The 72089-nt window shown below is 44.7% G+C and overlaps 2 protein-coding genes across 2 annotated transcripts; both read right to left on the bottom strand.

Annotated features, from left to right (window-relative positions):
- Positions 1-34153: 34153 nt before the first annotated feature.
- Positions 34154-35101, bottom strand: LOC149449616 (olfactory receptor 10A7-like). The gene has a single exon (XM_089692988.1). It carries the CDS (start codon positions 35096-35098, stop codon positions 34154-34156), a length of 945 nt encoding a protein of 314 aa, XP_089549114.1. The 5' UTR covers positions 35099-35101.
- Positions 35102-56530: 21429 nt separating this feature from the next.
- LOC149449615 (olfactory receptor 10A6-like) lies at positions 56531-71867 on the bottom strand. The gene is made up of 4 exons (XM_089692987.1): positions 71684-71867; positions 71070-71401; positions 68343-68357; positions 56531-57463 (listed from the first exon to the last, which is right to left on the bottom strand). Exons 1-4 carry the CDS (start codon positions 71865-71867, stop codon positions 56531-56533), a joined length of 1464 nt encoding a protein of 487 aa, XP_089549113.1.
- Positions 71868-72089: the final 222 nt, after the last annotated feature.

Genomic DNA, 72089 nt, shown 5'->3' with positions numbered 1-72089 from the left:
CAAATCTTTCTGTGGGAACGGTGAACTCAATGATGATGAAGTAAAGATGGCCGTCCTAGGATGGTTCAGGTGAACGGACAAATCTTTCTGTGGGAACGGTGAACACAATGATGATGAAGTGAAGATGGCTGTCCTAGGATGGTTCAGGTGTACTGACAAATCTTTCTGTGGGAACGGTGAACTCAATGATGATGAAGTGAAGTCGGCTGTCCTAGGATGGTTCAGGAGTACTGACAAATCTTTCTGTGGGAACGGTGAACTCAATGATGATGAAGTAAAGATGGCTGTTCTAGGATGGTTCAGGTGTACTGACAAATCTTTCTGTGGGAACGGTGAACTCAATGATGATGAAGTGAAGATGGCCGTCCTAGGATGGTTAAGGTGTCCTGACAAATCTTTCTGTGGGAACGGTGAACAATGATGATGAAGTGAAGATGGCTGTCCTAGGATGGTTCAGGTGTCCTGACAAATCTTTCTGTGGGAACGGTGAACTCAATGATGATGAAGTGAAGATGGCTGTCCTAGGATGGTTCAGGTGTACTGACAAATCTTTCTGTGGGAACGGTGAACACTGATGATGAAGTGAAGATGGCTGTCCTAGGATGATTCAGGTGTCCTGACAAATCTTTCTGTGGGAATGGTGAACTCAATGATGATGATGTGGAGATGGCCGTCCTAGGATGGTTCAGGTGTACTGACAAATCTTTCTGTGGGAACGGTGAACAATGATGATGAAGTGAAGCCTGTTGTCCTAGGATGGTTCAGGTGTACTGACAAATCTATCTGTGGGAACGGTGAACTCAATGATGATGAAGTAAAGATGGCTGTCCTAGGATGGTTCAGGTGTGCTGACAAATCTTTCTGTGGGAACGGTGAACACTGATGATGAAGTGAAGATGGCTGTCCTAGGATGGTTCAGGTGTACTGACAAATCTCTCTGTGGGAACGGTGAACTCAATGATGATGAAGTGAAGATGGCTGTCCTAGGATGGTTCAGACGTACTGACAAATCTTTCTGTGGGAACGGTGAACTCAATGATGATGAAGTAAAGATGGCTGTTCTAGGATGGTTCAGGTGTACTGACAAATCTTTCTGTGGGAACGGTGAACTCAATGATGATGAAGTGAAGATGGCTGTCCTAGGATGGTTCAGGTGTACTGACAAATCTTTCTGTGGGAACGGTGATCAATGATGATGAAGTGAACATGGCTGTCCTAGGATGGTTCAGGTGTACTGACAAATCTTTCTGTGGGAACGGTGAACTCAATGATGATGAAGTGAAGATGGCCGTCCTAGGATGGTTCAGACGTACTGACAAATCTTTCTGTGGGAACGGTGAACACAATGATGATGAAGTGAAGATGGCTGTCCTAGGATGCTTCAGGTGTACTGACAAATCTTTCTGTGGGAACGGTGAACTCAATGATGATGAAGTGAAGATGGCTGTCCTAGGATGCTTCAGGTGTACTGACAAATCTTTCTGTGGGAACGGTGAACTCAATGATGATGAAGTGAAGATGGCTGTCCTAGGATGCTTCAGGTGTACTGACAAATCTTTCTGTGGGAACGGTGAACTCAATGATGATGAAGTGAAGATGGCCGTCCTAGGATGGTTAAGGTGTCCTGACAAATCTTTCTGTGGGAACGGTGAACAATGATGATGAAGTGAAGATGGCTGTCCTAGGATGGTTCAGGTGTCCTGACAAATCTTTCTGTGGGAACGGTGAACTCAATGATGATGAAGTGAAGATGGCTGTCCTAGGATGGTTCAGGTGTACTGACAAATCTTTCTGTGGGAACGGTGAACACTGATGATGAAGTGAAGATGGCTGTCCTAGGATGATTCAGGTGTCCTGACAAATCTTTCTGTGGGAATGGTGAACTCAATGATGATGATGTGGAGATGGCCGTCCTAGGATGGTTCAGGTGTACGGACAAATCTTTCTGTGGGAACGGTGAACAATGATGATGAAGTGAAGCCTGTTGTCCTAGGATGGTTCAGGTGTACTGACAAATCTATCTGTGGGAACGGTGAACTCAATGATGATGAAGTGAAGCCGGCTGTCCTAGAATGGTTCAGGTGTCCTGACAAATCTTTCTGTGGGAACGGTGAACTCAATGATGATGAAGTGAAGATGGCTGTCCTAGGATGGTTCAGGTGTACTGACAAATCTTTCTGTGGGAACGGTGAACACTGATGATGAAGTGAAGATGGCTGTCCTAGGATGGTTCAGGTGTCCTGACAAATCTTTCTGTGGGAACGGTGAACTCAATGATGATGAAGTGAAGATGGCCGTCCTAGGATGGTTCAGGTGTACTGACAAATCATTCTGTGGGAACGGTGAACAATGATGATGAAGTGAAGATGGCTGTCCTAGGATGGTTCAGGTGTACTGACAAATCTTTCCGTGGGAATGTAGAACTCAATGATGATGATGTGGAGATGGCCGTCCTATGATGGTTCAGGTGTACGGACAAATCTTTCTGTGGGAACGGTGAACAATGATGATGAAGTGAAGCCTGCTGTCCTAGGATGGTTCAGGTGTACTGACAAATCTTTCTGTGGGAACGGTGAACTCAATGATGATGAAGTAAAGATGGCTGTCCTAGGATGGTTCAGGTGTACTGACAAATCTTTCTGTGGTAACGGTGAACACTGATGATGAAGTGAAGATGGCTTTCCTAGGATGGTTCAGGTGTCCTGACAAATCTTTCTGTGGGAACGGTGAACTCAATGATGATGAAGTGAAGATGGCCGTCCTAGGATGGTTCAGGTGTACGGACAAATCTTTCTGTGGGAACGGTGAACTCAATGATGATGAAGTGAAGATGGCCGTCCTAGGATGGTTCAGGTGTACTGACAAATCTTTCTGTGGGAACGGTGAACAATGATGATGAAGTGAAGATGGCTGTCCTAGGATGGTTCAGGTGTACTGACAAATCTTTCCGTGGGAATGGTGAACTCAATGATGATGATGTGAAGATGGCCGTCCTAGGATGGTTCAGGTGTACGGACAAATCTTTCTGTGGGAACGGTGAACTGAATGATGATGAAGTGAAGATGGCCGTCCTAGGATGGTTCAGGTGTACTGACAAATCTTTCTGTGGGAACGGTGAACTCAATGATGATGAAGTGAAGATGGCCGTCCTAGGACGGTTTAGGTGTACTGACAAATCTTTCTGTGGGAACGGTGAACTCAATGATGATGAAGTGAAGATGGCCGTCCTAGGACAGTTCAGGTGTACTGACAAATCTTTCTGTGGGAACGGTGAACTCAATGATGATGAAGTGAAGATGGCCGTCCTAGGATGGTTCAGGTGTACTGACAAATCTTTCTGTGGGAACGGTGAACACAATGATGATGAAGTAAAGCCGGCTGTCCTAGGATGGTTCAGGTGTACTGACAAATCTTTCTGTGGGAACGGTGAACTCAATGATGATGAAGTGAAGCCGGCTGTCCTAGGATGGTTCAGGCGTACTGACAAATCTTTCTGTGGGAACGGTGAACACAATGATGATGAAGTGAAGATGGCTGTCCTAGGATGGTTCAGGTGTACTGACAAATCTTTCTGTGGGAACGGTGAACAATGATGATGAAGTGAAGCCGGCTGTCCTAGGATGGTTCAGGTATACTTACAAATCTTTCTGTGGGAACGGTGAACAATGATAATGAAGTGAAGATGGCCATCCTAGGATGGTTCAAGTGTGCTGACAAATCTTTCTGTGGGAACGGTGAACTCAATGATGATGAAGTGAAGATGGCTGTCCTAGGATGGTTCAGGCGTACTGACAAATCTCTCTGTAGGAACGGTGAAAAATGATGATGAAGTGAAGATGGCTGTCCTAGGATGGTTCAGGTGTCCTGACAAATCTTTCTGTGGGAACGGTGAACACAATGATGATGAAGTGAAGATGGCCGTCCTAGGATGGTTCAGGCGTACTGACAAATCTTTCTGTGGGAACGGTGAACACAATGATGATGAAGTGAAGATGGCTGTTCTAGGATGGTTCAGGCGTACTGACAAATCTTTCTGTGGGAACGGTGAACTCAATGATGATGAAGTGAAGATGGCTGTCCTAGGATGGTTCAGGTGTACTGACAAATCTTTCTGTGGGAACAGTGAACACAATGATGATGAAGTGAAGATGGCTGTCCTAGGATGGTTCAGGAGTACTGACAAATCTTTCTGTGGGAACGGTGAACTCAATGATGATGAAGTGAAGATGGCTGTCCTAGGATGGTTCAGGTGTACTGACAAATCTTTCTGTGGGAACGGTGAACAATGATGATGAAGTGAAGATGGCCGTCCTAGGATGGTTCAGGTGTACTGACAAATCTTTCTGTGGGAACGGTGAACACAATGATGATGACGTGAAGATGGATGTCCTAGGATGGTTCAGGTGTACTGACAAATCTTTCTGTGGGAACGGTGAACTCAATGATGATGAAGTGAAGATGGCTGTCCTAGTATGGTTCAGGTGTACTGACAAATCTTTCTGTGGGAACGGTGAACACAATGATGATGAAGTGAAGATGGCTGTCCTAGGATGGTTCAGGCGTACTGACAAATCTTTCTGTGGGAACGGTGAACTCAATGATGATGAAGTGAAGATGGCCGTCCTAGGATGGTTCAGGTGTACTGACAAATCTTTCTGTGGGAACGATGAACAATGATGATGAAGTGAAGATGGCTGTCCTAGGATGGTTCAGGAGTACTGAAAAATCTTTCTGTGGGAACGGTGAACAATGATGATGAAGTGAAGATGGCCGTTCTAGGATGGTTCAGGTTTACTGACAAATCTTTCTGTGGGAACGGTGAACACAATGATGATGAAGTGAAGATGGCTGTCCTAGGATGGTTCAGGTGTACTGACAAATCTTTCTGTGGGAACGGTGAACAATGATGATGAAGTGAAGCCGGCTGTCCTAGGATGGTTCAGGTATACTTACAAATCTTTCTGTGGGAACGGTGAACAATGATAATGAAGTGAAGATGGCCATCCTAGGATGGTTCAGGTGTGCTGACAAATCTTTCTGTGGGAACGGTGAACTCAATGATGATGAAGTGAAGATGGCTGTCCTAGGATGGTTCAGGCGTACTGACAAATCTCTCTGTAGGAACGGTGAAAAATGATGATGAAGTGAAGATGGCTGTCCTAGGATGGTTCAGGTGTCCTGACAAATCTTTCTGTGGGAACGGTGAACACAATGATGATGAAGTGAAGATGGCCGTCCTAGGATGGTTCAGGCGTACTGACAAATCTTTCTGTGGGAACGGTGAACACAATGATGATGAAGTGAAGATGGCTGTTCTAGGATGGTTCAGGTGTACTGACAAATCTTTCTGTGGGAACAGTGAACACAATGATGATGAAGTGAAGATGGCTGTCCTAGGATGGTTCAGGAGTACTGACAAATCTTTCTGTGGGAACGGTGAACTCAATGATGATGAAGTGAAGATGGCTGTCCTAGGATGGTTCAGGAGTACTGACAAATCTTTCTGTGGGAACGGTGAACAATGATGATGAAGTGAAGATGGCCGTCCTAGGATGGTTCAGGTGTACTGACAAATCTTTCTGTGGGAACGGTGAACACAATGATGATGACGTGAAGATGGATGTCCTAGGATGGTTCAGGTGTACTGACAAATCTTTCTGTGGGAACGGTGAACTCAATGATGATGAAGTGAAGATGGCTGTCCTAGTATGGTTCAGGTGTACTGACAAATCTTTCTGTGGGAACGGTGAACACAATGATGATGACGTGAAGATGGATGTCCTAGGATGGTTCAGGTGTACTGACAAATCTTTCTGTGGGAACGGTGAACTCAATGATGATGAAGTGAAGATGGCTGTCCTAGTATGGTTCAGGTGTACTGACAAATCTGTCTGTGGGAACGGTGAACACAATGATGATGAAGTGAAGATGGCTGTCCTAGGATGGTTCAGGCGTACTGACAAATCTTTCTGTGGGAACGGTGAACTCAATGATGATGAAGTGAAGATGGCCGTCCTAGGATGGTTCAGGTGTACTGACAAATCTTTCTGTGGGAACGGTGAACAATGATGATGAAGTGAAGATGGATGTCCTAGGATGGTTCAGGAGTACTGAAAAATCTTTCTGTGGGAACGGTGAACAATGATGATGAAGTGAAGATGGCCGTTCTAGGATGGTTCAGGTTTACTGACAAATCTTTCTGTGGGAACGGTGAACACAATGATGATGAAGTGAAGATGGCTGTCCTAGGATGGTTCAGGTGTACTGACAAATCTTTCTGTGGGAACGGTGAACAATGATGATGAAGTGAAGCCGGCTGTCCTAGGATGGTTCAGGTATACTTACAAATCTTTCTGTGGGAACGGTGAACAATGATAATGAAGTGAAGATGGCCATCCTAGGATGGTTCAGGTGTGCTGACAAATCTTTCTGTGGGAACGGTGAACTCAATGATGATGAAGTGAAGATGGCTGTCCTAGGATGGTTCAGGCGTACTGACAAATCTCTCTGTAGGAACGGTGAAAAATGATGATGAAGTGAAGATGGCTGTCCTAGGATGGTTCAGGTGTCCTGACAAATCTTTCTGTGGGAACGGTGAACACAATGATGATGAAGTGAAGATGGCCGTCCTAGGATGGTTCAGGCGTACTGACAAATCTTTCTGTGGGAACGGTGAACACAATGATGATGAAGTGAAGATGGCTGTTCTAGGATGGTTCAGGCGTACTGACAAATCTTTCTGTGGGAACGGTGAACTCAATGATGATGAAGTGAAGATGGCTGTCCTAGGATGGTTCAGGTGTACTGACAAATCTTTCTGTGGGAACAGTGAACACAATGATGATGAAGTGAAGATGGCTGTCCTAGGATGGTTCAGGAGTACTGACAAATCTTTCTGTGGGAACGGTGAACTCAATGATGATGAAGTGAAGATGGCTGTCCTAGGATGGTTCAGGAGTACTGACAAATCTTTCTGTGGGAACGGTGAACAATGATGATGAAGTGAAGATGGCCGTCCTAGGATGGTTCAGGTGTACTGACAAATCTTTCTGTGGGAACGGTGAACACAATGATGATGACGTGAAGATGGATGTCCTAGGATGGTTCAGGTGTACTGACAAATCTTTCTGTGGGAACGGTGAACTCAATGATGATGAAGTGAAGATGGCTGTCCTAGTATGGTTCAGGTGTACTGACAAATCTTTCTGTGGGAACGGTGAACACAATGATGATGAAGTGAAGATGGCTGTCCTAGGATGGTTCAGGCGTACTGACAAATCTTTCTGTGGGAACGGTGAACTCAATGATGATGAAGTGAAGATGGCCGTCCTAGGATGGTTCAGGTGTACTGACAAATCTTTCTGTGGAAACGGTGAACAATGATGATGAAGTGAAGATGGCTGTCCTAGGATGGTTCAGGAGTACTGAAAAATCTTTCTGTGGGAACGGTGAACAATGATGATGAAGTGAAGATGGCCGTTCTAGGATGGTTCAGGTTTACTGACAAATCTTTCTGTGGGAACGGTGAACACAATGATGATGAAGTGAAGATGGCCGTCCTAGGATGGTTCAGGTGTACTGACAAATCTTTCTGTGGGAATGGTGAACAATGATGATGAAGTGAAGCCGGCTGTCCTAGGATGGTTCAGGTGTACTGACAAATCTTTCTGTGGGAACGGTGAACTCAATGATGATGAAGTGAAGATGGCTGTCCTAGGATGGTTCAGAAGTACTGACAAATCTTTCTGTGGGAACGGTGAACTCAATGATGATGAAGTGAAGCCGCCTGTCCTAGGATGGTTCAGGTGTACTGACAAATCTTTCTGTGGGAACGGTGAACACAATGATGATGAAGTGAAGCCAGCTGTCCTAGGATGGTTCAGGTGTACTGACAAATCTTTCTGTGGGAACGGTGAACAATGATGATGAAGTGAAGATGGATGTCCTAGGTTGGTTCAGGTGTACTGACAAATCTTTCTGTGGGAACGGTGAACTCAATGATGATGAAGTGAAGATGGCTGTCCTAGTATGGTTCAGGTGTACTGACAAATCTTTCTGTGGGAACGGTGAACACAATGATGATGAAGTGAAGCCGGCTGTCCTAGGATGGTTCAGGCGTACTGACAAATCTTTCTGTGGGAACGGTGAACTCAATGATGATGAAGTGAAGATGGCCGTCCTAGGATGGTTCAGGTGTACTGACAAATCTTTCTGTGGGAACGGTGAACAATGATGATGAAGTGAAGATGGCTGTCCTAGGATGGTTCAGGAGTACTGAAAAATCTTTCTGTGGGAACGGTGAACAATGATGATGAAGTGAAGATGGCCGTTCTAGGATGGTTCAGGTTTACTGACAAATCTTTCTGTGGGAACGGTGAACACAATGATGATGAAGTTAAGATGGCCGTCCTAGGATGGTTCAGGTGTACTGACAAATCTTTCTGTGGGAATGGTGAACAATGATGATGAAGTGAAGCCGGCTGTCCTAGGATGGTTCAGGTGTACTGACAAATCTTTCTGTGGGAACGGTGAACTCAATGATGATGAAGTGAAGATGGCTGTCCTAGGATGGTTCAGGTGTACTGACAAATCTTTCTGTGGGAACGGTGAACTCAATGATGATGAAGTGAAGCCGCCTGTCCTAGGATGGTTCAGGTGTACTGACAAATCTTTCTGTGGGAACGGTGAACACAATGATGATGAAGTGAAGCCAGCTTTCCTAGGATGGTTCAGGTGTACTGACAAATCTTTCTGTGGGAACGGTGAACAATGATGATGAAGTGAAGATGGCTGTCCTAGGATGGTTCAGGAGTACTGACAAATCTTTCTGTGGGAACGGTGAACACTGATGATGAAGTGAAGCCGGCTGTCCTAGGATGGTTCAGGTGTACTGACAAATCTTTCTGTGGGAACGGTGAACAATGATGATGAAGTGAAGCCGGCTGTCCTAGGATGGTTCAGGTGTACTGACAAATCTTTCTGTGCTGAAGCTGTCCAGGCATTGGTTAAACGCTGGGATAAATGTATAGATGGAGCGGAGGAGTATGTTGAAAAAAAAATGAAGTTTCCACTCCTTGAAATATGTTCTTTTATAAACCCAAAAGTCCTGGTTTGACTTGAACGCCCCTCATAAATAAAAGAAGCATGGAGACATCATTGTAGGTATTGTTTTTATGTTTTCACATTTTTATAGCTAAGGCTTATATTTGTATACTCTGAAACCTATGGATAAAAGATTTGTGTATTTAACTAATTTATGTGACACTTACCTATTCCACAGTGTTGGAGGATTAGAGGACACTCCATACACAGTACGTAATATTTCCTAGTAATTCCACCAAGAATTCTAAAATGTTATAAATATTAATCCAGCAAAAATAAAGTGTCTGACAGAGACCTCATTGTAGGTGTTGTTTTTATTTGTTTCCTAAGGTAATATTTGTATTTTCTGAAACCTATGAATAGAAGATTCATGTATTTAGCTTATTTATTTATTTTTACTTTATTTTTTGTTTTGTTTTTTTTTCAAAAATAAGGAAGCACAACTGAGAAAGAAAATGAAGGAGATGTAATCCAGACATCTGCATTAACTAATCTATACAACACTTATATATTCCATAGTGCCAGAGGGCACACCATACACAGAAATAAAGAACTTGTATACTATTGGTTTATTTTTTATAGTATTTTAACTGTTTTATTATCCTAATTTTTAGATATTTATTGCATTATACTTGGCAAAATAACCCACATCTCTAAATTTTCCTGCTTCTTTTTTGACAGCAATTAGCAAAAAAAATGCTGTTAGTTTTAAATATGGAGAAGATTATGCAAGTTATAGAATTAGGGAAACTAATGTAAAAAGGGATTTATGTCTGTTGATGCTTTGATAGATTGGAAAATTATGATTGTCCAATATTTGTCATAATTTATTATATTTTAACCACTTCAGCTTCAGAAGATTTCACCCCCTCCATGGCCAGAGCATTGTTTTTACTATTCAGCACTGTGTTACTTTAACTGGCAATTGAGATGTCATGCAACACTGTACCTGCATGGAATTAATATAGTTTTTTTCACACAAATAGAGCTTTCCTTTATTGGAATTTGATCACCACTGAGTTTTTTATATTATATAAATGAAAAAAGACCAACAATTTTAAAAAATAATAATTGTTTTGTAATTTTTTGTTATAAAACATATTAAATAAAAAAAACTTCCCAATACTAAATAAAAATAAGTTCATAAAGTTAGACCAAAATGTATTTTGCTACCTGTCTGTGGTAAAAAAAAAAAACAGTAAGTGTATATTAAATAGTTTGTGAAAAAGTAATAGCATTTTTATAGTTATATAATTATTAGCTATTATAGTTTTTTTTTATACTACTTATGACGGTGATCGATGGCTTATAGTGGGACTGTGATAGTGTGGCAAGCGACCTGAAACGGGGTGGGACCTGACTAAACAACTCTGACATCTCCAGTGATGGTAACTCATACAGTGATTAGTATTAACCACTTGCCCTCCTGAGGATTTACCCCCCTTAATGACCACGCCTCTTTTTGCTACTCGGCGCTGCACGAATTCAACTGATAATTGCGCGGTCATGCAATGCTGCACCCAAACTAAATTTACGTCCTTTTTTTCACACAAATAGAGCTTTCTTTCGGTGTAATTTGATCATCTGTGCGCTTTTTATTTTTCACGCTATAAACAAAAAAAGGACAAACATTTTGAAGAAAAACAATATATAACTTTCAGCTATGGGGGCGTGGCTAGACGCCGACGAGCATGGCCGCTTGAATCCGGAGCTCCCGCCGGCCGGATCGATCCACCACGCCGCACACAGGAGTCAGGTGAGACAGTGCCCCTTCACTATGGGGAAACCCGACAGGGTGTCCTCCGGCGCTCGGTCCCGGTCCCCGAGGGGCCCTAGCACCACTGGGAGGCACATAAAGGAGCTGTTCAGCTCCCACCAGCAGAGAGCAGGGCCGCAGCCTTCTCCCTCTCTCTCTCAGTCCCCCTCTCCCCCTCCCTCTGCAGCCGAGGACACAGGCTGCTCTCCCTGCACTGAGACACACGCTGGCCAGGACACAGTGCCACACCATGATATCTCCTCTGCCACACAGTCCCTCTCATTAAGGGACTTACAAGCTGTGGCTGCTGACATTAAAGTCACATTAACCACTACACTGACCACTGCCCTTAACGACCTGCGCGAGGATATCCGCGCTATGGGGTCCAGAGTGGATCAAGTAGAGATGGCTGCTAGACAAAATAAGACTGCTATAGTATATTTACAGCGACAGTCAGAGTCGCACACCTCGACTATCCGGGATTTTTACAAGCATATTGAGGATTTAGACAACCGTGGCCGTAGACACAATATCAGAATCCGCGGCATGCCGGAATCCGTGGAAGCCACTGACATTCCTAAGGCAGTAACTACCATCTTTAATGACCTCTTAGGCCGCCCGCCAGCAACCCCAATTGACATTGAGCGTGTACATAGGGCCATCCGGCCTAGGGGGGGTGACGCAGACCCACCCAGGGATGTGGTATGCTGCATTGTCAGCTTCCCGCTCAAGGAGGATGTTCTCAGATGTGCTAGGGACAGAAGACAGCTACTGTACAAAGGGGCGGAAATACAATTGTACCAGGACCTATCCAGCATGACCTTACGCCAAAGGCGAGCCTTGCGTCCATTACTAGACACGCTTCGCTCCCGAAATCTGTCCTATAGGTGGAGATTTCCCTTCTGCCTTTCAGTACAGGATGGTGGTCACACCTTTAACTTGAGAAACCCCGAAGATCTACCGTCTTTCTGTTCCTCCTTGAACATCCCACCGATAGCCCTGCCAGAATGGTGCGGACTCTTGGGACTGCAGCCGGTCCTGGACACAGGATCTACAGAAAACGCAATGGATTGGCAAGGCCATTCCCATCGGAGACGTCGGACAGTCCCGTCGACTCCTCCAAGACACCCCACAGGGGGCACTGCTGCGGCCCCTAGCCCTACGGCTTCGCCTGCGCATAGAAAGTCACGGCACGAGACCTAATCCTACCTAATCCTCATCTACTCCTGCCACTCAAGCGCATTTTCTCACAGGTGCCTGCAGTTTTACTGTTATCCTCATGTTTCTATACCATTTCTTCACGAGTCCCGGCGATTCTTCGATCTCTCACGCACTGATCAGTGGACCTTCATTACTTCCATTTCAATATCTGACCTCCTAAAGGGACCGCAATGCCCCAGAGGTCTGCTCCGCAACTAACGAATGGTGGACTTCTGTGAGCCCCCTATTGATCATCTCTACGCCATGGTCAGAAGAGATCTATACATAATACGAATGGCTCCTCCTCCTGGACAGATGACCTATTCTTCAGCTCTCTCCTCTCTTTCGACATTCAGCATCCCGGTTTCAGTCAACAGACCTCGCGCTGACTTGCCCTATGAGCTAGACCCACACGTACTCCAATCTCATGTGGACCTCTGAGTCGTCTGTATTCCTTTGTCCCTGCCCTTTTTGTTCCCCCAGAGCCTCCTCTTGCTATACTGGAAGAAGATCTATTTCTCCGTGGAAGTATCCAGATGACCTCTGCTTCTCTGCTGCTCGTCCCGTCACACTCTGCTTAATCGGTGTCCTCAAAGAAGACCCTGAGAGACTTAGTACAGTATATGATTCAATTGGGGGTGTGTTGGGGGCATGGGAGGGAGGGGGGGCTGGTTGCGGGGAGGAGGGTGGGACTTATAGGGGGATTCCACAGATGTTGTTTTTTTTTGTTTTTTGTTTTTTTTTGTCTTCGCGAGCGAACATCACCTCTCCTCGCCTCCTACTAAGCTGTCCCATCTGGACGTGCCTCTGCTTACTGGCCGGTCCCCGTCTCTTGATCCGGAAGAGGGTACGATTCAGGGGTTGCCCGCACTGTCAATGCTTCCACGGGACCTGCTTCCCCCATACCCCTGCGACTTCCCCGATTTCCCTAGTGCGTGGAAGGTGATGCTCGTTCTTGTTGTCACCGTAGGGGCTGTAGATGGTTTATCCTTGCTTTGATTTTTGACACTTAGCCTTTCTACTCTATGGGACATGATTGGCGTTGACCCTGGGGTAGCCCAGACATTTTTGCGCGATGCTTGGGACTCACCACTGTTTTTTCTGTTTTTGCATTGCTTCAACTGTTATTGCATATGTTGTCCTGTTGATATTATGTTTTATGTAAGGGGATGCTTGTATTACTCATTTGGCCTCCTACAATTCCGCATATTGCCTTTTCCCCCTTGATTGCCTGCCAAATGTCTCACAATTACCTGTTGGCTCACAAGTGGTTATGGCCTCTAAACCCTGATATGTGCCCTGCTACTCTACAGTGAGGGCTGGGACCCTGCGCTGCATATCGTACCTCAGGCTTCTTCTGCAATATGGGTCTTTGTAGACTCTTCCCTCTTCAAATCCCACTCCTTTAAACAAATTTTTACACATTTCATGGTGGTTTCCGACCGGCGGTGGTTCTACTCTCGTTTCGTCGTCTACCTCGTTCCCAACACAGTAGGCTCTGCGAGCTATTACTGAATATTTTTACGGCTATCTTCACTATCTCGATTTTTCCCTTTTTTCTCTTTACTTGCCTCATACTGTTCGTCTCCTTCTCTTATACGTACTCCTCTCCTCCTCTTTTCTCTCTCTTTCTGTCTATTTCCTTTCAGGTGTTTTGTCCTCTCTCACGTGGAATAGCAGGTCTCTTCCTCTAGCCGTTTACTCTTAATATCTTTTCACCCCCCCCCCCCCTTTTTTTTTTCTTTTTTTTTTTTTTGTTGTTTTGTTTTCTCTCTCTCTCTCTTTCCCTTCAACCCCGCCCCCCCGGGGCGCTGCAGCTTTGGACACTCGCAACACTGATTGGTAAACATGCCGTCCCTCACCTCTGTTTCGAGACCAAGGTCCCTGAAAATCCTCTCACTCAACACCAAGGGTCTGAACACACCCGAAAAGCGCTCCATGTTGCTCTCCTATCTGCATAAACAAAAGGCAGATGTTGTCTTCCTTCAAGAGACGCACTTTCGTCAGGACTCTATTCCCAAGCTTTTTAATTTCCACTTTCCCATAGTCCACCATGCCGCTAACCCTCTGGCCAAGTCGAAAGGGGTAGCTATTTTACTCGCTAGACATCTTCCCTTTACTATGTCAGACTCCCTTGTTGATCCTGAAGGCAGGTACTTATTCATAAAGGGTTCATTCGCCAATAGACCCGTCACATTTGCTAATGTATACGCCCCTAATACCAAGCAGGTCTCTTTCACACGCTCAATAACTACCTCCCTATCTGCTTTCCATTCAGGTGTTCTGATCTTAGGGGGCTATTTGAATGTCCCACTATATCCTCTGCTAGACTCCTCCTCCGGAAGCTCCTTTTTACCGTTTAAGGCCCTCAAACAAATAAACATACAGTTACAACACTTACAACTGCACGATTCATGGAGAACTCTGTACCCCACGGTAAAAGATTACACTTTTTATTCCGCACCACATAATAAGTACTCCAGGATAGACTATCTTTTTCTGTCGCAATCAGATCTCCCGCTACTTCATGCCGCTTCTATAGAACCGATGGTTCTTTCCGATCACCATCCCATCACCATGACTTTACGGTTCCCAGATACTTACACACGCTCGAAATATTGGCGCCTAGACGCCTCCCTTCTTGCTGACTCTGCTATCGAACAAGAGATCCGCACTAATCTGGTTGACTACTTTTCCTTCAATTGCTCCCCTGATACCTCCCCACTCACGCAGTGGGAGGCTCATAAGTGTGTCATTCGGGGCGTCCTCATAGCAGCTGCTTCGAAACGTAAAAAAGATAGACAAGAGCGTTTGAGACGCCTCACGGATAAGATCCATTCATTAGAGAGAGCACATAAGCGGTCTCTGGCTGCGTCGACCCTATCCGAACTTACGTGTACTCGTTCACAGCTTCTTACAGAACTGGGGAAGGTGGTTAAGAAACGGTTCATTCTCTCTCAAAAACTATACTATGAATTTGCTAACAAGAGCGGAAAGTTCCTAGCTAGGGCTCTCCGCGAAAAACGATCCAGTATGACGGTACATAAAATTAGAGGTCCCGATGGCACCATGGCCACATCTAATCCTGATATTGCTGCCCATTTTGAACATTTTTATAGATCCTTATATAACCTTCCTCCTGAACGCCCACCGCCACATACTGTCGAATCCAGGGCCTCTTTGATTTCTGAATTTCTCCAGCTCCACGGTCCGTCGGCTCTCTCGGAAGACTTGGTCAACTCTCTGGAAGCGGATCTGACCCTGAATGAGCTGCAGTGTGCTTTGAAACAGACAAAACCTGGTAAGAGTCCGGGTCCCGATGGCTTCTCCGCAGCCTATTATAAATCCTTCTTGGAAATCTTAGGTACCCCCCTTCTTTTGGCGTTTAATACTTTCTCCAAATCCCCCCTGCCTCAACGTCGTCTTTTGGAAGCCCACATAACGGTTATCCCCAAGGGTGATAAAGATAATACGCAGGTATCCAACTACAGACCCATCTCCCTGCTGAATGTAGACATTAAGTTATTTGCGAAGATCTTGGCTAATAGACTTCTCCCCCTGCTTCCCTCCTTGATCAATTTAGATCAGGTTGGATTCATACCGGGAAGGGAAGCAAGGGACAATACCATTAAGGCCCTTAACCTTCACCATTGGTTGTGCAAATCTAACACTTCTGGTTTTTTCCTTTCCCTGGATGCAGAGAAGGCCTTTGATAGAATTGCATGGGACTATCTGCAAGCGTCTCTGGTGTCACTGGGTTTGGGTGAGAAGATGCTCAACTTCATCATGACCCTGTACATAGGCCCCACCGCTCGAGTCCGGGTCAATGGACATCTGTCCGACTCGTTTAACTTAGGAAACGGAACGCGTCAGGGTTGCCCCCTTTCCCCACTCTTGTTTGTCCTATCCCTCGAGCCCCTATTGCGCAAAATCCGCTCGAACTCTGACATCAAAGGGATCAGGGTATTGGACAAGGAATACAAGCTCGCTGCTTACGCAGACGACATCCTTCTCTTCCTTGCTGATCCACACACCACTTTGCCTAATCTGTTAAAGGAATTTGCCCTCTTTCGATTCTTGTCAAACTTTAAAATTAACTTCTCCAAATCTTTTGCCCTTAACATATCCCTGCCTCCAGAACTCGTCTCTTTCTGTGAATCTCATTTCCCGTTTCGTTGGGAAAAGGATTCCCTTCCATATCTTGGCGTCCATCTTACCCGCAACCTCGATGACCTCTATGCAAAAAACTTCCTTCCCGCTCTACGTTCTCTCCAAGAGGACCTCCACAAATGGCATCGTCCTTGTTTCTCTTGGTTTGGAAGGGCAGCTATAATCAAAATGAACATACTCCCACGCCTTCTCTATCTTTTTCAAACGCTGCCAATCCACATACCTGCTGCTTTTTTTACATCTTGTAAAAAATTCTGCACACAATTCCTGTGGAATCATAAGCGTCCACGTATTGCTTTTTCTCAACTGACTCTCCCCAAACTTAGAGGTGGAATTGGGCTCCCTGACCTTCACCGGTACTACTGGGCATGCCACCTTACACGCATAGTGGACTGGCATGTTCATTCTACCTCTAAAGACTGGGTCTGCCTAGAAAATGCCTTCTCACCCTCACCCCTGACATCGATTCCATGGTTACTGCCAAAGCATACACCTCAAGAGCTCCTCACCCACCCTTTAGTGGGGCCCAGCTTAAATATTCTCCGCCTGAACTGTAAAACGGTATCTATCTCTGAGTCACCGAATTCCTTAACCTCCATTCGTCTCAATCCTGACTTCCCCCCAGGCATGCACAAGTCATTCCTATCTGAGCATTGGCCACATGACCAGATCTTAGTTAAACACTTTATCCGCGGTGGAAAAGTAATATCGTTCCGCGAACTGCTTGATAGCCTAGATAGTCGAGATTTTCCTTTTTGGGCCTTTCTGCAGATAAGACACTTCCTGCTCTCACACAAACTGTTCCATAACTGGACTCGTCCCCTCACTCCTTTTGAATCCCTATGCTCTAGAGCTGAACCGCGCAAACATTTGATTTCGGCGATTTACCCTCTCCTTGTTGAGAGTAGGGATTATAACTCTTTACCCTCCTGCCGTGCTTGGAACAGAGACTTGGGAAACAGCTTTTTGGACGCCGATTGGGACCTAATATTTATGCATACTCATAAATGCTCCCTCAATGTCTCAACTCAGGAAAATGGATATAAAATTGCTTCGAGATGGTACCGAACTCCGTCGAGAATCTCTCGTTTTAATCCTTCCGTCCCCAATAGCTGTTGGAGATGTGGAACCTCGGATGGATCCTTTCTCCACATTTGGTGGTCTTGTCCCAATATCCAACCATTTTGGCAGGAGGTCCACCGGCTTGTAGTGTCTGTGACCACCTTGTCCCTAGCTTTCTCTCCAGAGCAGTTTCTTCTCCATCACTCCTCTCTGCCCAGGGGACAATACCTCAAATCTTTAGCAATGCATATGGTCAACGCAGCCAGACTCTGTCTTCCCACTCTTTGGGGCTCCACCCGCCCTCCCTCCATATGCGATTGGCTGATCCGTGTGGGTAAAATTGCGGAAATGGAAGAACTGATTGCGACCGCACTCGATTCCCCCACTAAATTCTCCCATGCTTGGGCCTGCTGGAATCACTTTAAAACTACTTCTACGTACCGGTCCTTTATGAACCGTCCAACCAACACGCCTGATTGATTACTAATCTCCATTGTATGTTACTCCACACTCTAGATCATACGGTAGGCGACTTCCCCACTTTCAGGGCTCCATCTCCACCTACCGGCCCCGGTTAATAGACTTTTGCTCAAATCCACCCATAAAAGACCCTTGGTGTTGACGACAATACAAACCCAGCTCCCCCCCCCTTCACCCCCCCCCCCCCCCCCCCCCGTGTTGTTTTTTTTTTTTTTTTTTTTTTTTATCTTCTATCTTTTCTTGTTCTCCTTTTCTTTCTTCTTATTTTCTTGTTACTCGCCCAGTTAATCACTGGGTTCCTCTTTAGAGAACATTAGGCATGCCATTGTCATATTTACCTTGCTTACATTAGCGACCCTCACGACAATCTAAGCTTACTTACTGGTACCATCACTCCAGTAAAACACTAGCTTCATCCTCAACGGTTGTGCTGCATCTACCCTGCCTCCTTCTGCGGCGCTATAATGAGAATTACATACTAAGAAGAAGGTCCGATGCGATAACCTTCCCATGCGCACTACTAGACTGCCTGAGTATTACAGACTTACCCCGTCGTGGACTGGCACATCCATGCTCCTTATGCGGTTCTTTGTAAGAATATTCCTACTTTCTCCTGACATGCACTGCCAAATGTTGTATATGACCATCATTTGCTTTTCTTTTGTATTATTATGCACTTTTTCAATAAACGTTTTTTTTGGAAAAAAAAAATAACTTTCAGCTATAAAAAATATATAGTAAACTCAAAGTTGGTTATAAATTTAGGCCAAAATGTATTCTGCTCCATGTTTTTGGTAAAAAAAATCCCAATCAGTGTATATTGATCGCTTTGTGTGAAAGTTATAGCGTCTACAAACTATGGTATAGATACTGCAATTTACGCCATTTTTCTGCTATACAGCGCTGTGCTAGTTTAACGGACAATTGCGCAGTCATGCAATACGGTACATAAATGAAATTTACATCCTTTTTTTCCCCACAAATTGAGCTTTCTTTTGGTGGTATTTGATCGCCTGTACGGTTTTTATTTTTTGCGCTATAAAAAAAAGGCTGACAATTTTGAGGAAAAAAAAACAATATTTTGGACTTTTTGCTATAAAAAATGTGCAGTAAAAAAAAATGCAAAAATCAAATTTAGTCATAAATTTCTGCCAAAATGCATTCTGCGACATGTCTTTGCTAAAAAAAAATCCAAATACGTGTAAATTAATTGGTTTACGTGAAAGTTATAGCGTTTACAAATGGCGGGAAAGATACTGGGATTTTTAGTTTTTACTTATACTAATAATGGCGCCGATCAGCGACATATGGCGGCAATCAGCGACATATGGCGGCGACCAGCGACTTATGGCAGGACTGCGGGACAGCGGTGGACATTTTGACACTGGGGGGGGGGAACTGACTTGGTGTCACTGACATCCCCAGTGACACCAATACAGTGATCAGTGAAAAAAACCCACTGAAACTGTACTAATGTCACTGGGGAGGAAGGGGTTAACATTTTTAGAATTTGCTGTGTAAGGGGAGTGTTTTACTAGGGGGTGGGGGTGTGTACTGGATGGGGGGGAGGGAGGGGGGAGCTGATCGAGGGAGAGAAACTCTGCAGCTTCTCACAAGCTGTCAGAGAACTGACACAGAACAGGGCTGTGTGTAAACAATGCAGCCCTGCTCTGTGCCAGCGATCACCGGCAATCGCGGCCGTGACCCGTCGGCTGACACCAGCTGCTGACACCCGCGGGACAGGTAGGGCGGGCGCGCCCCCTATCTGTTTTGAAGGCAGCCGTTTTAAAACGTGCTTTTGCCTACGAGCGTTTATATGCGGTGGCTGGGCGGCAAGTGGTTAATACTATACAATGTCACTGGTTAGGAAGGGGTTAACATCTAGGGGCAATTAAAGGGTTAACTGTGTGTCTAACAAGTGTAATATGTGTATTGCTTTTACTAAGCGATGTGACTGTTTTATTTCCCTGCAAAGAAAAAAAAAACAGTCACGTCACTGCTCTCTGTTTAGAGCCCTGTGTTGTAGGTAAACACAGAGCTCTAAACTGTCATTCACTAAGCCGATCAGCAGGTTCTAGCCATAGATCATTGGTCGGGACCTGTTGTTCGTCTTGTGCTGTAGCGAATGACAGCACAGAAAGGGCGGAACTGCTGTAAATGCCAGATGATGTACGTATAAGTGGGGGCCATTTTGCAGCAGTAAAGCTGCAGTAGGCAGTCTGCAAGTGGTTAAAACTGAATGTGTTTTTTCATCATTCTTTTTAATATATATATTTTTTTTTTACTGAAAAAAGTGAAATAAAGCAAAGTAAAAGAAAATACTGAAAAACCACATGCCAGGGGCGGACTGACAACTCATGGGGCCCCCAGGCAATAGGCGATCATGGGGCCCCTGTGTCCTTGCCCAAACTCAAAAAAGCCTATACAAAAAGGTACCAGGGGCATTTCATGGGGCCCCCTACTGACCCTGGGCCCTCGGCAGTGCCCGAGTGCTCAAATGATCAGTCCGCCCCTGCCACAGGCTGAACGATTTAACCTTTTAGAAAGCTGATATGATATTTATTGTGAGGAGGAGGCTAGACCATTGTTCTTCGCAGCTTAGCTGAAAAAATGGCTTATACAGTAGTTTTGGGAATAGAAAATTGCGCCAATTTGCCCAACAATGCAAAAACAAAAACTGACATGAATAGCAATCAATATAATAAATAATCACAGCAGAGCTCCACACTTTGTAAAGTTCATAGTCTTCCTCCAATCGGTGATGAAAAGTGAAACAAATCCCAATCAGTCAGTGAGATGTTTTCCTCTGGGTCAAATAGCTCACAGCCTCACTCCTCCACCTTTAGGCTCCACCCACACTGGGGGGGGGGGCTTTTTGATAACGCTGGTAACCTTAGCTGTGTAAAGTCACGCTAAAAACGTGAGTTTTTCAACTTTTTTTTGTGTTTTTGCATTAGCGATTAGCGGCGTGTTGCCATGATTTTCCTGCGTTTTTCGCAGGTTTTTTTACCAAAGAAAAATTTTCTTTGGTAGAAAAAGTCCAAAAAACGCTGGTTTACGGCATTTTACCACGGTTTGCCGCGTTTTTCAGCATTAGAGCATTTTTACAGCTAAAAAACTCCTCTAGAAACCCACTAGTCCTTTGTTTTTTTTCCAGGCTGAAAATGTCCCAGCCCAAAAAAAATTGATTACATTCTAATGCCCCATACGCACGATAAGAAAATCGTGCGAAACATTTTGTTGAACCACTGATCGAACGATTTTCTCTTTGTTGATGAGCAGGATGTTTTAATTGTGAACAAAAAAATCCGGTTGAACAACAGTAAAAAATGTTGTCGTTTTTTCATACGAAGAACCGGTTTTCTATGCGGCGGTATGACGGTCGTACAAAAAAAATCTATCAAGCGCTATCACGCATGAGTGGGAACAGAAGATGACCCGGATGTTTATGTCCAAGGAATCTTCGTAAACACGAACTAAAAATCCAAATGTTAAAAGTAGATTGGCCTAATGAGATCATGAAACCAGAATTCTGCAGATTATATTTTATGTATCACCATTTATGTATGTAGGTCATGTAATAAACTATATTATACTCATTGCTGGTAATTGTTGTGTATATCGCTCGTTCTGGGCGGGAGGGCGTGGCTACAAGGTCACATGCACACCGCATCACTTATTATTATTATACAGGCTTTATATATACTATTATTATTATACAGGATTTATATATTATTATTATTATACAGGATTTATATATTATTATTATACAGGATTTATATATTATTATTATTATTATTATACAGGATTTATATATTATTATTATACAGGATTTATATATTATTATTATACAGGATTTATATATTATTATTATTATACAGGATTTATATATTATTATTATACAGGATTTATATATTATTATTATTATTATTATTATACAGGATTTATATATTATTATTATACAGGATTTATATATTATTATTATACAGGATTTATATATTATTATTATTATTATACAGGATTTATATATTATTATTATACAGGATTTATATATTATTATTATTATTATTATTATTATACAGGATTTATATATTATTATTATACAGGATTTATATATTATTATTATTATTATACAGGGTTTATATATTATTATTATTATTATTATTATACAGGATTTATATATTATTATTATTATACAGGATTTATATATTATTATTATTATTATACAGGATTTATATATTATTATTATACAGGATTTATATAGCGCCAACAGTGCTTTACAAAATGAAGGTAGACATTACTGTTACAATATAATTTGGTACAAGAGGAAACAGAGGGCTCTGCTCGTTAGAGCTTACAATCTAGGAGGAAGGGTTGAGTGATACAAAAGGTAAGAGCTGTGGGGGGGGGGGGGAGGAGCTGATGGAGGAAATAAATGGCGGTTTACTAGGTAGAAGCCGGATAGACATCTTTAAAGAGAAAGGTTTTCAGGGATCATCTAAAGGTGGATAGATTAAGAGACAACAGATTGGGGTAGAGAGTTCCATATGATGGGAGAAGCTCAGGAGAAGTCCTGGAGGCGAGCATGGGAGGAGGTGACACGGGAACTAGAGAGCAGAAGGTTCATGGAGGATCAAAGAGAGCAGTTTGGTTGATATTTTGAGACCAGGCTGTATGGAAGATGTCAACACAACGTATTGCCCGACGAACATTTTTTTTTAGATTGGTTAATGTGGAACACGATTTCGACCAGTGAATGAACGCCTCTCAGTCGCCGGTCGATTTTCTAATCGTGTATTCCCACCTTTCACCATTCAAGATGACTGTTTTGGTGGTGGGTCAGTGATGGTCTGGGGAGGCCTATCCATGGAGGGACGCACAGACCTCTACTGGCTAGACAATGGCACCCTGACTGCCATTAGGTATCAGGATGAAATCCTTGGATCCATTGTCAGACCCTACCCTGGTGCAGTGGGTCCCGGGTTCCTCCTGGTGCAGTGGGTCCCGGGTTCCTCCTGGTGCAGTGGATCCTGGGTTCCTCCTGGTGCACGACAATACCCGGCCTCATGTGGTGAGAGTATGCAGGCAGTTCCTGGACGATGAAGTAATTCATACCATTGCTCATGTGTATCTTAAATGATCAGAAGACACACTGTGATGTATAACAGAAAATAGTAATAATTATGAACATAAAGTAGATATAAATGTAATGTCCAGACAAACAGACGCAGGATCTTGCATAGAAGCTACTAAGCCCAGGATCCCACGGTAAAATTGCGCACTCACCGGACACGCTAAATAAAAGCGCATATGTAGTATGACCCCTGGGAATCACTCATCAAGCGGGTACAGTGGGTATCCAGGAGCAGGCAATCTTGGTGAATTGGACAGCATCCAGATCCAGAGATCCCCTTTAGATCAAATGAAAAGAAGGCGAGGAACTCCCTCCGGTGGCCAAAATAAGTATGGTATCCTGAAAATTAATTAGCTCCAAATAGGAGCCAAAAAAACTCCATAGTGTAGTATGATGAATAAAAACATTTATTTCCAAAAATATATATATTCCCAAATGTTAAAACAGGGCAGAAAAACACTGATCAGTGAATAGTGTAATAAAATGGTAAACTGACCAAAAGTAATATGGCCGCCGGGCCTCCTCGTGGCTCCGGGCGGCTAAAAATGTCACGCTCTGCTGGCTCCTCCTAAGGCCTTTCGTGCTCCAGCACATCATCAGAGGGGAGGCCAGGCCTCCCCTCTGATGATGTGCTGGAGCACGAAAGGCCTTAGGAGGAGCCAGCAGAGCGTGACATTTTTAGCCGCCCGGAGCCACGAGGAGGCCCGGCGGCCATATTACTTTTGGTCAGTTTACCATTTTATTACACTATTCACTGATCAGTGTTTTTCTGCCCTGTTTTAACATTTGGGAATATATATATTTTTGGAAATAAATGTTTTTATTCATCATACTACACTATGGAGTTTTTTTGGCTCCTATTTGGAGCTAATTAATTTTCAGGATACCATACTTATTTTGGCCACCGGAGGGAGTTCCTCGCCTTCTTTTCATTTGATCTAAAGGGGATCTCTGGATCTGGATGCTGTCCAATTCACCAAGATTGCCTGCTCCTGGATACCCACTGTACCCGCTTGATGAGTGATTCCCAGGGGTCATACTACATATGCGCTTTTATTTAGCGTGTCCGGTGAGTGCGCAATTTTACCGTGGGATCCTGGGCTTAGTAGCTTCTATGCAAGATCCTGCGTCTGTTTGTCTGGACATTACATTTATATCTACTTTATGTTCATAATTATTACTATTTTCTGTTATACATCACAGTGTGTCTTCTGATCATTTAAGATACACATGAGCATATAGACCCTATGCTATATCTATCAGCGCCGCACCTTTTATTTTCTGTGTATGTTTGAAGGTTTTGCTGGGATTGCCTTTGGGTGCATTGGCTGCTGTCGAGAGAGCGCTCACTTTTCATATATATTTTTAATTCATACCATTGAATGGCCCACATGCTCACCTGACCTAAATCCAATAGAACACTTCTGGGATATCAAGTTTCAGTACATGTGGCATTGCCAGGTTGCACCTCAGACTGTCCAGGAGCTCAGTGATGCCCTGGTCCAGATCTGGGAGGAACTCCCCCAGGACACCATCCGTGGTCTCATTAGGAGCCTCCCCCGACATTGTCAGGCATGCATACAAGCACGTGGGGACCATACAAACTACCGAGGACCATTTTGAGTTGCTGCAATGACATTTCAGCAAAATGGACTTGACTGCTGCATCATTTTTTCACTTTGATTTTCGGGGTGTCTTTCAATTCAGTCCTCTATAGGTTAATAATTTTCATTTCCATCAAATGATGGGGCACCCTTAAGTTCCTAACACATTACCCCATCCATATCAGTATAGAGATCCAGCAGGAGATTTTTCCCCATTGAGATCTGATGGGTTTTCAAAGTGTTTCTTTCATTTTTCTGAGCCGTGTAATAACATTTTGTCTATAAATCAACCACACCAATAGCCATGGTCGTGATGAGCATTCCCACTCACAAAGAATCTCCACATCTCTGAAAGTGGAACTCTTCAGCAAATAAAAAGAAGTTGTGTAAAATCAAAAATTCCACAACCACAAAAAGCCTCCTAACTGAATAGTCACCATAGGTGACCAAATGATGTTACAAGGCAACAACAGCATTGTCCTGAGAAATGGATAGATATTCCCCATACATCCAAGGTCGCACACATGTAGCTTCATTCCCATTTCAGATGCTGTAATTGGAATAGCACCGGTGGTCCATGTATTTAGGAACACAATGATTTTTGGGTAGTGACTTCATATGTTGTGTGTCAAACAATTCAACAATTTCACCTTATCCAATTTTATAGTACACACTTTGAAAAAAAGGTAAAGCTAATGCTTTCAATTTCTTACAAATTGCAAATCAGTGTGATGTTTATTTTAGTACCACACTGTATTATGTACACATTTTAGCAAAATTTCAACCCAGAGTGTACCAAAAAACATCCTAAATCCAGAAGTTGTTAAGAAGAACTAAAAACATTACAGTGCCATGTTTTAGAGAAAACAGGCAAACATATGGATCAGTGGCTGAAGAGTGTGTAAGAAATTTGATTGGGCCTGGGTCAGCAATGTAAGAGGGAAAGATAGCCAAGGCAGAGTTCCACAGGAGGGACATATCAGGCTGTAGACAGGTGCAGATTGCATTCCCCACTGTAGGTGACGCTTAGTTAAAGTGGTAGTTCCTCTACCTCTATCCATCTATCTCTATACCTCTATCTATCTACCTCTATCAATTCAGACAGATGTTCTCCTGGTGACCACAAGAAGTCATAGAGCATGGGTGTCAAACTGGCGGCCCTCCAGCTGTTGCGAAACTACAAGTCCCATCATGCCTCTGCCTTTGGGAGTCATGCTTATAACTGTCTTGCAATGTCCCATGGGACTTGTTAGTTTGGCAACACCTGGAGGGCCGCCAGTTTGACACCCATGCTCTACGACTTCCTGTGGTCACCAGGAGAGCAGCTGTCTGAATGGATGCTGACACCCCTTGTGGACTCTGCAGGAATCTTGGGTGAAGGCAGGGTTTATTTAAGCCTCTTACCCCTTGATTTGGTGAGGATTTTGCAAGTAGTTAGTGTAGGGACATGTTCCAATCTTTTAGGGACAGCATTTAGTGACAAGGAGAGGTTACAGAAGAATATGGAAAGCACAGGGATTATGATATCTCCACAGAGGAAGCCTACCAGTTGGTTTGGACCAACCAGACCGCATTCTCACTCCTCATTGCAAAAGCTGTTGGCATCATTTCAAGATACAGAACTTCTGCTGTATATTCAGTAAGGAGCTCCAGATGGCTGTGTGCATCTCCTGGGCCTGGTTGTACCTTGTTGGAATGTTTTACGATATACAGTTCACATTACTCCCCATCTGTGTGATCTCTGCCTCTGGCACACTATACTGCATCCTGCTCACAAGGTGGATTGTGGACAGATGGAAGTCATTCTGAATTTCAGCCAAGAAAATCCTCGCTTAAATGGATACAAATTATTTTGGTCTGCTTCAGAAGGTCATTCAAGCCAGGGTACCTAACCAGAAAGTACTGCAGTAAGTTGAGGACATGTGCCTGACAAGGCACGTGTGTGAACTTTCTCTGCTGAAGAACAGATCGCTGGAGTTGTCATTTGTGTTGTGTTCACACACAACTTTATTTGGCACAAGAGTGCATTAGCCACCCCTGGGCCTGCCCTTGCAGAGTTGACAGATTATATACCCCAATTTGGCTACTGTACCCTAGATATACCATCTGCAAAATTGTGTCAGCCCAAGAACGTAATAGGACCAGCACCAAACAAGATCGTAAAAGTGTATGAAAAAAAACATATTGATAAACAGGGAAAACATAGACTAGCCCAAGTTTTTTTTTTGACAAAACAGTGGCAGTGTCAGGAATGGACTCAGCACTGGTGGTGGGACTCACCTGCCGTGTGGGCTGCAGTACCAGGGCTGACCAGCGGGTGCTCTCAGCAACCAGAAGCTCACTCCAGGCAATCAGCCAACACCTGGGGCTGATTGCAGGGGGTGTATTTAAGGAATGGCCAGACCTGTGATCAGGGCCTTGGTGTATGTTTTCCCATGAGCCCCTGTACCTGGTATCCTGTGTTCCTGCCTCGTTGCTGACCCTGCTTGATCCTGACCTCTGCTGACCGTCTCCTGTTGAACCCCTGGCTTGCCTGACCATCCTTCTGCCTGATCCCCTGTACCACGCTGTCCGTGAGTTACTGAACCCGGCTTGTGACCCTGACTATTCTCTGCCTGCTCCCCCTGTACCACGCTGCCCGCACGATACCGACCCGGCTAGTCTGACCTCGCCTACTCCTGACAGTCGCCCATCCATCCCGCTCGGATCGGGATCTGTCATCCCATCCATCCCGCTCGGATCGGGATCTGTCATCCCATCCATCCCGCTCGGATCAGGATCTGTCATCCCATCCATCCCGCTCGGATCGGGATCTGTCATCCCCTTCACAGCAGGCTCAACTCGGGCACATATCCTCAGCGGGACCCCTCTGCCACCGCCGGGGGTGCCCAGGAACGCGACCTGGTTTCAGTCTTGCACCAAGTCCATCCCCACCATCAGGGGCCCTGGTGAAAAGGCAGACTGGGACTTAGACTCCACGTCCTGGGAAACCCCGTGCCGTGGACCACTAGAGATCCCGTTGGGCGGAGCCTGACAGTACCTTGCGGCACGCCTGACCATTCCACCTCTCCAGCCCTGACTACGCCTGTGTTCCTGAAGCCTGCTACTTCCCTGTGTCAGTCCACACATTTCTGGTCACACCCGGATCCCTAACAGGCAGTGTGTTGCCAGAGCAGTTACATAGCTTCTTGGTTGTTTGGGGGGAACTGGTGATTCTAAGAATGGCTCTCTGGCTAGAATGGCAGCCCTGAAATTGGAAGTGATAAAATTATTGCTTTCAGGTTCATTATTTGCAGGGGAGATAAGGCCACAGAAGCTCCTGGATCTTCTCTGTAGTTTACCATCCTGGCCTTTTACAACACTCCTAGGCTCCCCAGTGGAATTGGAGAGCCTGGGATGCACCATGGGTAGTGGTGGGAGGAGGGGATATGCAACCGTTCTCACTGCCATAAAAGTGATCAGGTGGCTATTGAGCCACTCAGGTCACTTTTACTGAACAGACAATTGTTAGCTATAAAAATTGATACCAAACGTATGTCCGCAACCATGGGCTTGTTGTAATCACTTACAGCAGGGAGATTTTTATATGATTGCCAGACAGAAAGTGATTAAAACAATCTATTAGAGACCATGATAGTTTATTTGATTATAGTTTAGTTTATTATACTGTAATTAAAATTGTACCCACTGACTGTTACCTTTTATTTATGAGTTTAAAATAATACCTAAAACAATCAATCATTTTGCGACTTCTAAAACTATAAATATTTGGATTCAAAAGAGGAGTCACGACAGTGTATAACAGAGAGGTGAACTTGGTTATCTTCTTCATTTGCTGAAAGGGAACCATATAAGTAACACATATTGATAGACGTACATGCAAACAGAAGCTACATGTGAACTGCATGTGGAGAAGGTTTTTTGTCTTAAAGACCCTGATGAAATTTTCAGGATTAAATCAGGAAGTTCATGGGAGGAGCAGAGAGCTCAAGGTTCAGCAGAAAACAAGGTACAAGGCAGGATTTTCCAATGGATCGGGAAGATTGCTGTCCAGTGTTCCCAGTAGCTCAGTAGACAGAGTTACTGCCAGCCACAGCTGAGGTCCTTGGTTCAAGTCCAGGTCCTGATGACTTGATTAGGTTTATTGTTATAACACTGTCATTTTAAGGAGGGGTATTATAAGTTTCACTTGTTGAGCGCTGTTTCTTAGTTTGATTCTGGTGTAGGCCAGAACTATAGTGAAAGTCCTAAAAAGGCAGTAAACTTGAAGGCGGCATATGCCTTCTGAGGTTTTACTTGTAACCAAGCGGAACTTCTGGCGGAATCACCAAGGCGATTTCAGCGGGAGTGGTACCCTTTCCCCAAAACAAGAATAAAGTTTGCCAAGAGTGGTAGAGGAGAGGGGAAAGAGGAGGACATAATGTGTGACTTCCCTTTTAGGGCGAAGTTTCACTTTAAATCCCATCTCCCAAATCCCTAAGGGCTGGTTTACACTAGCCGACTCCAAAATCGTGTGATTTTCAACGCAACTTTGGAGTCTGACTTTGATGTGGCTTTGAAAGCACGTTAAGGGCTCATGTACACGGGGCATTTGGAAAACTCTTCTGAATGATGGAAACTGACTGCTTGCTGGAAAACGTAGGTTAAAAAACGTCAGTTTAGCCATGTTTGCATTTATGCGTGTGTGTGCGCGTTTGTGTTTAGAAGCATTTTTAAAAGGAAAACCTCAAGAGACCTTCCCAAATGCCCAGAGTGCACTGGAAAATAGTAAATAATTAACTATTTCAGACATTTTAAGAGAAATAGAGAGAGCAGAAGCAGAGAGAGCAGTATGTGTTGAGATGACAAGTCTTTTCTGGTTGTATTCACTATGGATCCCATTCCTTCACATGAAACCTGAAACTGACTGAGCTGGTGTACCGGGTCCATTTGGGTACCGGGAAAATGCTTTGCATGCATTTCTGGTGATGAAAAAAGGCTCTGGACAACATCTGGATATGGAACAGTTAAAAAACGCTTCTAAATGAAAATGCTTATAAACGGGGTTAACCACGTTTACAAGCGTTTACAAGCATTTGGGATTTGAAATGCTGGTAAAAATCTACTCCTGAACTCAAGTTTGGTGCGTTCAAAAAAAAGACTGTAAACTCAACTGCCTGTAAAGGACGAGGTGTACATGGATACATAGGAAGACATTAGGGAGAGTTCAGGGGCTGCTGAAAAAAAGGCTGAACAGCTCCTGAACGTCAGTTTATCAGCTGCAGTGTACATGGGGCCTTGCACTGTGTAGAGCTAAAGCCGTATCAAAGTTGTGTCAAAATAGTGCAGGAACCTTTTCTGAAGTCGTGACGACTTCAATAGTGTCAGTTAGAACTACTCTCATAGACATAAATGGCCTTTCACATGTCCTGAGACATTAGGTCTCACTAGATGGATCCCAAGTCACATGTGAACAGAGCCTCATCCTGCACATCAACGCATTTTCAACCACTTGCTGTCCTGGACTGTTTTTTTTACTTTCCCCACCCATGTTAAAATCAGCATTTTTTGCTAGCATACATTTTTTTTAAAGCAAAGGCCATGGAGAATAAAATACTGATAGTTACAATTTTTTATATGTCACATAATTTTTGCTCATCCATTTATTAAACACATATTTTCAGGAAAAGAATGCACAATAATGAATTTTAGTGGACACAAACAGGAATATAATACCAATTTTCTGTAAAATATAAAAGATGATGCATGTTGAGTAAATAGATACCAAACATGTCAAGACTCGAAACTGCATGCACCTGAGAAATGGTGACTACGGTACTTAACATTTTTTTTTTTTGACAGGTTATCATGGAAGAGTTAATAATGAATGTTGACCCTGGAACTGTTGCTCCACCTCTAATGCTCATGGTGATACCTCACATGTGCTGCAATCACTATAGACAAATGTTTGTGGGACCTACACTCTAGTTTTATTAAAAATAATTTTTTTAGACATTTTATTTTTTTAACTTTTTAGTTATCACAAGGAGGCTAACATGTCCCCATGTAATAGCTTTGGGCAGGTGAAAGGTACTCTTTATGGAGATATCAGGGTTCTATTAGACCCCACCCCCAATGTCTTCTCTGTCCTCCAAAGCAGCTAAAATATCTTCTGGCTTCATTGGTCACAGAGGAAATGGGGGGATGGATGTTCCTCCATCTCTTCTTTGTGAAGCCATTCCTGCTATTTCCTGTGATCCTGGGCTCTCCAGAGAAATGGGAGCAGGGGCGGACTGACCATTTGGAAACTCGGGCACTGCCCGAGAGCCCGGGGTCAGTAGGGGGCCCCATGAGATGCCCTTGGTACCTTTTTCATAGGCTTTTTTGAGTTTGGGCAAGGACACAGGGGCCCCATGACCCCTATTGCCCGGGGGCCCCATGAGTTGTCAGTCCGCCCCTGAATGGGAATACCCTGGAATCACTGCAAGCAGCAGAAGAGAGGCCATCCTCAGTGATCCACAGCCGCCTGGATCACTTTCACTAAACAATAGATTGTCAGCTGCAGCCATGATGGAAAAACCACCCGCTGACTTGCTGACAGGTTGTATGTATAGGTACGATGGTCCGCAAACCGTTGAAATGTTCAAAGGGTTTGGCATTGGAGATAGTTAAATCCCTTCCTTCCAAATACTTATCCAGAGAATCATGGCATCTTTATCCTTAATCAGGGGCGGACCAACCATTTGGAAACTCGGGCACTGCCTGAGGGCCCGGGGTCAGTAGGGGGCCCCATGAAATGCCCCTGGTACCTTTTCTATAGGCTTTTTTGAGTTTGGGCAAGGACACAGGGGCCCCATGATCCCCTATTGCCCGGGGGCCCCATGAATTGTCAGTCCGCCCCTGTCCTTATTTAATGAAATGTCCACAAGGGGAATGTCTATAAGTAAACTAAATTACCCTGTTGACAAAAAAATGAAATAAATGATGTAGCGCTACCTAAAATATATAATATATATTAACATGCATAAGTGAATACCAAGACATAAACACACAAAATACACGTGATAAATTCTACAATAAATATATGAAAAAAATTATAAGTGACTTGATCCTCATGAGATCAAAAGTAAATAATAATAATAGTGTCTGAAAGTGACCTGATCCTCTGGGGATCCTCTTGTGAAGAAACTGAATAACGATCCACTACGGGATTCAAAGTGATACCAATAACTAAAAGTGTCTATACCAATGATCTCGCAAAGTGGGTGTATATATGAATTGATCCTACATAGGATCTAATGCAGGGGTGGGCAAACTTTTTGACTTGAGGGCCGCAATGGGTTCATATATTGGACCCGGGGGCCGAACCAAGAGTAGATGAATGATGTGTATGTGTCATCCATAGTAAGTATAGTAATATTCCCCCATAGTAAGCATAGTAATTAATCCCCCATATAGTAATTCATCCCCCATAGTAATTCATCCCCATAGTAATTCATCCCCCATAGTAATTCATCCCCCATATAGTAATTCATCCCCCATAGTAATTCATCCCCCATAGTAATTCATCCCCCATATATTAATTCATCCCCCATAGTAATTCATCCCCCATAGTAATTCATCCCCCATATAGTAATTCATCCCCTATAGTAATTCATCCACCATATAGTAATTCATCCCCCATAGTAATTCATCCCCCATATAGTAATTCATCCCCCATAGTAATTCATCCCCCATATAGTAATTCATCCCCCATAGTAATTCATCCCCCATATAGTAATTCATCCCCCCTATAGTAATTCATCCCCCCTATAGTAATTCATTTCCCCATATAGTAATTCATCCCCCATATAGTAATTCATCCCCCCTATAGTAATTCATCCCCCATATAGTAATTCATCCCCCCTATAGTAATTCATCCCCCATATAGTAATTCATCCCCCATAGTAATTCATCCCCCATAGTAATTTATCCCCCATATAGTAATTCATCCCCCATATAGTAATTCATCCCCCATAGTAATTCATCCCCCATATAGTAATTCATCCCCCATAGTAATTCATCCCCCATATAGTAATTCATCCCCCATAGTAATTCATCCCCCATATAGTAATTCATCCCCCATAGTAATTCATCCCCCCTATAGTAATTCATCCCCCATATAGTAATTCATCCCCCCTATAGTAATTCATTCCCCCATATAGTAATTCATCCCCCATATAGTAATTCATCCCCCATAGTAATTCATCCCCCCTATAGTAATTCATCCCCCCTATAGTAATTCATTTCCCCATATAGTAATTAATCCCCCATATAGTAATTCATCCCCCCTATAGTAATTCATCCCCCATATAGTAATTCATCCCCCATAGTAATTCATCCCCCATAGTAATTCATCCCCCATATAGTAATTCATCCCCCATATAGTAATTCATCCCCCATAGTAATTCATCCCCCATATAGTAATTCATCCCCCATAGTAATTCATCCCCCATATAGTAATTCATCCCCCATAGTAATTCATCCCCCATATAGTAATTCATCCCCCATAGTAATTCATTCCCCCTATAGTAATTCATCCCCCATATAGTAATTCATCCCCCCTATAGTAATTAATTCCCCCATATAGTAATTCATCCCCCATATAGTAATTCATTCCCCATATTATTTCATCCCCCATAGTACTATTCCCCCCCAAGTAGTAAGCCAAGTCCCCCCTGTGTCAATTCACTTACCTTTGCTCCGCGCGTTCCTCTCGCCGTGTTCCCGCGCCGTTCCGGTCTTCAGGGCGGACTGTGAGAGGAGCCTAGCTCCCCTCACGTCCGTCACGCTGCCCCGCCTACACACATCCTGACAGCCAATGTATCACGCTCCGCGGGCCGGATTAAAAGGTCCGCCGGGCCGTATACGGCCCGCGGGCCGTAGTTTGCCCATTTCTGATCTAATGTGATGGTGAACACTGAAACAATAAATTAGAATAGTCCAACTGAGACTGATACATAAACAGTGTCCAAAATTAGGACTGAAGGCGAAAGAAAAACACACAAAAATCCAGGAAAAACTCCTTTTTACAATACCAACCAAAGAATTCCCCCAAAAACAAATGTCTAACTGTTTGGTTTTGGACAGTTTGGTTTTGGACCGTGTCTATATATCAGTCCCAGTTGGACTATTCTATCTTATTGTTTGAGTGTTCACCATCACCTTAGATCCTATGTAGGATCAATTCATATATACACCCACTTTGCGAGATCATTGGTATAGACACTTTTAGTTATTGGTATCACTTTGAATCCCGTACTGGATTGTTATTCACTTTCTTCACAAGAGGATCTCCAGAGGATCAGGTCACTTTCTCGATCTTATGAGGATCGAGTCACTTATAATTTTTTTTGTATATTTATTGTAGAATTTAGCACATGTATTTTGTGTGTTTATGTCTTGGTATTCACTTATGCATGTTGATATATATTATATATTTTAGGTAGCGCTACATCATTTATTTCATTTTTTTGTCCATAGATCATTAGGTATATGATTAGATGTTAGCAGCTCCTTTTTTCTTTTTATATCTGTATTTATTGTTTTAGATAGGAGCTCCGGAGGTTTATACCAATATTATCTTAAATTACCCTATTATTTCATGGATGTTAAGGTTCTTCTGTCCTAATAATTATTAGTGGGTTGTTTATTTGTTACATATGAACAAAACTGTAAAAATGCTTTTTTTAACTCTCTGTTCCTCATACAATAAATAATAGGATTCGCCAATGGCGTCACTACAGTGTATAAAAGTGAAACGGCTTTCTTTGTGTTTGAAAGCTGATCTTTGACTGGAAAAAAAGTGGAAACAATCAGGGTACCATAATAAGTGGACACAACGCTCAAGTGAGAACTACAAGTGTAGAAGGCTTTTTGCCTTCCAGTAGATGTAGGAATCCGGAGTATTGCAATGGCAATAGAGATATATGTTGCGGTAATATACAGAAAGGGTATATAACCTACTGGAATACCCAAGACAATGTTCTGAATTTCAAGAAAAGTGGTGTCTGAACATGAGAGTTTTAGGAGTGGAGCACCATCACAGAAAAAATGGTCAATAACATTGGGACCACAGAAGTCCTGCTTGCATGTATTAACTGCAATGCCCAATATGAGGGTAAATGCTGAGAACCAAGACCAGAAAGCAAGTAGGATGCACTTACGAAAGTTCATGATTGAAGAGTAATGCAATGGATCACATATGGCCACGTAACGGTCAAAGGACATGACCGCAAGAAGAAAACATTCAGTGCCGGCCAGAGATCCAAAAAAGTAAAGCTGTGCACAGCATCCAGGTAATGAAATGGACATTTTCTCTTTGATCGTTACACTCATCATTAAAGGGACAATCACGGAGGTCAGGAGAAGATCACAGGTTGACAGATTACTCAAAAAAAAGTACATAGGAGAGCTAAGATTATGACTCCATGACACAAGAAAAGTAATCAAAAGATTGCCCAATATGGTTACCACATAGAGGAGAAGAAATATGAGAAAGAGGACACCTCTGTAGTTATGAACATTCTGAAATCCCAGAAGATAAATGATGTTGACTGAGGTCTTGTTCATTGACTATAAAAAAAGGAGATATTAGGTAATTCACATTAAAACCCAACTCCAGGTTAACCCCCTATCTCTACTCCCCCCCCCCCCTTCCTCTGGCCCTACACTGACCACGTTTTTGGTAATTTACTTACCTATTTCAGATGTCTTCATGCCAGTTACATGATGTGCAGGGTCCTCATCTTCTCCAGCGGTGGGTGGTCCTGCATGATGCAGGGAGCAGTGCTATATGATGCGGTCAGCTTCACTCTCTTCATTATGAAGAGTGCTACGGTGATGCCACCTTAGGGGGTGAGCCCATTCACAGTATGTCCTCAGTCTACTGGGTTAAATTATGTTTAATATATGTATTAGGTTTGAGAACATCTTCTGCTGAACTTGCCATTTGGGAATGTTCCAAAGTGAAGGGGAAAATGTCAGCCCGTGCTGCTGGGGGATCTTTTTGTAAATGAAAAACAAAAGAGCCCTGAGTTGTGGTTTATGAAAAATGCTTAGTAGTGCAGTATGCTACAATAATTTATTTTTATTTAAAATATTAAATTGCTTAAAAAAATTAAAGGAACACTTGAAACCCATCAGATCTCAATGGGGAACAATATCATGGTGGATATCTATACTGACATGGACGGGGTAATGTGTTAGGAATGTAAGGATGCCCCATCATTTAATGGAAATGAAAATGATCGACCTACAGAGGACTGAATTCAAAGACACCCCGAAAATCAAAGTGAAAAAATTATGCAGCCAGCTAGTCCATTTTGCTGAAATTTTATTGCAGCAACTCAGAATGGTCCTCAGTAGTTTGTATGGCCCCCACGTGCTTGTATGCATGCCTGACAACGTCGGGGGAGGGTCCTAATGAGACCACAGATGGTGTCCTGGGGGATTTCCTCCCAGATCTGGACCAGGGCATCACTGAGCTCCTGGACAGTCTGAGGTGCAACCTGGCGGCGTCGGATGGACCACAACATGATATCCCAGAGGTGTTCTATTGGATTTAGGTCAGGCGAGTGTGGGGGCCATTTAGTGGTATCAATTCCTTCATCCTCCAGGAACTGCCTGCATACTCTCGCCACATGAGGCCGGGCATTGTCAAGCACCAGGAGGAACCCAGGACCCACTTCACCAGCATAGGGTCTGACAATGGGTCCAGGGATTTCATCCCGATACCTAATGGCAGTCAGGATACCATTATCTAGCCTGTAGAGGTCTGTGTGTCCCTCCATGGATATGTCTCCCCAGACCATCACTGACCCACCACCAAAACGGTTATGGTGAATGATGTTACAGGCAGCATAATGTTCTCCACAACTTCTCCATACCCTTTCATGTCCGTCACATGTGCTCAGGGTGAACCTTCTCTCATCTGTGCAAAGCGCAGGGTGCCAGTGGTGGACCTGCCAATTCTGGTGTTCGATGGCAAGTGCCAATTGAGTTCTATAGTGCCAGGGAGTGAGCACAGGGTCCACTGGAGGACTTCAGGACACAGCAAACCTTCTGGCAATTACATGTATTGATGTGCCATCCTGGAGGAGTTGGACTGCCTGTGTCACCTCTGTAGGGTCCAGGTATCGCTTCATGCTACCAGTAGTGACACTGATCCTAGCCAAATGTAAAACTAGTAAAAAACAGTCAGAAAAGATGAGTAGGGAAAAAATGTCAGTGGCCTCCACCTGTAAAACCATTCCTGTTTTGGGGGTCATCCCACTGTTGCCCATCTAGTACACTTGTTGCTAATTTCATTAACACCAAAAGCAGCTGAAACTGATTACCAACCCCCTCTGCTACTTGACTGACCAGATCAATATCCCAGGAGTTTAATTGATTTGATGCTAGACTCTGATTACAAAGTCTTCCTTTAATTTTTTTGAGTAGTGTATTTTTTTTTTTGAAAAAATATATTTCAGGACATTTTTGGAGCTTGAGACGAGACATTATGCTCACTGGGCATCGAAAACACCACTTTTATGGGCTTTGACGTTTGTTTTCTGCCTATAAACACCCCTCCATGTTATAATACATCAAAAACCGATATAGTGGTGCCTCCCTAATTAGGTGGGAACTACTAAAAAGCAATAAAAATAAGCAAGAAAAAGGGCACTTGCTCAATATAAAATGGAATACATGAATCCACAAAACCTATGATGTGATGCTAAAACAAAATAAAGTCCACTTAAGTGCATTTCCCAACACCACACTAGTCTATGGATCCTTTAAGAGGATGCTGGACCATGCCAATCTCCCAAAATCTTCTTCACTACTTGTCTACATATAAAAAGTTCACACTCACCAGAGGATTTTGACGCCTTGTTACAGGATGGTCAAACAACACTAGATTCCCCAAGGGTGAATCTCCTTCATTCTGTTGGGTCTTTCAGATAGACTCAGTAATAAAGCAGCAAATATCTATTTAAAAACTTCTACAGTAAGTGTAGTATTTATTAACCTCCCTGGCGGTCTGATTATTTCAGATTTTTGGTGCTGAAAGCGGTACATTATTTTGAATGGAAATTTGGCGTTTTATATTGTAGGCCTGTAATTCTTAGGAATAACTCCCTGAAATCTGTCTGAACAAGAGTCTAGTAAATATCCCGGGTATGATACAATTTGAAACATGAAATCATAAATTATAATTTAATAAATAATCATAAAAATAATAATATAATAATAAATTTAATTCAATAATGTAATAAAACCAAAAACACTGAAATGTGAAATATAGCGCCAAGTTCGCACATCACTGAGCTCAGTCGCAGAATCGTTTTCAGTGTCTGATGAGGAATTTCCCCCACGAATCATTATCACTCAATTCTGCAAGTGGTTCTGATTTACTATCGCTGTTCTCTAGCCGGTCTAAAACCTGCATTTGACCTAAAGGGACGCTTTTTGGACGTCATGGACGTTTCTCAGTTTCCAGGCAGAAAGAACAGTAAAAATGCAGGCAGGGCGCCGGACAAAGCACTCGGGACAAAATGTATGTGAAATGGTTTGATACAGGAATGTTATACTATGTGATTTTAGTGATTTTAGTGAATGTCACTTTTTGTCATTTTTAAATTTCCCGCCAGTTCCATCCCCCGTACGTCCCGACGCTCGCAGGGGACGGAACCCAGAAGACAGTTGCCGGCATCCGCCGGATTACATTGCCGGGGACACTGCAGGGGGGACATCGCGGGAGCGCAGGACAAGGTAAGTGATCGAGGGATCGCAGAGCAGCGCCACATGGTATTCCCGAGTGTAGCTTGGGGGGGTTACCGCTTGTGGTACTGAAACCTTACCCCAAGCTACACTCGGGAATACCGCCAGGGAGGCTACAGATGGATATTCCAAGTACAAAATATATAAAGCACACAATAACATTTGACAGTGACTGCAATATCGGCACCAGTGTACACAGCCTGTGCAAAATGGTATCACAGCATTGCCTCTGTCGACCAGTGTGTGTTCCAAGCCTCGGTTTCGTGGGTTGGACCTGACATCATGTAGGACCTGGAAGTAGCGGTCCCACGCTTCTTCTACGTACGTTTCATCACTTTCTGAAGATGTCACCAGCACACCGAGGATCACCAATACGGGTCCAAAGTTTTAATGAATGATCACATAGTTACAGCAAGGCAACTTTTCAGAGTCTGGCAGGACCCCTTCATCAGGCATGTGACCAAACAAGTTACCTTGCTGTAACTATGTGATCATTCATTAAAACCTTTGGACCCATATTAGTGATCCTCGGTGTGCTGGTGACATTCTCACATGCACCAAATGTTCACAGGAATGACTGCTGTTGGCTGGGAACCACCATGGCTGGGATCCTCACTGATGGACGCACGGCCATATTTTAAATGTTTGCACCATTCAAATGTCTTACTGGGGCTGAGCATCTCATCATCGTATTGTGTTTGAAGTCTGCTGTAGATATCTGTGGGTTTTACACCTTCGTTCGCATTAAAAAATGCCCCGGTGTGAATGAAGCCTTAGAACAGCGGGGCACATGCCCAGTGTGCATAGGGACTAAACATCACCACTGCTATTGTGCTTTTTGCCCTTTTTTTATTCCATGAAATGGGAGGATAAAGCACATATGGGCCAGTCAGGTCAAATCTGGGCAGTGGGGATTCTGCTGTAAGAACAGTGGAGATTACAGGACGATACTTACCAAGCAGTCTGTAGCCAGTACACAGTAAATTTTTTTTCTGTGCAGTTTTGTTGAGAAATATAAATGAAAAGTACTCTTCTTAACACATACCTTTAAAAGAAAAAAAAAACTGCTATATTATCCTGTATATATTATGCTGTGTTGTTCAAGAATTTCTTTTTTTCTAGACAAGAAAAATTTTTGTTTTGTCAAAAGCAGGCAATGCTGATTAGACAATTAATGAATGTGTTGATTATTTTGTTTATTTATTAATTATTTGGGTAGCATACTGTAAAGATATTGTGAGCTTCTAGTATTCCCCCCAGCCCGTGCCCCTCCCCCCGACTTCTCCATCAAGATCAACAACACCACCATCAGTCCCTCCCCTCATGCCAGGGTACTAGGTGTAATCCTAGACTCTAATCTGTCCTTTCAGCCCCAAATCCAATCACTGACAAACTCATGTAGACTTCATCTCTGCAACATCTCCAAGATTCGCCTGTTCCTAACCTCGGAAACCATTAAGCAACTCATTCACTCCCTTATATATTATATCACGCCCAGGGGCGGACTGACCATTTGGAAACTCGGGCACTGCCCGAGGGCCTGGGGTCAGTAGGGGGCCCCATGAGATGCCCCTGGTACCTTTTTCATAGGCTTTTTTGAGTTTGGGAAAGGACACAGGGGCCCCATGATCCCCTATTGCCCGGGGGCCCCATGAGTTGTCAGTCTGCCCCTGATCACGCCTTGACTACTGTAACTCCCTCCTCACTGGCCTACCTCATCGCAGGCTATCCCCACTCCAGTCCATCATGAATGCCGCTGCCAGACTCATTCACCTGACTAACCGCTCTGTATCTGCCACCCCTCTCTGCCAATCCCTCCACTGGCTTCCAATTGCCCAACGGATAAAATTCAAAACACTAAAACTGACGTATAAAGCCGTTCATAACACTGCTCCTAGTTACATCACCAACCTTGTCTCCAGGGGCGGACTGATAATTCATGGGGCCCCCGGGCAATAGGGGATCATAGGGCCCCTGTGTCCTTGCCCAAACTCAAAAAAGCCTATGAAGAAGGTACCAGGGGCATCGCATGGGGCCCCCTACTGACCCCGGGCCCTCGGGCAGTGCCCGAGTTGCCAAATGGTCAGTCCGCCCCTGCTTGTCTCTAAATACCACCCAAACCGTACCCTCAGCTCCTCGCAAGACCTACTCTCTAGCTCCCTTGTCTCCTCCTCTCATGCTCGTCTGCTTGATTTCTCAAGTTCCATCCTCTGAAACTCCCTACCCCAAGCTATCAAGCTATCGCCTACTCTGCTCACTTTTAGGCGATCTCTGAAAACCTATCTCTTCAGGGAAGCCTACCCCGACCCCGGCTAATACTGGAATCCTCTACTCTTCCATCCACTTCATCCCCTACAGCTAATTACCTCTTGTACCACTATCCCCTCCCTCCTAGATTGTAATCTCCAAGGATCAGGGCCCTCTAATCCCTCTTGTATTGAACTGTATTGTCACTGTACTGTCTCTCTCTAAAATGTAAAGCACTGAGCAAACTGTCGCCCCTATATAAGTCCTGTATAATAATAATAATCAGATATGTGCATAAATCTTTCAAGGGAATGGCAACATTTTCAGTAATAGAAGAAAAGAGAAATACCTTTCACAGCACAGTATTCCATGATATGATGGAGTACTTCCAGAACTCTGTTGTTTAATTACCTCTTAGATGAAGCTTTCAGGAAAATAAAGCACAGAGTACATTTCAAACCTCCCAACTGTCTATAAACCAAAGGGCTGCTCATTAAAGATATGTATTTATATGTTTGCTGTATTGTTGGGATGTACACATATGATTCTCGAGAGACCGTCATCCATATTATTCTTAGAACTGCATGTTTTTGAGTCAATTAAAATTAATTTGAATAACTCTTCAAGGCAAACTAGCAGATCATATTCATGTAATCATCATTGCAGTTCTGCATTCAAAAGTTTTGTTTCGTCTATGTGAGTGGTCAGTGTTTGGTGTTAAACTTAATTTTCTTGGTTTTCTGCTTCTTTCTTGCTATTGTATGTAGGAAATACAGATTGTGTTTGACCTGTAGGAAGCAAAGGGCTGAAGTCAGCCTATCTTCAAGGGGGTTCTCTGAGCACAGAATGTAAATTTCTTTGCCATGTGCTTTTGAGCATGCTCCAACATGCTGTGCTTCAAAGATTGTAACCTGTAATATGAATATTTAATAATCCAGCCAAACACCTAGTTTATGGGCTTGGTGATGTAGGATGGAAAGTGCTTTGCTGGCCCAGGGTTTGTAGGAAGAAGAGATCTCTGCTCCGGAGAGGGGTTCCTGAAGATGTTATCTGCTGGAGGATAAGAGTGTCTGGTCTAGAGATGGTGTCGGAACACTAGTGGCGATTCGCATGCGCCAGTACACAGAAACGGAATCCCTGCCAGTAAGCTGCGTGGGCACACACGTAGGTGCATCGACATGTGCATGCCTGAGAGAACTGGTGCAAGCATCCTATTTAAAGGATGGAATAGTGACCATTAATAACTGGATGATCTTCAGCTCCCTGTGATCCTTCTTCCTGTGCTACTTGGTAACCCTACTGTTTGACTACCTATTGCAGACTCATCACTGGATATCTTCTTGACTCTCTCCTAATCAGGACCTTGACTTGCTGCTTGGCTTTGCTCCTGCCTAATCTCTCATGTATAACCCAGTTTGCCTGAAGACTCTGCTTCTGTTATCAGCTCCTCATCTTTGCATGACCCCAGTTTGTTACTGGACCCTGCTCCTGTTACTACTGCCTGTCTGTGTATGACCCTGGCCTGGCTGCTGACCACATCATCTCTTCCAGTCATCTGACCATGTATGACCTTGGTTCAGCTTCCAGACTATGTCTCACTGTCTCCTAGTATCAGATCCTGGCTTTCCTACCTACCAGATCTGCCTTCCAGGTCCTACGCTTAACTTCCATGCTACCAGTGCATGGGCTGCCTACCACAGTTGATTGTGAGGTGTCATTATGATGCATCTATTAGCATTTCTGCAGACCATCTCCACTTATTATAATCTGCCATCCGGGTCCCCAGCACCCATGCTACCCTGAGCCTCACACTCATCACACTCTTGTTCTCACATTCAGGGGTGTTTGGACCAGAGCCACAAGGGAAGCCCTCTCATCATTTTGACCTCGGGCAAGGTACATAACAGTAAGCAAGTAGGACTGTCCCCCAAAAGAAGTGACTGGATAACCGAGAAGCCCCACATGAATTTTCTCAGCTATACTGACTTGGAATACCATGTTGTTGACTGCTTATAATTTATTTTTTTTTTCAGTTCAAAGTATGAAAAAGCTGCCTTCTGGTAAATTATTTAAATTTGTGTCTTACTTGAAAATTCATAACAATAAGAGGACTTTGGCTCCATTCATTGCTATGGGTAAGCTCTGTTCTGCTGGACCATTGGAGGCCACCATATGTCCTACTAATGGAAATGAATGGGTCTCAGTGGGCGTGTGCACTGAGAGGAAGACCTGATGAGGATATGTTTTCTAGAAAGGATGTATGGTGCTCTTGCTGGTTCTGAGGCTAGGCATGGTCACATAAAAAAGGTCTCTAGACTAGGGAAGAAAAAAAGTCCACTCATAGAGGTCCTTTGTGCCATAGATACCATTGGCTATTAAGCTCCACCCAAAAGGGGAAGTTCTGTTTTAAGCCTTTGTCCCCTGCTCCCCATTAAGGAGCACCTTTGGGGAGTGGGGGGGAGTGGGTACCCAAATTTGACAGATACCCACTCCCACTTCCACTGTGATCGCCTAGGCCAGTGGTCGGCAAGCCGCGGCTCGCGAGCCACATGCGGCTCTTTACAAACTTAAATGCGGCTCTCCTGTGTGCCGGGCGCCCGCTCCGCTCCCCTCCCCTCCTCTCCTCCTCTCCTCCTCTCCCCTCCTCTCCCCTCCTCTCGGATGGCCGCCCCCCTCCCTCCTCTCGGGCGTCAGGACTCTGCAGCTGTCAGGATGTAGGCGGGGCAGCCAGGATGTAGGCGGGGCAGCGTGACGAACTCTTCTCCTCTCACAGTCCTCCCTGAAGACCAGAACGGCGCGGGAATACGAGAGGAACGCGCGGAGCAAAGGTAAGTGAATTGACACAGGGGGGACTTACTATATGGGGAATGAATTACTATATGGAGGACTTACTATATGGGGAATGAATTACTATATGGAGGACTTACTATATGGGGAATGAATTACTATATGGGGGACTTACTATATGGGGGATGAATTACTATATGGGGGACTTACTATATGGGAGATGAATTACTATATGGAGGACTTACTATATGGGGAATGAATTACTATATGGAGGACTTACTATATGGGGAATGAATTACTATATGGGGGACTTACTATATGGGGGATGAATTACTATATGGAGGACTTACTATATGGGGAATGAATTACTATATGGAGGACTTACTATATGGGGAATGAATTACTATATGGGGGACTTACTATATGGGGGATGAATTACTATATGGAGGACTTACTATATGGGGAATGAATTACTATATGGGGGACTTACTATATGGGGAATGAATTACTATATGGAGGACTTACTATATGGGGAATGAATTACTATATGGGGGACTTACTATATGGGGGATGAATTACTATATGGAGGACTTACTATATGGGGAATGAATTACTATATGGGGGACTTACTATATGGGGAATGAATTACTATATGGAGGACTTACTATATGGGGAATGAATTACTATATGGAGGACTTACTATATGGGGAATGAATTACTATATGGAGGACTTACTATATGGGGAATGAATTACTATATGGGGGACTTACTATATGGGGAATGAATTACTATATGGAGGACTTACTATATGGGGAATGAATTACTATATGGAGGACTTACTATATGGGGAATGAATTACTATATGGAGGACTTACTATATGGGGAATGAATTACTATATGGAGGACTTACTATATGGGGAATGAATTACTATATGGAGGACTTACTATATGGGGAATGAATTACTATATGGGGGATAAATTACTATATGGAGGATTTACTATATGGGGAATGAATTACTATATGGAGGACTTACTATATGGGGAATGAATTACTATATGGGGGACTTACTATATGGGGGATGAATTACTATATGGAGGACTTACTATATGGGGAATGAATTACTATATGGGGGACTTACTATATGGGGGATGAATTACTATATGGGGGACTTACTATATGGGGAATAAATTACTATATGGAGGACTTACTATATGGGGAATGAATTACTATATGGAGGACTTACTATATGGGGAATGAATTACTATATGGGGGACTTACTATATGGGGGATGAATTACTATATGGAGGACTTACTATATGGGGAATGAATTACTATATGGGGGACTTACTATATGGGGAATGAATTACTATATGGAGGACTTACTATATGGGGAATGAATTACTATATGGGGGACTTACTATATGGGGAATGAATTACTATATGGGGGACTTACTATATGGGGGATGAATTACTATATGGGGGACTTACTATATGGGGAATGAATTACTATATGGGGGACTTACTATATGGGGGATGAATTACTATATGGGGGACTTACTATATGGGGGATGAATTACTATATGGGGGACTTACTATATGGGGAATGAATTACTATATGGGGGACTTACTATATGGGGGACTTACTATATGGGGAATGAATTACTATATGGGGGACTTACTATATGGGGGATGAATTACTATATGGGGGATGAATTACTATATGGGGGATGAATTACTATGGGGGGGATGAATTACTATATGGGGGATGAATTACTATATGGGGGATGAATTACTATGGGGGATGAATTACTATGGGGGATGAATTACTATATGGGGGATTAATTACTATATGGGGGATGAATTACTATATGGGGGATGAATTACTATGGGGGATGAATTACTATATGGGAGATGTATTTTCAGTTTTAAAAATGTGGCTCTCAAAATAAATTTCAATCGTGGTTTTGGCGAGATTTGGCTCAGTTGAAAAAAAAGGTTGCCCACCACTGGCCTAGGCAATCGGAAGTAGAAGTTGTTCTCCCCCCCTCCCTTCCCCATAGTCTTCTGGGACATGTGACAGGTCCTAGAAGACTGCGGGGCCATTCACAAAGTGCAGCGCTACTCACGCATGCACAGTGGGCAGTGGGCACCCGGCTGTGAAGCCACAAGCTGTCACAGCCGGGTGCCCACACTGAAGATGCAGGCACCAAGGAGAGAAGACGGTCGGTGAAACCAGCGGTGGTGAGGACACTCCTGGACCTAGGGACAGGTAAGTGTCTGTATTTTAAAAGTAAGCAGCTACAGTTTTTGTAGCTCCAGACTTTTTTTTTTAGGTGGAACTCTGATGTAAAGCTTAGATGCCCAGACCAAATGTAGCAGCATTAGTTTTAACTTGATAGAAACTCTAAAAAAATAAAGTTGACTTTGTGCTAGTCTGGCAAGAGTATCATCCCCACAGCCGTAGTCAATCTGTCCAACCACATAGTAGTCGGTATCTTTCTTCACCTGGTTCCTTTGATCTTCCCAACCATTATTTCCTTATACTGAAATCTCTCTCTTCTGACAGTGTGATCCAAACAGGACAGTCATAACTTCATCATTTAGGCTTCTAGTAACATAGCCAGGTTGATCTCTTCCTAAGTTGATCTTTTAGTTCTATGGGCTGTCCATGGCAGTAACCAACTGACCCCAAATAAACTTGCTTAATCTGCATATAATAATTAAGGGCTTGCAATTAAAATTTGCCTTATCATGAAATTGCAGAATTTTCCCCGAATGGGCAAATTTTGGGCTAATTCACAGCCTGAATTGAATTTTGGCACTCACCAATAATGTAATTTGCACCCTTTAACCATTCCTAGCAGACTTAGAACAGCTACCGTCTTTTCCGGCATATAAGATGACTTTTTATGCCTTGAAAATTTTCTCAAAAGTCGGGGGTCATCTTATACGCAGGTATACGGCATGCAGACACTTTTTAGGGGGCGCCGCCGTCTCCCCCTTCCAACGGAAGGGAAACTAAGTACAGGGGTGGGCAGGGGCTGCTGTTTCTTACCTGGCTCTGGTCCCACGGCGATCCGGTCCAGGAGGTGCGGCTGCTCCTTCATTCAGTTCGGCCACTGGATGTTCGCGCGGCTGCTCGGCTCCGCCTCCTCACCGGTGATTGGCTGCCAGAACTGTAGCTCAGGAAAGGCACACAGGCGGCCAATCACCGGCGAGGAGGCGGAGCCAAGCGGCCCCGCAAAAATTAAGTGCAGGAGCGGCCGGTAAGTGTGCCCTGCAGAGGTGCACCATACTGGAACAGGGGTCAGCAAGTGTCAGTGGGAGGAATAGTGCCCCATCATTGGTGTCACTGATACTAATGATGGGGCATTATTCCTCCCACTGACACCAACGATGGGGCCCTTTTCCTCCCCCCCACTGACACCAACGATGGGGCACTATTCCTCCCCCCCCCCCCACTGACACCAATGATGGGGCACTATTCCACCCCCCACTGACACCAATGATGGGACACTATTCCTCCCACTGACACCAATGTTGGGACACTATTCCTCCCACTGACACCAATGATGGGGCACGATTCCTCCCACTGACACCAATGATGGGGTGCTATTCCTCCCACTGACACCAATGATCGGGTGCTATTCCTCCCACTGACACCAATGATGGGGTACGATTCGTCGCTCTGACACCAATGATGGAGCACTATTCCTCCCACTAATACCAATGATGGGACACTATTCCTCCCACTGACACAAATGATGGGGCACTATTCCTCCCACTGATACCAATGATGGGGTACTATTCCTCCCATTGATACCAATGATGGGACACTATTCCTCCCACTGAACCCAATGCTGGGACACTATTCCTCCCACTGATACCAATGATGGGGCACTATTCCTCCCACTGACACAAATGATGGGGCACTATTCCTCCCACTGATACCAATGATGGGGCACTATTCCTCCCACTAACACCAATGATGGGGCACTATTCCTCCCACTGATACCAATGATGGGGCATGATTCTTCCCACTGGTGTGCATTGGAAGAGGGGTAGTCTTATATGGCGAGTATAGCCCAAACACTACATTTTAACAGGAAAGGTAGGGGGTCGTCTTATACGCCCAGTCGTCTTATACTCCGGAAAATACGGTAATAACTGGCGTGAGGGGTTCTGGATAATCCATTCCTTATTTATTTATTTATTTATTTCAGGTACTTATATAGCGCCATCAATGTACGCCGCGCTTTACATATATATGGTACATTCACATCAGTCTCTAACCCTCAAGGGGTGTACAATCTAAGGTCCCTAACTTACATTCATACATACACATACTAGGGACAATTTAGACAGGAGCCAATTAATCTACCAGCATGTCTTTGGAGTGTTGGAGGAAACCGGAGCACCCAGAGGAAACCCACACAGGCACAGGGAGAACATGCAACCTCTAGGCAGGTGGCTGGGATTTGAAGCAATGACCCTTGTACTGCCAAGTGGAAGTGCTAACCCTTTAGCCGCTGTGCTGCCCATAGTCCCTTACTATGAAAGGTTGGGCTGGGAGCCCCTATAGTGTCAGTATGTGCTGTATGCTGCTGTAGAGAGAGGCTATGGAGAGATATTAGGTTTAATTAGCCAACTTTGCTTTAATTCTGTGATTTGCATTGGTGGGGTACACCCATTTTCACAGATCTTCACTTTTGAATGGCTATCTCATGGGCTATCACCCTCTTTGTTGATTTTATTATTTTGTTTGTTTTTATATTAGAGGCTTTTTTTATTTTAGATTTATTGCGTTTTTGATTGGAGTGTAGTGGTCCTCCTTTTTTGCTTATCATTGCACAGTTAAGCAGCTTAAGGTTTTTCTTTAACAAAACAGCAGGCTTTTTTTTTTGAATGGTGAAGTGGGCATTTTAGGGTTTTCCTTTTTTTTTTGGGAGTATCTTGTTTTTTTTTTGTTATTGTTTTGATAGGGACTTTTTTCTAGGTTTGGGATGCTTAAAGTTTAGCATTCACCTGCTGCTGGCTATTGTTTTCGGTGCTTCCTTTTGTTCCCATTGCTTGTGAAAAAACAAAACACAGTGTCATGGTCAGGTGTCAGGCTCAGAGACCAATAGCCATAGCAGTAGAGAGACTCCCAGTGACCAGCAGGATAGGTACACAAGCAGGTCACCCTTGTGGATGTCTCATGTTCATCCAAGGTGCGGGTTCTTCACCAGAGCTCCTGATGGTGGAGATGCATTTTTCTGCATGTTAGTACCAGGTTGCTGTCCTTGTGATTGTCCCACCAAGAAGCGAGTAAACTGGGGTGTAGTAGTATATATAGCAGGTAGGGATAAAGCAGAGGCATAGTCAGTAAACAAGCCGAAGGTAAATAACAAGTGTTAGTGAAGATAAGGACAGCTGCAGGTGCTCAAAGGAGCAAGGTATCGGCAAGAGAGAGCACAATAATCTGGCAAACAGGAAGTGCAGAGACATGGTTTAACCGCTTGCCGCCCTGCCACTGTATATATACGTGTGCAGGGTGGCAGTGGAGCGCAAAAGCACGTTTTAATACGTGCTCCGCGCTCCCGACACATTCGCGGGTAGGGGGCGCGCGCGCTCCCGCCGACCCGCGGGTGACACAATTCGATCCAGGAGGGATCAATCATTAGATTTCAGCCAGTGATTTCTGGCTGAAATCACATGATCGGTCCCTGTCCTATCCTGTCCTGTGTTGACATTTACACAGGGCAGGATATGATGTCATTCTTCTCTGCCTGGACACATTCCGTTCCAGACAGAGAAGAAGACACAGTAAAAGTGAGTAAAACACTACACTGACAGTTAGAACACACCTAGGTCACATTTAACCCCCTGATCCCCCCCCCCCCCCCAGTTAACCCCTTTACTGCCCTGTCACCAGTGTCACTGATCAGTGAAGCGATTTTTACTGGTAACTGTATCAGTGTCGCTGGCGACTTCCGATAAAGTTAGCGCCCCTCCCAGATAGCGCCAGATTGCCCGCCAGTACACCAGTAATCCCGTTTAACCCCTTGATCGCCCCCCCCCAGTTAACCCCTACACTGCCCTGTCACCAGTGTCACTGATCAGTGAACCAATTTTTACTGATCACTGTATCAGTGTTGCTGGCGACTTCCGATAGTGTTAACGCCCCTCCCAGATAGCGCCAGATTGCCCGCTAGTACACCAGTAATCCCATTTAACCCCTTAATCCCCCCCCCAGTTAACCCCTTCACTGCCCTGTGACCAGTGTCACTGATCAGTGAACCAATTTTTACTGATCACTGTATCAGTGTCGCTGGTGACTTCCGATAGTGTTAGTGCCCCTCCCAGATAGCGCCAGATTGCCCGCCAGTACACCAGTAATCCCGTTTAACCCCTTGATTGCCCCCCCCAGTTAACCCCTTCACTGCCCTGTCACCAGTGTCACTGATCAGTGAACCAATTTTTACTGATCACTGTATCAGTGTCGCTGGCGACTTCCGATAGTGTTAACGCCCCTCCCAGATAGCGCCAGTTTGCCCGCCAGTACACCGGTAATCCCGTTTAACTCCTTGATCGCCCCCCTCCCCCCCCCCCAGTTAACCCCTTCACTGCCCTGTCACCAGTGTCACTGATCAGTGAACCAATTTTTACTGATCACTGTATCAGTGTCGCTGGCGACTTCCGATAGTGTTAACGCCCCTCCCAGATAGCGCCAGTTTGCCCGCCAGTACACCGGTAATCCCGTTTAACCCCTTGATCGCCCCCCTCCCCCCCCCCAGTTAACCCCTTCACTGCCCTGTCACCAGTGTCACTGATCAGTGAACCGATTTTTACTGATCACTGTATCAGTGTTGCTGGTGACTTCCGATAGTGTTAGCGCCCCTCCCAGATAGCGCCAGATTGCCCGCTAATACACCAATAATCCCGTCTAACCCCTTGATCGCCCCCCCCCCCCCGAGCTGACCACTTTACTGCCCTGTCACCAGTGTCATTGATCAGTGAACAGATTTTTACTGATCACTGTATTAGTGTCGCTGGCGACTTCCGATAGTGTTAGCGCCCCTCCCAGATAGCGCCAGTTTGCCCGCTAGTGCACCAGAAATCCCATTTAACCCCTTGATCGCCCCCCTCCCCCCCCCCCCAGTTAACCCCTTCACTGCCCTGTCACCAGTGTCATTGATTACAGTGAACAGATTTTTACTGAGCACTGTATTAGTGTCACTGGTGACTTCCGATAGTGTTAGCGCCCCTCCCAGATAGCGCCAGTTTGCCCGCTAATGCACGGGATTTTTTTTACCAAAAACATGTAGCAGAATACATTTTGGCTTAAATTTATAACTAACTTTGAGTTTACTATATATTTTTTATAGCTGAAAGTAGAAAATATTGTTTTTTTTCAAAATTTTTGTGTTTTTTTTGATTATAGCGCAAAAAATAAAAAGCGCACAGGTGATCAAATACCACCAAAAGAAAGCTCTATTTGTGTGAAAAAAAGGACGTAAATTTAGTTTGGGTGCAGCATTGCATGACCACGCAATTGTCATTTGAATTAGTGCAGCGCTGTATAGCAAAAAAAGGCATAAATTACAGTATCTATACCATAGTTTGTAGACGCTATAACTTTCACACAAAGCAATCAATATACACGTATTGGGATTTTATTTACCAAAAACATGGAGCAGAATACATTTTGGCTTAAATTTATGACTAACTTTGAGTTTACGATATATTTTTTATAGCTGAAAGTAGAAAATATTGTTTTTTTGTTTATAGCGCAAAAAATAAAAAGCGCACAGGTGATAAAATACCACCAAAAGAAAGCTCTATTTGTGTGAAAAAAAGGACGTAAATTTTGTTTGGGTACAGCATTGCATGACCGCGCAATTATCATTTGAATTAGTGCAGCGCCAAACAGCAAAAAAAGGCCTGGTCATTAAGGGGGGTAAATCCTCTGGAGCTCAAGGGGTTAAAGCGGAGTTCCACTCACCCTGTCAAAAAATAAAAGTCAACAAGTACAAAAACAGTAGCTGCTGACCTTTAAAAAAAACAGCCACTTACCTGTCCCTCAGTCCCGTGGTGTGTCCACCGTAGCTCGTTTCACCGGCCGTCCTGTATTCCAGGAGGCCGGCATCTTCAGTGTGGGCTGTGACTGCTTGTGGCTTCACAGCCAGGTACCCACTGCGCATGCACGAGTAGCGTTGTGCTTCATGAATGGTCCTGTCAGGGTCCGCCGCGGCGTCAGATCCGGCGCATGAGTAGTTTGCCGGCTCGTGCCGGGATACGGGCACTAGGTCCTGGCCGACCGCGGCGGAGGGGAACTCGCGCATGCACACTAGGTGCCGCGGGTGCGCGTCGGGCACCAATGACAGCACAGGGCGCTGTATTTAAAGATGCCCTGCGCTGACACTGGTTGCCGTTAGGTCTTCCCTGTGTTCCCCTGCTCCGTTCCTGTGTACGATTGCCTGATTACTGACCCGAATTGTCTCTGCCTTGCTGCCTTCTCCTACCCTGACCCCTGGCTTGCCTGACCTCTCTTTTGGATTACCCCTATTGGATTGAAAACCCTGGTATTGACCCTGCGTGTGACCCGACTCTCCTCTGCCTGCCACCTTGTACCTCGCTGCTCCCACGGTAACGACCTGGCCTGTCTGACCACGAAACACGCATCCATCCCTCCATCCATCCATCCTGCTCGGGCCTGTTGGCCTTTTCACATTAGGCTCTCCTCCTGTAGAGATTCCCTGCGGGACCCTCTGCCACGGGTGGGAGTGCTCAGAGGTCGTGACCTGGTCCTGTTCTGCTCCAAGTCCATCCCCACCATCAGGGGCCCTGGTGAACAAGTAGACCGGGACTTAGACTCCACGCTCTGGGAAATCCTGTCCGGTGGACTGCCAGAGGTACCACCAGGTGGATCATAACAGGTCCTGTAGTCTTCTGGGACCTGTCACGTGTCCCAGGTGGGTACCTGTCAAATTCGGGTACACACTCCCCCCCGCCCCCCAAAGGTGCCAATCCTTAATGGGAGCAGTCCTTAAAGCAGAACTTCCCCCTTTGGGTGGAGCTCCGCTTTAAATCAGGAAGTTCATGAGAGGAGCAAGGAGTTCAAGGTTCATCAGAAACAACAGACAAAGCAAGTTAATCTAAAAGATCAAAATGGGAGCTCTCCAGAATCTCAGGTGGTACAGCAGGATGACCTACAACCAGACACCACAGAAGGCTCAGGTCCAGATCAGGACCCTGACACACAGAATTAGTATATTTGCTGGTGTATATACTTAATATACCTACTTAACTTAACACAGCAGGTGACAGATCGGGCTGCAGCACAGCCCCTTGGGCACACACAACTTGGAGGACATCATATGATGTCCTCCCAGAATAACATGGCTCCTACTCGGCCATCATTTTACTATAGGCCACTCAAATTTACCTCTCCACCCCTCTCCTCACCCCCACTTTCTCCGCCCGCATCACTCACCTCCTAAACGACATCTCAGACTGGATGTCGCTACATTTCCTCAAGCTTAACCTCTCCAAAACCGAGCTCCTTGTCTTTCCCCCTGCCCACCCCCCCCCAATTCTATCCATCATCACCAACAACACCACTATCATTCCCGCCCCGCAAGCCAAAGTCCTTGGCGTCATTCTTGACTCCAACCTCATGTCAAATCACTTACAAACACATGCAGGCTCCACCTCCGCAACATCGCCAAGATACGCACCTTCCTTACCCCAGACACTACTAAACTTCTTGTACACTCCCTGATTATCTCATGCCTTGACTACTGCAACTCCCTTCTCACCGACCTACCTCAGTACAGGCTCTCCCCGCTTCAGACCATACTGAACTCAGAGGCTAGACTCATCCACCTCACCACCCGCTCCACCTCTGCCATCCCCCTCTGCCTCTCCCTCCACTGGCTCCCGATTGCCCAACGCATCAAATTTAAACTTCTAACCCTGACCTACAAAGCCGTTCACAACACTGCTCCTGACTACCTCACCAACCTGATCCCCAAGTACCGCCCTACCCACACCCTTCGCTCCTCACAGGACCTCCTTCTATCCTGCTCCCTGGTCTCCTCCTCCCATGCACGACTGCAAGACTTCTCCAGGTCCTCCCCCATCCTCTGGAACTCACTGCCCCAATCCATCAGACTGTCGCCTTCCCTCCTCACATTCAGGCGCTCCCTCAAAACCCATCTCTTCAGGGAAGCCTACCCCACCCTCACCTAACGGCCATCCTCCCTCATTCCTCCCACCACTTCATTCCCCTCAGCCACTTCCTACTGTACCACTACCCCCTCCCTCCTAGATTGTAAGCTCGAAAGAGTAGGGCCCTCTTACCCCTCGTACGTTGTTTGTTATTGTTGTACTGTGCCATGTATTGTCCCCTCCTCTATTGTACAGCGCTGAGCAAACCCTTTGGCGCTATATAAACTCGATGTAATAATAATAATAATAGGCCAGATGAGAGGTAGTTAAAGGTAGGAACATACAGTGTCCATAGCTAAAAGACCTCAGTGCCGTGTAATGCTGTGTGACACACATGGTTTTATTAATCAACAAAGTTATTGATCACGTGGATATTTTTTATTCCTTTATTTTTTAATAGGAAAAATGTTTTGATAAGCCATGTACAGTAAATGCTATGACAGCACCGTTATGGTGATCACATTATTTTGTTTATAAACAAATGGTTACATTCATGGTTAGGGTTACCGACCGACACAAAATTAATTGTAGGGTTCACATTTTTTGCCAAAGTATGAGCCCAAGAAGGAGCTTCCATAACCTTCAAGAGCCCTGTAAAGCTTCTTGTTTGTTTGAGTCCCACTAAAGAGGTTGGTTCTGGTTATCATCTTCTCCTCTACTGAATGGGATGGGAAATCCTTTATTTTGAGGCTTTCACTAGAGTAGGCGGTGAGGAGACATTTTGCGATAAGGAAATGTGGTCTGGTGACAACTGTCTAAGATGTTTTTAAGAGATTTGTTTTTACTTCCTATTAAAAAATGTGATTACTTGTGAGCTACTATGGTAAATCGTGATTAAATTAATCAATGTAATAAATAAATAAACCCACCTGTGGCTGACACTCAAACTAACTCATCAAATAGTGCTATGTAACTAAAAGTAATATATAGAAAAGTGCCGCGCTCCCATATATTAATAAAAATGATGCTGTATATCACATATATCACTCTATATTAAACAAATATATTACTGTGCTAATTACCGTTTGTGAAAAAAAAAAACCATATCGATATATCCAAGTCCATATTTAAATATAAATATAATTATAAGTGTGCAAAAAGTCCTCTTCCGATTAGTTCAGCATAAAAAGTGCCACTCCCAAAGTCCACGTGCAGTGTGTACTTAATATGCGCTCACCTTGTGTTTTGCCTAAGATGATAGGCAAAAAACGCTGGTTGTCCTCATAGGACTGATGTAACCATATTCCTCCTTTTATAAAATTCCTCCAGATATAAAATGGACCGTTGTAATAATATATTATTCCACCTGGGGTCTCACTACTCTATCAGTATACTGTATAGAAGAGATGGATGGATGGATGGATCTCTCCCTTTTTCCTCCAGGGGTCTCCCTCCACCTTTAAATAGCCTCTGTTCGATGTATCTCAGATGGGTATCATAGGAGAAAAACAGAAACCATGGTGCCTTATCCTTTTTAAATGGTAATTTATTAGTGATCAGATTTGCCACTCACATGATTACACTTTTCCATAAGTTAGTGAGAGCATTGCCTGTGGTATCTGCTATACTCGCCGTACTGATCCGAGACAACGTCGTGACGTCAGAGCCCTTCCCCTACGCATTACGTCACCAGGTCACGTGACTCAGGATAGTCAGGATATCCCCCTGAGGAAGTCACGTGACCTGGTGACGCAACGCGTAGGGGAGGGGCTCTGACGTCACGACGTTGTCTCGGATCAGTACGGCGAGTATAGCAGATACCACAGGCAATGCTCTCACTAACTTATGGAAGAGTGTAATCATGTGAGTGGCAAATCTGATCACTAATAAATTACCATTTAAAAAGGATAAGGCACCATGGTTTCTGTTTTTCTCCTATGATACCCATCTGAGATACATCGAACAGAGGATATTTAAAGGTGAAGGGAGACCCCTGGAGGAAAAAGGGAGAGATCCATCCATCCATCCATCCATCCATCTCCTCTATACAGAATACTGAGAGAGTGGAGATACCCCAGGTGGAATAATATATTATTACAACGGTCCATTTTATATCTGGAGGAATTTTATAAAAGGAGGAATATGGTTACATCAGTCCTATGAGGACAACCAGCGTTTTTTGCCTATCATCTTAGGCAAAACACAAGGTGAGCGTATATTAAGTACACACTGCACGTGGATTTTGGGAGTGGCACTTTTTATGCTGAACTAATCGGAAGAGGACTTTGTGCACACTTATAATTATATTTATATTTATATATGGACTTGGATATATCGATATGTTTTTTTTGTTTTCACAAACGGTAATTAGCTCAGTAATATATTTGTTTAATATAGAGTGATATATGTGATATACAGCATCATTTTTATTAATATATGGGAGCACGGCACTTTTCTATATATTACTTTTTGTTTTTACTTCCTACTGTATCTGGAAAACTGAAAGCGAAGGTAAATCTACCCAAATCAAATGTAGACAGAAAAATAAACTGATGGGTTTAATCATTCTCTACTCTACCAAAAGTAAAATAAATAAATTAAATTGGCTATATATACACACAGCTCCCCCAATGACTGATGTATTTTGCCAAATGGAAAAATGCTTCCAAAATCCTTCATATTTATGATTAAATTGCAGCTGATTTTCCTCACCCCTAGTTATAGAATGAAGATCAACCAGAAGACAGGCAAAGCCACACATATGAGTAGGAATCCAAAAATGAGAAATAAGGACAGTAGGTATTGGAGAGACCTTGACTGGGTACTTGACTTGGGTCTTTACAAAGCAGATGCTCATGTGTGCTTTGGCAGGCATGTGTCTATTTATGCGCTTGCACTGGACATGTCTTCAGATGGTCTACAGTTCTCCTTTCCTTCTTGGCAACAACATAACACTGTAAACATGATTGATCATCTGGAAACCTTTACCTCTCATTTTTTATTTATTTTTTTCATATTTACCTCTAATTAACTACATGTTTAAAATGAAACATTCATGCTTTTGGTGCAAAATATGCGACTATGCAGGACTTCATCTCTCGATTTCGTAGACTGTAAATCATGGGATTTAGCAGCGGATTCCCAACAGAGTAGAGCAAAGACAAAATCTTGTTTAGTCTGAATGAATGCTGCTGAGAAGGAACTAAATAAATAATGCAGATTGTTCCAAAGTACATGAAAACAGATGCTAGATGGGAACTGCAAGTGGAGAAAGATTTCTGTCTGCTGGTCCGAGAGGGAATTCTCAGTATAGTGAAAAATATGGAGACATAGCTCAAAATTATCAGTATAAGTGGGAGAATATTAAAAAGAAAGGTGACTATTGAACCTACAATTTCAACTAAGTAGGTGTCAGTAGAAGACAACTGCAAAAATGAACCCAGGTCACAAAGCACATGGTCAATAATATTGGACCCACAGTACTTTAAGTTGCAGAGGGAGATAACTAAGAAGGCCATTGCTATAAATCCAGGAAGCCAGGAACACAAAGATAGGTGATTTTGCATTTTGTTATTCATGATGGATGAATACCTCAGTGGGTTGCAAATAGCCAAATATCGGTCATAGGCCATTACTGTAAGGAAAAGACATTCACCGCTTCCCACCGATGCTCCCAAGTACAACTGAGTAATACAACCATAAAATGAAATTGACCCACCATTTCCCCAGATAACATACAATATGTTTGGAAGAAATATGGTGGTGAAGAGTATCTCACAAATAGATAAATTGCACAAGAAAAAGTACATGGGTGATTGGAGTTTTTTATTTGTAGTTATTAAACTGATTACCAAGGAGTTCCCAAATATAATGATAACATAACATATTAGGAACAAGACAAAAATTAAATATTTCAGATCTTGGAGATTCCCAAACCCCAGAAGAACTAGTTGCATTGTTTTTGTTTTATTGTGTTCACAAGTAACCTGATGATTGGAGATTTAGAAAAAAAAAAGGGTAAAATGAATTTATGATTTTTTAAGGGTCAGTCTGTTCATTGATGTTTACATCACATCTATAGTCTTAACTTTTGTTTTGTTTTAGGAAGAGTTTGGAAAGATTAGATTCCCACTCAGGTTTTACCACTATGCTGGAGATATCCCCTTACTTCCTTTCCCTAGGAACAACGTCTTCATCAGACAGACAATGAGGAGAAGAGCTACACAGACAGACTTTATTGTCTGTTTCCGATGCAGATTTTCCCTCACTTTCCAAAAAGATTTTTTTCCTTCCTTACAATTTTAATTAAAATTAATTTTAACCCCTTCACGCCTAAGGGTAAAGCAAATCTCAATGCCTAAGTACAATTCTGCAACGTTGACATGTGTTAGTAAAACCGTACGTATCATCACAACTACTTTGTACATCCAGGTGGATTATACCTTGATTTTTTCAGGACAAATTGGGCTTTCATTTGCTGGTAAATGGTAATGGAAATCTCCTGATTTTTTTTATTATCAAAGGAAAACTGTCCCAAAAGTAAAAAAAAAATCATTTTTTTATTTAGCTGTGTGTTTCTTGTTACTACCATAACCTACCACCAAAAAACAATCCAAAATAAATTCTCCAGGTCTTGACGATCACAGCGACACCATATATGTGTATGTTATTTGCTGTTTGTACCCGTAGTACAGCCCAGAAACAATAGTGCACCAAAGGGTTTGCTCAGCACTGTACAATAGAGGGGGGGACAATACATGGCACAGTACAACAACAACAAACAGCACACGAGGGGTTAGAGGGCCCTACTCTTTCGAGCTTACAATCTAGGAGGGAGGGGGTAGTGGTACAGGAGGAAGTGGCTGTGGGAAATGGAGTGGTAGGAGGAGTGGAGGAGGGTTAGGTGAGGGTGGGGTAGGCTTCCCTGAAGAGATGGGTTTTCAGGGAGCGCCAAAAGGTGAGGAGGGTAGGTGACAGTCTGATGGATTGGGGTAGGGAGTTCCAGAGGATGGGGGAAGTCCTGGTGAAGTCCTGCAGTCGGGCATGGGAGGTGGAGACCAGGGAGCTAGAAAGCAGGAGGTCTTGTGTGGAGCGAAGATTACGGGTTGGGTGGTATCTGGGTATCAGGTCGGTGAGGTAGTTTGGGGCAGTGTTATGAATGGCTTTGTATGTCAGTGTTAGTAGTTTGAATTTAATGCGTTGGGCAAATGGGAGCCAGTGGAGGGAATAACAGAGGGGGGTGGCGGATAGGGAGCGGTTGGTAAAGTGGATGAGTCTGGCTGCTGAGTTCAGGATAGACTGAAGCGGGGATAGTCTGCAACGAGGTAGGCCGGTGAGAAGGGAGTTGCAGTAGTCCAAGTGTGAGATAATAAGGGAGTGAACGAGTTGTTTAGTAGTGTCTGGGGTGAGGAAGGTACGTATTTTGGAGATGTTGCGGAGTCTGCATGAGTTTACCAACGATTGGACATGGGGTTGGAAGGACAGGTTTGAGTCTAGTGACCCAGCATGTGGTCCTAAGTCACTTTAACCACTTCCCTGCTGACCTATAGCAGAAATACTGCTACAGGGTGGCAGGGTTGTGCAAAATCATATATATATCTATATCTATATATATCTATATATATATATATCTATATATATATATATATATATATATAGATATATATCTACAGTTGCAAGAAAAAGTATGTGAACCCCTTGGGATTCCGTGGAGTTTTGCATGAATTGGGCATAAATGTGCTCTGAACGTCATCAACAATAGAAGAACACAGTCTGCTGAACATAATACTACACAAACATTAGATGTTGCCATGGTTTAATTGCACATAACATGTAAACATTCACAGTGCAGGGAGGAAAAAGTATGTGAGGCCCTAGCTTAATGACTTCTCCCAGAGCTTATTGGAGCCAGGAGTGAGCCAACCTTGATTCCAATCAGTGTGATGATATTGGATGTGTTGCTGACAGCTGTCCTGCCCTTAAAAAACACACACCTCTTTTGGGTTTACTGGTTTCAAGAAGCACTGTCTGATGTGAACCATGCCTCGCAGAAAAGAGCTCTCAGAAGACCTACGATCAAGAATTGTTGACTTGCATGAAGCTGGAAAGGGTTACAAAAGTATCTCCAAAAGCCTTGATGTTCATGTGTCCACGGTAAGACAGACTGTCTACAAATGGAGAAAGTTTATCACTGTTGCTACTCTCCCTAGGCGTGGTCATCCTGTAAAAATGACTGCAAGAGCACAGCGCAGAATGCTGCATGAGGTAAAGAAGAATCCTAGAGTGTCAGCTAAAGACCTACAGAAATCTCTGGCACATGCTAACATTTTTGTTGACACATCTACAATAAGGAAAACATTAAACAAGAATGGAGTACATGGGAGGACACCACGGAGGAAGCCATTGCTGTCCAAATAGAATATTGCAGCACGTTTGAAGTTTGCAAAAGAGCACCTGGATGTGTCCACAGCACTACTGGCAAAATATACTGTGGACAGATGAAACCAAAATTGAGTTGTTTGGGAAGAACACAAAACACTATGTGTGGAGAAAAAAAGGCACAGCACACCAACATCAAAACCTCATCCCTACTGTGAAACATGGCGGAGGGAGCATCATGGTTTGGGGCTGCTTTGCTGCCTCAGGGCCTGGACGGATTGTTGTCATTGATGGGAAAATGAATTCCAGAGTTTATCAAGACATTTTGCAGGAAAATGTATGACCATCTGTCCGCCAACTGAAGCTCCGCAGAGGATGGGTGATGCAACAGGACAATGACCCAAAGCATACAAGTAATTCAACAAAACAATGGCTGCAACAGCACAGAATACGCCTTCTGGAGTGGCCCAGTCAGAGTCCTGACCTCAACCCCATTGAAATGCTGTGGCATGACCTTAAGAGAGCGATTCACACCAGACATCCCAAGAATATTGCTACACTGAAACAGTTTTGTGAAGAGGAGTGGTCCAAAATGACTCCAGATCGTTGTGCAGGTCTGATCTGCAACTACAGGAAACGTTTGGTTGAGGTTATTGCTGCCAAAGGAGGGTCAACCAGTTATTAAATCCAAAGGTTCACATACTTTTTCCTCCCTGCACTGTGAATGTTTACATGTTATGTGCAATTAAACCATGGCAACATCTAATGTTTGTGTAGTATTATGTTCAGCAAACTGTGTTTTTCTATTGTTGTGACTTAGATGACGTTCAGAGCACATTTTATGCCCAATTAATGCAAAACTCCATGTAATCCCAAGGGGTTCACATACTTTTCTTGCAACTGTATATGTGCTTTTGCACCGCCATTTGTGGCCTCGGATGTCGATCACCGTGTCCCGGCTAGTGATTCCCCTCCAGCACCGGGCTGAGTGTCACTGATGGGGAAAGACCTTTGTGTAAATAACACAGGTATCTCTCCTGTCAGCTCCTGCACACTGGTTTGTATGGCTCTGCATAGCATAGCCATACAAAGCAGTGTGCTTACAGTGTAAAATACACACAAAGCACACAGTAAAACACACACAGTTAACCCTTTGATCGCCCCAAATGTTAACCCCTTCCTGCCCAGTGTCATTAGCTCAGTGTCTGTGCTTTTTATTAGCACTGATCACTGTATTGGTGTCAATGGGGATGTCAGTGACACCAAGTCAGTTCCCCCCCAGTGTCAGAATGCCTGCCACAGTCCCGCTATAAGTTGCTGATCACCACCATTACTAGTAAAAAAAAAATTCCAGTATATATACCGCCATTTGTAAAAGCTATAACTTTCATGTAAACCAATTAATTTGCACGTATTGGGATTTGTAAAACATTTTTACTGGACATGTTTAATAGCAAAATATAAAAAATATAGTTTTTTGTTTCAAAACTGTCAGTATTTTTGTGTATAGCGCAAAATATAAAAAACGCAAGGACAATCAAATACCACCAAAAGAAATCTCTATTTGTGGGGAAAAAGAGATAAATTTAATTTGGGTGCAGTGTTGTATATCGGCGCAATTATCAGTTAAAGTAACTTAGCTCCGTAGCGCAAAAATGGCCTGGTCAGGAAGGGGGGTACATCCTCTGGAGGGCGAGGGGTTAAGGTAACTCTTTAAGAACATTAGAAAAATAAACCAGCAAGAGGCAAGGTTATACTTATAGGTTCTTATTAGTCTGCTGGCAGCTTCATCATGAAATATTCTGTGCACAAACCCCTCCTATGGTATACTAAAGTGAGTCAGAACTGTATCTAGAATTAAAAAAACTGCTTTATTTTAGAGACAAATCTATCCATTTTTGTCACCATATTCTTGTAGAAGCTGCGAAAGAAAAGTAGAAAAAAATGATTTATTTTACAAAAATGTAGAAACATACCATGTAGTTTATGTTGAGTCTTTGCTGTTGGTCTGGTCAATGATTTACATATAAACTGCTCAAATCATGAGCACAAGATGCATGCTGGATAAAATAAGTAAAATAAAATGTGTCCTAGTCTGAGGTCACCATTTATATATATTGTTTTAGGTCTCCTTGTAACAGTCAGAATATCTGATAAATAGAGCCACACATGACCAAGCCTCTCAGGGAGCCAATTAAAAACGATATACTGTAATACCCATGTGTTTGAGGAATCCTGGCAGTGATGTTTGTTATTTTACAACAAAATTAAAAGAAATTTAATTTAAAAATTAAACTTCTTAAAAACACAAAATCAAACACATTTTTTTGTAAATAACACATTTGAAGTGGTTGAGTCATCTAAGTAACAACACATGGGGTCCAATATCAAATAACAGGATCCTTTGCAGCACATTGAGGAGAGGGAAGAGGGGAAATGCTACACATTTTAGGTCTTGTCTGGTGCTTAACCTCTTCATGCCGGCCGCACACAAATGTGCGACCTCCCAACGTCTGGGCCTAGACGCCGAGCGGCCGCACATTTGCGTTCAATTTAAAAAAAAAAAAATGTGCTGAGAACGCGCTCCCAGAACACATGTCCGGTATCATGGAAAGGTCCCGGTCTTCTTTTTCGATCGGGACCTTTCCCGATCATGTGACCGCCATGACAACGCATCACGGTGATCCCTAAACCCCGCCCGTCCTGCCTCCTGGCTTCTGAAACTCTTAAAGGGCCGGGAGGCACCGGCATGAAGGGGTTAAAACCTTTTGAAAGCTTTCCACATTTTTTTGGACTTCCCAGTCCATTGCACCCTTTTGGAGAGAGGTCCTTGGCCTACTGCGGCTACTTTTGCAGGCTGCTATCCCATTTGAGACTGTTCACTTTTTGTTGGGCCTACACAGTGTGTGGTTGCTTTTGTTCAGCTTGACCTTCCACCTTCAGACGGGCAGCCATTCTGTGAATCGAATTGTAAAAGTTAACCTGTAAAGATAGACATGTTCAGGCCTCTCCAAATTTGCAAGGAAACTTTCCTCTCATGTTTTAATGGTGGCCAGGAGAACCATTCCCATGCATTGGCTTTCTATTACACCCCCTAAGCTACCGGAATTGATGAAGGATATAGCAGAGATTAGAAAAATGGAGTACCTAACTGCTTTGCGGGCTAATTCTGTTCCCACATTTGAAGCAATTTGGGATCCATGGAATACTTCTGCTTCTGACTCGTCTGCTCTAATTGTCTGATTGCTAATCCACTGTTCTGTATTGACATTGTATGTATCTATGTACCTCTCATCGATGAGCCTGTTTTTTTGTTTTTCCTCTTCTACTGCTTTGTGTTTGCCATATCTTGTTTCTATGCAACTCTGTTGGTTGTAAATGTTTGAAAATCAATAAAAAGTTAATTACAAAAAAAAAGTTCAAAAGCACGTACGCTCTATGGTGCAGAAGTTCCATGATCGTCCTCTACCCAACACACCGCCATTTTAATTCCTACATCATTCTACTGTTACATTAAAGCTGTACAGAAAATTGGTGGTCAGACACGTCATCAACTTTGCATGTCCCTGTATTCCCATCTTATGGAAATCCTCCACTGCAACTTTTCATTTGCTTTGGTTCCACAAGATTGAAGGCATAAGACTGATGGAGAGCCTGACTGGCATTTTGAAAGGCACAGAGGAGAAAAATTGTAAATAATGGTTCACTAGATGGTATGATCTTGCACCACTCAAGTCCAACATATTATTGCAAGCTGATGGCCTCCTAAGTCCTGGAGATTCTGTGCTGACAAACACGGTACCATTAACCACTTTAATATCACGCTATAGAGGAAATGCAATAGTATGGTTCTCTTGTTCTGGGAGGGTGTCTATAGACATCCTTCCAGAAAACACCTCCCGCGTGCCCCCTGGGGCATGCATTGGTTGCACTCTGTGACCACTGTGCCCTTTGAACATAGCTGATAACAAATTGTGGTAAAGGACCAATCATAATGGCCCTTTACCATGTGATTAGCTGTCTCAGTCACAGCTGATCATATGTAAACAGACTTTTCGGTTATCAGCAGTCTTTTCCTCACACGCTGTGTCTGTGTCCGATACCCGACAAGGCTGTCAGCACTTTCATTGCCCTGATTATTAGTGCAGCCCCATCAATGCCTGTCAGTGCAGCTCACCAGTGTTCATCAGTGCAGCTTATCAGTGCCAATCAGTGACCATCACTGCTGCCCAGTGGTGACCATCAGTGCCACCTATCAGTGCCCATCATTGTCACCTACCAGTGCCCATCAGTGCAGCCTCATTAGTGCCTCCTCATCAGTGCACATAATGGTGATGTTATCTCTATATGACTGCTTATTGGGTCAGCCAAGGTGTACTGTCTCCTAAGGGTTCTCAGGCAGCTCTTAGGCCTGGTTGTATTGTTGTGGCTTCCTGGGGTTGTGAGTTGTACCTGATCCTCCTGCAGCCAAACTTTGCCTGGGCAAGATTTTTTCAGCTAACATGGAAGGGGGCGCCCACTGCTGACATTGCACTTCGGTATTACATGTTTATTATATGCCTTGTAGATCTGTCCTTGACCCTCTCTAAACCTTACTCAATGTGAGGTATATTGAAATCTGGGAGCTCGCACTGTACACCTTTGTGTTATGACCACTTGGGTTATATCCAGTGGTGTATTTAGGTTTTGTGCTGCCCTAGGCAACACAAAAATTGGCTCCCCCCCCTCCCCCCACAGAAAGAGCATGATATTGACCAAGAACACCCCTGCCCTCTACCCGAGCCTTCCACTACCACTGCCCCCCATACACCAGCCACCATCCCCCATGGCGAGAGAGAGAAAGACACTCACCTTCACAGCACCACTCAAGTCCGGACATCCCCAGGAACAAGAGTCGGGCTATACATACATCGTTATGAAACCCACAGCATCTCTCAGAACCCAGCAGGTCTCCATGCCACGTGTGTCCCTTCTTCCGTCCCTTCCGTCCCTTCCTCCAAGGGGCAGTGCTGCCCCCCCAAATAAATGCCACCCTAGGAAAATGCCTTGTTTGCCTTGTGGTAAAAACACCCCTGGTTATATTGCTTTATTTTACTCATTTTGTGCACCTAGAGTATAGATCAGCCTTTTTCAATTAGGGTGCCCAGGCACCTTGAGATGACTTCAGATTTCTTTAGCCTTGGCAAAATGCCAAAACATTGTATACAAGACAATGGGTAGATGAAGCCTGCCTTTTAGTTAAGCAAAGCCTCAGGTTTTCATTGTGCACCATTACAACGTTCTAGCTCCTGACACTCTAACATCCAATGACATCATCATTTGATAAAAAGGACATTGGGCACCTTTGTCTGCCCCTCTCCGTCAGCATTGGTTCACCTTAGCTGATCGAGGGAGAAAAACTGAGCGGGAACACTGGAATATTAGTCTGTACCAGTGTACAAAGGTGTGTTTGCTTTGGAAGAATAAAACACCTTTAATGTTGGGTGTCCTACATGTGTGGATGTAAAACTATTAATTTAGATTTTTACATTTTATAAAGGGGTGTCTTGAGATTGTGCAGAATTTTAAATGGTTTCTTGACTGAAAAAAGGTTGAGAAACACTGGTGTAGATGCACCTGCTCTGCTGTCAGGAATGGACTCGCCAACAGTGGTGGGACTCACCTGCCTTGTGGGTTGCAGTACCAGGACTGGCCAGTGGGTGCTCTCAGCAACCAGAGGCTCACTCCTGCAGTCAGCCAAAACACCTGAGGCTGATTGCAGGAGGTACATATAAGGAATGGCCAGACTTGCAATCAGGGCTTTGCTGTATGTTTCCCAAGAGCCCCTGTACCTGCATCCTGTCTGCTTCCTGTCTGATCCTGCTTGATCCCTGACTCTGACTGAACTCCGCCTGTCCTGACCTCTGCTATTCCTGACCACTCTCCAGTCTGCTCCTTTGTGCCTTGTCTGCCTGATTGTTCCTGACCCGGTCCGTCTGACTACGCTCTGCCTGCTCCTTTGTGCCTTGCCTGCCCGTTTGCTACCGACCCGGCCTGCCCGACCACGCTTAGTATTGTTCTTTTGTTATCTGTTGGGGGTTTTGGTTTGGTTTGTTTTCACTGTGTTTATGTTTAGTCTTGCACTGCGTTTATGTATTGTTTAGTCTTAAATAAATTATATTGTTTATACTATATCTGAAGCCTGCGTTTCCCTGTGTCAGTCCACACACCTCTGGTCAAGACATAATATGTCTTGCCAGATGACTCGGTGCCCGCAGTCTTGCCAGATGATGCGGTGCACGCTGTCTTGCCAGATGACTCGGTGCCCGCTGTCGAGCTTAAAGACCCGATGCCCGCTGTTTTGCCAGATGACTCGGTGCCCTCGGTCTTGCCAGATGACTCGGTGCCCTCGGTCTTGCCAGATGACTCGGTGCCCGCTGTTTTGCCAGATGACTTGGTGCCCGCTGTCGAGCTTGACGACCCGATGCCCGCTGTTTTGCCAGATGACTCGGTGCCTGCTGTTTTGCCAGATGACTCGGTGCCCGCTGTCTTGCTTGATGACCAGATGCCCGCTGTCTTGCCAGATGACCCGGTGCCCGCTGTTTTGCCAGATGACTCGGTGCCCGCTGTCTTGCCAGATGACTCGATACTCGCTGTCGAGCTTAACGACCTGATGCCCGCTGTTTTGCCAGATGACTCGGTGCCCGCTGTCTTGCCAGATGACTCGGTGCCCGCAGTCTTGCCAGATGACTCGATGCTGGCTGTCGAGCTTGACGACCCGATGCCCGCTGTTTTGCCAGATGACTCGGTGCCCGCTGTCTTGCCAGATGACTTGGTGCCCGCTGTTTTGCCAGATGACTCGGTGCCCGCTGTCTTGCCAGATGACTCAATACTCGCTGTCGAGCTTGACGACCCGATGCCCGCTGTTTTGCCAGATGACTCGGTGCCCGCTGTCTTTCCAGATGACTCGGCGCCCGCAGTCTTGCCAGATGACTCGATGCTGGCTGTCGAGCTTGACAACCCGATGCCCGCTGTTTTGCCAGATGACTCGGTGCCCGCTGTCTTGCCAGATGACTCGGTGCCCGCTGTCTTGCCAGATGACCCGGTGCCCGCTGTTTTGCTAGATGACTCGGTGCCCGCTGCCTTGCCAGATGACTCGGTTCCCGCTGTCAAGCTTGACGACCCGATGCCCACTGTCTTGCCAGATGACCCGGTGCCCGCTGTTTTGCCAGATGACCCGGTGCCCGCTGTCTTGCCAGATGACCCGATGCCCGCTGTTTTGCCAGATGACTCGGTGCCCGCTGTCTTGCCAGATGACTCGGCGCCCGCTGTCTTGCCAGATGACTCGGCGCTTGCAGTCTTGCCAGATGACTCGGTGCCCGCAGTCTTGCCAGATGACTCGGTGCCCGCAGTCTTGCCAGATGACGCGGTGCACGCTGTCTTGCCAGATGACTCGGTGCCCGCTGTCGAGCTTAAAGACCCGATGCCCGCTGTTTTGCCAGATGACTCGGTGCCTGCGGTCTTGCCAAATGACTCGGTGCCCGCTGTCTTGCCAGATGACTCGGTGCCCTCTGTCGAGCTTGACGACCCGATGCCCGCTGTTTTGCCAGATGACTCGGTGCCCGCTGTCTTGCCAGATGACTCGGTGCCCGCGGTCTTGCCAGATGACTCGGTGCCGCTGCTCCGCCTGGTGGCCCGGTGCCCGCTGCTCCGCCTGGTGGCCCAGTGCCCAGCCTGATGTACCTCTGTCCGGTGCCCAGCCTGATGTGCCTCTGTCCGGTGCCCAGTCTGATGTGCCTCTGTCCAGTGCCCAGCCTGATGTGTCTCTGTCCGGTGCCCAGCCTGATGTGCCTCTGTCCGGTGCCCAGCCTGATGTGCCTTCGTCCGGTGCCCAGCCTGATGTGCCTCCGTCTGGTGCCCAGCCTGATGTGCCTCTGCCCGGTGCCCAGCCTGATGTACCAGTCCTTGATATCCCGCCAATTACCGGATCTGGGCGGTGGAACATTTTGCCCATTTAGGACGGTTTGGAGCGTCCTGAGGCCGCTCCTTGAGGGGGGGGGTACTGTCAGGAATGGACTTGCCAATAGTGGTGGGAAATATTTTATTTTGTAATGTAAGCTTACAAAACCACCCAACTTAAACTCTTTTTTTTACAAAGTACAAAAAAATTGCAAATAAATAAATAAATAAGTACAAACATAATCACTACGCATAACTGAAAGTCCAGAATTTCATGGGGAAAGAAACAGCAAACCATATGGCTTCAAATGGCCCAAACATAAGAGTCCATAACCTTGCAAAGAAGGCATATACATCCAGACCTATATAGTCATGGAGGAGACAACAGGCCCGACACCCCACTGAGCAGGACAACAGGCCCAATGCCCCCAACATGTATCTACAAGGCCTTTATGGCCAAAAAATTTAGCCACCATGCATGACTGAAAACCCAGAACTTCCTGGGGAAAGAAAAACATAGAATATGGCATATGGCCTATGGCCCATTACATAAGAGTCCATAACCTGCAAAGAAAAAGGACATATGCAACCAGACCTATACGGACATGGAGAAGACAACAGGCCCGACGCCCCACAAAGCAGGACAACAGGCCCAATGCCCCCACCGCGTATACACAAGGCCTCTATGGCCTATATGGCCAAACCCAAAAGGATCAAATACAATTTCCAACCTCCTGCTGCAAAAGGCCTTTACGGCCTAAATCCAAGACTCAACCAAGAACCCACCAAGATAGATAATACAAAACTCCAATAGGAAGACTAAAAAACACAGACCCTCAGTACCTGCAACCTTTCTTCAAAAAACAAATGCACAACTACAAAAAACCTAAGGGGGTGCAAAGAGAAGAAACAGGGATAGCTACCACCACCGAAGATCAACAGGCAGCAGCTACAGGCCTGATGTTCCTCCACGCCTCCAACCAAACCTTTCACCGCCACCGGTCTTTCTGAAGACCCCGAATTTTCCCAACCTCACCAAGAATGCCACACACCACCACCTGGACAGGGAGGACTTTTTTCCGAATGGAAACCTGACACCGTGCATTCCACGTGTAATAACGGACCACTAAACTAACTAGAAACAAGGTGTCTAAATCAAAACCCGAGCGGCTTTCAAATGCTCCATACACCCACTCCGCATAAGACATGCAGTGAAGGAAAGAGACACCCAAAGCCCCACCCACCTCTTTGTACACTTCAACGTTAAAGGGGCATTGAAGCAAGAAGTGGTCCATACTCTCCACTTCACCCCCACACTCCACCCTCGGACAACCACGTTCATCCAGAGAGCGGCACTTCAGGTTGCCCCTTAGGTAAAGCCTGCCATGGAAGCCGAGCCAGGCCTGGTCCCTCAACTTCAGGGGGATCCGCTCCAGATTTAATAAACGCAAACCCTCCCTCATGATATGGCCTGGGCAATCTTTCAGGGCCAATGGAGCATGGAAAGCGGTAGCCACAATCCTCTCACCCAGGAGTTTCCTAGGGAGGGACCTGACCTCCTCCGCCATCACATGCCACCGCCGGAGTAACTTCAGGCACGGGGCCACGTAAACCGGGAGCTTACCGTGCTTGACCTGCAGGCTTCTCACTGGCCCGCCACTCTCCCAACTGTTCAGAAAGGGTCCAAACCAGGCACGAAAAAGTCCTACCCATGCAGGCGGTCTCTCTGCCAACATGCTACCAAAGTTATGTTTCAAGAACATCAGAGAGAAAAAAACGACTGGGTTGACCATACCTAGGCCACCCTCCCGCCTGGATGAATAAGTTACGTTCCGCTTAACAAGGTTTAGCCTATTTCCCCATAACATGTGGAAGAAACAGCTGTAAACCCTCATATAGAGTGATTCTGGCAAGAGACATATGTAACTGACATACAGAAATACCGGAATCGGGAAAGTCTTGATCAGATCAACCCTTTCCCTCAAGGAGAGCCGCAGCCCCTTCCAGCATCTGACCTTGACCTCTGCATCAGACAACTTGGCTTCCCAGTTTAGCTTGCCATAATTGGCATGGCCAAAATTGATGCCCAAATTTTTTATGCTTGGCTGAGGCACCGGGAAGGTGTCCGGGAGCGAGAAGCTCTCACCCCTTCTACCCATCCAGAGAACTTCACATTTGTCCTGGTTGACCTTGGAGCCAGATGCCTCGGCATACTGTTCCATCACTGAGACCACCTCCTGCGCCTCCTCAGACCCAGAGATGAAAACAGAAACGTCATCAGCATAAGCTACAACCTTCAGGGGCGGACTCCCAGCAGCACCCCGCCCAATGCTCCACCATCTAGCCTCCTGACGAAGGGGTCAATGGCAAAGACGTAGAGCAAGGGGCTCAGAGGGCACCCCTGGTGCACCCCGGATCCAACCCCAAAAGGCTGCCCAACCCAGCCATTCACCAACATGAAGCTCTCAGCCTCCCTATACAATGTTTTTAACCAGCCAATAAACCTCCCTTCCAAGCCGTACCGGTCAAGGAGACACCAGAGGTACTCATGGTTAACACAATCAAAGGCCTTTGCCTGATCCACTGCCAGCAAGAACTTTCCCCATCCTTCAGCCTTACAACACTCCAGAGCCCTCCCGGACAGCTAACACCGCTGTAAAGGTACTCCTGCCCTGGACCGAGCAATGCTGCTGACGAGAAAGCAGACCCTCTGCCACTGACGACAAGCGCCAGAACAAGATCTTAGCCAGAACCTTTCTATCGACATTGAGAAGGCTAATGGGGTGCCAGTTCTCAAAACCCAAGGATCCTTACCCTTTGCCAGCAAAATCACCGCAGACTGCCTCATGGAGGGAGGGACCCCTTACTCATACAGCAATTATACACCTCCGCTAGGCAAGGTGCCAGGCTAGATTTGAAGGTCTTAAAAAATTCAGCTGTCAACCCGTCTGGCTCAGGAGTTTTCTTAATGGTCAGACTATCAATGGCCTTAGTCACCTCCTCTGCGGTAATTTCTCCTGTCAAACTTGTAGGCAGAACATTACTCTCCAAACCTGGTATAGATTCCAAGAAGCTCAACATCCTTGCCCGGTTAAGGCACTTCTCACTCAGTAAGTCCTTGTAAAAATCCCTAGAGACCTCCAGAATCCCTGACCTGGATCTTGTCAGGGACCCCATACTATCCCTCAAGGCAGAGACCATCCTAATCGCTGCACCCTGTTTGTAATTCTGAAAAAGGTCGGGCGAGTGGTACTTCCCATAATCCCTTTCCAGAACCAAAGAGGCACGCCGATCGTACTGGTATTTACTGAGGAGAAGTTTGACCTCGGAGATTGCTCCAAAATCTCCACCGCTAGAAACAAGGCGATCGAGCTTCCTCCGTAACCGTTGGTAGGCGATATATTTATCACGCTGCTTTTTCTTACCTATGGCCTTGAAAAACCTGCTGATCCGCACCTTAGTAAGCTCCCACCAGTCCAACTTACTGTTGCAGAAATCCAGCACCGTCTCCTGAGCCTGTAAGAACACCTTGAAAGATTGTCTCACCTCCTCGTCCTCCAGCAGAGACGAATTCAGCCTCCAGATGCCCCTTCCTCTCTGGGGCGTGTCTGAAACATTCAAAACCACAGTAAGCATAAAGTGATCGGAGAACTCCACTGCCCGACACTCAGGTGCTGAGAAGGCTGAGACATCCTTCAAAAAAAACCTATCTATTCTACTCTGGCTGCTACCTCTCCTATACGTTTACCCTGTGCTGTCCGGATTGCTTTTAATCAAAGCATCTACCAGACCTGCTTCCCTGACTATAGAATTAAGAAAAACGCTATCATACCCCAGGTGGTCAGTGAAGCCCCTCCTGTCCTTGGGCCTAGTTATGGTGTTGAAGTCACCTACAAAGACCACCTGTCGGGATGTAAAAAGAAAAGGTTTGATCCTTGTGAAAAGGCACTTCCTATCCCACTTGGACTGCGGCCCATAGATGTTAATCAGGCGCAGCTCCTGCCCCCTCACAAGGACATCCAGGACCAAACATCTACCAATCTCAACCTCAAAAGCCCGCCGGCACGTTACCATCTCGGAAAAAAGGACCGCGACTCCACTGTAAGGCTCAGCCGCAAGAGACCAGTAGGATGGCCCACGCCTCCACTCCCTCTTGGCCAGATGGATATCAGCCAAGGTGGGCAGCCTGGTCTCTTGCAAAAAGAAAATATCAGCATCCATCTCACTGATCAAAAATAGGGCTGTCTCTCTTGCACTTACAGATCTTAGGCTGGCAACGTTAATAGTTGCCACCTT

Source organism: Staurois parvus, unplaced genomic scaffold (genome assembly GCF_062004578.1).
Source record: "Staurois parvus isolate SC_StPar_1 unplaced genomic scaffold, SC_StPar_1.0 ptg000609l, whole genome shotgun sequence".
Lineage (NCBI taxonomy): Eukaryota > Metazoa > Chordata > Amphibia > Anura > Ranidae > Staurois > Staurois parvus.
This window is presented reverse-complemented; position numbering and strand designations above follow the sequence as displayed.

What these genes read in the sequence shown, in the direction of transcription:
- LOC149449616 (XM_089692988.1), bottom strand. Translation starts at nt 35,098, where the DNA reads ATGAACAAGACCTCAGTCAACATCATTTATCTTCTGGGATTTCAGAAT.
- LOC149449615 (XM_089692987.1), bottom strand. Translation starts at nt 71,867, where the DNA reads ATGGTAACGTGCCGGCGGGCTTTTGAGGTTGAGATTGGTAGATGTTTG. An exon ending in CCGACAGGTGGTCTTTGTAG is followed by an intron (nt 71,402 to 71,683) that starts GTGACTTCAACA and finishes TGAATGTTTCAG; the next exon opens with ACACGCCCCAGAGAGGAAGG.